The sequence below is a fragment of the Necator americanus genome, chromosome X (genome assembly GCF_031761385.1).
Source record: "Necator americanus strain Aroian chromosome X, whole genome shotgun sequence".
Taxonomy (NCBI): Eukaryota; Metazoa; Nematoda; class Chromadorea; order Rhabditida; family Ancylostomatidae; genus Necator; species Necator americanus.
The window spans coordinates 35,259,183-35,328,302 of record NC_087376.1 but is presented as its reverse complement, the minus strand read 5'-3'; the positions used below and the strand labels follow the sequence as shown (position 1 = coordinate 35,328,302).

At 41.0% G+C, this 69,120-nt stretch overlaps 12 protein-coding genes across 19 annotated transcripts in view; 8 read left to right on the top strand and 4 right to left on the bottom strand.

Annotated features, from left to right (window-relative positions):
* RB195_026426 (uncharacterized protein) overlaps positions 1 to 375 on the bottom strand; it is a gene marked incomplete at both ends in the record, with an annotated part of 447 nt that extends 72 nt beyond the window's left edge. Inside the window, one exon of the mRNA XM_064214976.1 lies at positions 1 to 375. This exon is cut by the window's left edge and continues 72 nt beyond it. Within this exon, the coding sequence (XP_064070857.1) occupies positions 1 to 375 (375 nt within the window).
* RB195_026424 (uncharacterized protein) overlaps positions 1 to 1,534 on the bottom strand; it is a gene marked incomplete at both ends in the record, with an annotated part of 1,606 nt that extends 72 nt beyond the window's left edge. Inside the window, 2 exons of the mRNA XM_064214974.1 lie at positions 1 to 740; positions 1,432 to 1,534. The exon at positions 1 to 740 is cut by the window's left edge and continues 72 nt beyond it. Of these exons, the coding sequence (XP_064070855.1) occupies positions 1 to 740; positions 1,432 to 1,534 (843 nt within the window). The remainder of the gene's footprint in view (positions 741 to 1,431) is intronic.
* On the top strand, positions 28 to 603 carry RB195_026425 (uncharacterized protein; the record flags this gene model as incomplete). The annotated part of the gene is made up of 1 exon (XM_064214975.1): positions 28 to 603. The coding sequence occupies one exon, from the start codon at positions 28 to 30 to the stop codon at positions 601 to 603; it is 576 nt and encodes a 191-aa protein (XP_064070856.1).
* RB195_026423 (uncharacterized protein) lies at positions 1,533 to 12,622 on the top strand (the record flags this gene model as incomplete). Of its 2 annotated transcripts, XM_064214973.1 has the most annotated exons (5): positions 1,533 to 1,620; positions 8,252 to 8,368; positions 9,148 to 9,232; positions 11,671 to 11,781; positions 12,529 to 12,622. In XM_064214973.1, 5 exons carry the CDS (start codon positions 1,533 to 1,535, stop codon positions 12,620 to 12,622), a joined length of 495 nt encoding a protein of 164 aa, XP_064070853.1. The 2 variants fall into 2 exon arrangements, with proteins under 2 accessions (XP_064070853.1, XP_064070854.1); XM_064214972.1 differs by lacking the exons at positions 1,533 to 1,620; positions 12,529 to 12,622 and having other exon boundaries at positions 8,329 to 8,368; positions 11,671 to 11,875.
* A 3,593-nt stretch (positions 12,623 to 16,215) lies between these two features.
* On the bottom strand, positions 16,216 to 19,537 carry RB195_026422 (uncharacterized protein; the record flags this gene model as incomplete). Its single annotated transcript, XM_013435529.2, has 9 exons — positions 16,216 to 16,299; positions 16,910 to 16,993; positions 17,300 to 17,380; positions 17,532 to 17,666; positions 18,268 to 18,397; positions 18,609 to 18,763; positions 18,837 to 18,911; positions 19,408 to 19,476; positions 19,535 to 19,537. 9 exons carry the CDS (start codon positions 19,535 to 19,537, stop codon positions 16,216 to 16,218), a joined length of 816 nt encoding a protein of 271 aa, XP_013290983.2.
* A 758-nt stretch (positions 19,538 to 20,295) lies between these two features.
* RB195_026421 (uncharacterized protein) lies at positions 20,296 to 38,135 on the top strand (the record flags this gene model as incomplete). 4 transcript variants are annotated; one of them, XM_064214971.1, is made up of 47 exons in its annotated part: positions 20,296 to 20,353; positions 20,434 to 20,499; positions 20,661 to 20,773; positions 21,066 to 21,148; positions 21,208 to 21,274; positions 22,058 to 22,228; positions 22,548 to 22,646; positions 22,699 to 22,777; positions 22,839 to 22,987; positions 23,045 to 23,190; positions 23,243 to 23,357; positions 23,443 to 23,520; positions 24,976 to 25,125; positions 25,194 to 25,306; positions 25,411 to 25,535; positions 26,387 to 26,485; positions 26,624 to 26,695; positions 26,778 to 26,909; positions 27,425 to 27,486; positions 27,557 to 27,634; positions 27,849 to 28,079; positions 28,169 to 28,257; positions 28,420 to 28,538; positions 28,629 to 28,694; positions 28,821 to 28,924; positions 29,091 to 29,211; positions 30,417 to 30,523; positions 30,672 to 30,818; positions 30,943 to 31,053; positions 31,202 to 31,282; positions 31,816 to 31,989; positions 33,028 to 33,181; positions 33,536 to 33,672; positions 33,735 to 33,791; positions 33,859 to 33,917; positions 33,982 to 34,081; positions 34,136 to 34,267; positions 34,346 to 34,421; positions 34,474 to 34,598; positions 34,699 to 34,821; positions 34,984 to 35,057; positions 35,161 to 35,241; positions 35,610 to 35,697; positions 35,757 to 35,897; positions 35,990 to 36,151; positions 37,815 to 37,918; positions 37,976 to 38,135. In XM_064214971.1, 47 exons carry the CDS (start codon positions 20,296 to 20,298, stop codon positions 38,133 to 38,135), a joined length of 5,178 nt encoding a protein of 1,725 aa, XP_064070851.1. The 4 variants fall into 4 exon arrangements, with proteins under 4 accessions (XP_064070851.1, XP_013290982.2, XP_013290978.2 ...); XM_013435524.2 differs by lacking the exons at positions 20,296 to 20,353; positions 20,434 to 20,499; positions 20,661 to 20,773; ... (15 more) ...; positions 37,815 to 37,918; positions 37,976 to 38,135 and having other exon boundaries at positions 26,392 to 26,485; positions 35,161 to 35,266; XM_013435528.2 differs by lacking the exons at positions 26,387 to 26,485; positions 26,624 to 26,695; positions 26,778 to 26,909; ... (27 more) ...; positions 37,815 to 37,918; positions 37,976 to 38,135 and having other exon boundaries at positions 25,411 to 25,582.
* Positions 38,136 to 42,359: 4,224 nt separating this feature from the next.
* Positions 42,360 to 45,746, bottom strand: RB195_026420 (uncharacterized protein; the record flags this gene model as incomplete). Of its 2 annotated transcripts, XM_064214968.1 has the most annotated exons (3): positions 42,360 to 43,460; positions 44,076 to 44,186; positions 45,681 to 45,746. In XM_064214968.1, the coding sequence occupies 3 exons, from the start codon at positions 45,744 to 45,746 to the stop codon at positions 42,360 to 42,362; spliced, it is 1,278 nt and encodes a 425-aa protein (XP_064070849.1). The 2 variants fall into 2 exon arrangements, with proteins under 2 accessions (XP_064070849.1, XP_064070850.1); XM_064214969.1 differs by lacking the exons at positions 44,076 to 44,186; positions 45,681 to 45,746 and having other exon boundaries at positions 42,360 to 43,412.
* A 713-nt stretch (positions 45,747 to 46,459) lies between these two features.
* RB195_026419 (uncharacterized protein) lies at positions 46,460 to 47,660 on the top strand (the record flags this gene model as incomplete). The annotated part of the gene is made up of 3 exons (XM_064214967.1): positions 46,460 to 46,555; positions 47,494 to 47,547; positions 47,607 to 47,660. The coding sequence occupies 3 exons, from the start codon at positions 46,460 to 46,462 to the stop codon at positions 47,658 to 47,660; spliced, it is 204 nt and encodes a 67-aa protein (XP_064070848.1).
* An 818-nt stretch (positions 47,661 to 48,478) lies between these two features.
* On the top strand, positions 48,479 to 51,311 carry RB195_026418 (uncharacterized protein; the record flags this gene model as incomplete). The annotated part of the gene is made up of 4 exons (XM_064214966.1): positions 48,479 to 48,575; positions 50,255 to 50,436; positions 50,479 to 50,692; positions 50,986 to 51,311. 4 exons carry the CDS (start codon positions 48,479 to 48,481, stop codon positions 51,309 to 51,311), a joined length of 819 nt encoding a protein of 272 aa, XP_064070846.1.
* Positions 51,018 to 51,311, top strand: RB195_026417 (uncharacterized protein; the record flags this gene model as incomplete). Its single annotated transcript, XM_064214965.1, has 1 exon — positions 51,018 to 51,311. One exon carries the CDS (start codon positions 51,018 to 51,020, stop codon positions 51,309 to 51,311), a length of 294 nt encoding a protein of 97 aa, XP_064070847.1.
* Positions 51,312 to 52,230: 919 nt separating this feature from the next.
* On the top strand, positions 52,231 to 52,909 carry RB195_026416 (uncharacterized protein; the record flags this gene model as incomplete). Of its 3 annotated transcripts, XM_064214964.1 has the most annotated exons (3): positions 52,231 to 52,380; positions 52,455 to 52,573; positions 52,735 to 52,909. In XM_064214964.1, 3 exons carry the CDS (start codon positions 52,231 to 52,233, stop codon positions 52,907 to 52,909), a joined length of 444 nt encoding a protein of 147 aa, XP_064070843.1. The 3 variants fall into 3 exon arrangements, with proteins under 3 accessions (XP_064070843.1, XP_064070845.1, XP_064070844.1); XM_064214962.1 differs by lacking the exon at positions 52,231 to 52,380 and having other exon boundaries at positions 52,464 to 52,573; XM_064214963.1 differs by lacking the exons at positions 52,455 to 52,573; positions 52,735 to 52,909 and having other exon boundaries at positions 52,231 to 52,434.
* A 9,774-nt stretch (positions 52,910 to 62,683) lies between these two features.
* On the top strand, positions 62,684 to 64,467 carry RB195_026415 (uncharacterized protein; the record flags this gene model as incomplete). The annotated part of the gene is made up of 4 exons (XM_064214961.1): positions 62,684 to 62,791; positions 63,913 to 64,041; positions 64,202 to 64,269; positions 64,377 to 64,467. 4 exons carry the CDS (start codon positions 62,684 to 62,686, stop codon positions 64,465 to 64,467), a joined length of 396 nt encoding a protein of 131 aa, XP_064070842.1.
* Between the last annotated feature and the right edge of the window lie 4,653 nt (positions 64,468 to 69,120).

Genomic DNA, 69,120 nt, shown 5'->3' with positions numbered 1-69,120 from the left:
TGAAGAGTCTGGCGGAGCAACATCCATATGAAGGTGTGCGGCATTTTGCTGCCAGTCTTGGCTGTCCGTGTCCACCCTGAGCAGTGGACTGTGATCTCTCGGAATGGTGAAAAGCTCGGTCACTGGCTCCCAAATGCGTTGAGCAACGGCAACCGCCAAAGACACCCGAACATCTGCACTCAGCTGCTCTCCAGAAGCCGCAGATTCGACTGGCCGGACACCATTGTCACTGGAGATGAAAAATGGGTCCTCTACGTCAACCACACCCACACCCACAAACGTGCGTGGTGCGCTGGCGATGAAATGCCGGATCCTTTCGTGAAAGGTAAAATCGATGAGGGGAAGGTCATGCTGAGCGTCTGGTGGGGAATTCATGGAATCTACCGTTTCGAACTGTTGCCGAACAACACGACAGTTACTGCCGAGGTCTACTGCGCCAACTGCAAAGACTGGCCGACAAGATCGGCAAGAAGCACTCGAAGCTCGACAACGTTCGTCTGCTGCAAGATAACGCGCGTCCTCACATCGCGAAAAAGACTTCCCAGAAAATTCTGGAGCTTTGATGGGAAGTTCTACCGCACCCACCGTCCAGCCCGGACCTAACCCCGAGCGACTATCACCTCTTCCGATCGCTTCAACATCACCTGGATGATCGCAACCACCTCGAAAATGACCTTCGGGTTTTCTTCGCCTCCAAGTCGCCGGAGCACTGCCAGGACACCAGATTTCGCCACAGAATTCTTATTGTACAATTCACAGCTTCACCATTGCGAAGCATTTGTTCACATGGTCATAGCGATTAAGCCTTTCTTGCCAATGGAAGCATTAATTGCAGGTCTCCATTTGTCGGCCAATTCCTGACGACAACCGCTCTATTCGTCTTTTCCCGATTGGCTCTAATTATTTCGCTTTCCATTCGTATTCGAAAGGATTACCAGCGCTAATCACAAGACAGGAAACTCACTGCAATCACGACTCGCCCGTTTAATATTACTGGCGCAGAACTTATGCAGGAGACACGCGAGCGATAGCATGCGATCATAGTCGATAGCACGCGATTGCGTTCCGCATCAGTGCTACGTGTGGAGGGACGTGAAGCGAAGCAATTCGTGCATAAATGCTTAATAATATCGTCCAGATGACACGCGCCGATGGGTCATAAATTTATTAGCGGACAACTTCTCCTGAGCGACAGGTCACACTCTCCTGCCACGGTGCCTTTTGTTCACGGGCTCGTCTAGAAGCAGAGCATTAAATTTCTATTTCCATGAGTATATTCGATATCCAGCTTCATATTAACTGAGACATGATTGCTATTCAACAAAGAAAGTGCTACTAAATTCATTTCGAATGCAAGGACGAAAGCTAATTGATTTATTTGCGAGCTATGTAGCTCACAAAGAGAACGTTTCTTTCATAAAATTCACTCACTCCCTTCCCGGCCTCCGACCACTACAGGTCTTTTTCTGTTGCTAGCTTCTCCTCGCCTACGTGGGCATCTCATTAGCAACACAATGCCCCTAACGTCCATCATGCGAGTTCCATTCACAATTCCATTCTTCTCGTCTTCTCGGCCACGTCTTTATGCTCTTCCGTTTGACAAGAAGAACTCCAGCTTCGGTACTCATGTTCTGGTGCTTGAACGAACGTGAGACGTAAAGATATACGAGCATGATATGCTGCTAAACACGCTTATTTCTCCTCTTTTTCTTTTCATATTTTCTCTCATGCATTCCTCTGAAGTACATTACTTGATAATCTCTACTTCTCTCAGTTTTCATTCCAAAGATCGAATGTCACCTTTTAGTTGGTACTTGGTGGTCTTTAGGCCTGTTTCTGTCATCAAGGGTACTTTATACGAGTTACTTTTAGTTGTACTGTGATGTTTCCAAGAGTTCCAGCAATGCCATGTTGAACAAAACCCATGCAGCGCTTCTGCGGACTTCGGTAGTCTACGAGTGGTTGTATTCAACACAAAGATTATTTTTCTTTAAATAAAACTGACTTCCGAGCAAAACAATTACTAAAGAAATTACAGGAAGATGAAAATCTTTTACATCCATAACTATCAATAATATAGGAATTTCTCTCTCCCTATGAGCCTCTCTATGATTACTGGAAATGACAAGTCTAAAATAAAAAAAAAGACCTAACCAAACAAAAACAGAAAACAGTGTTAAAGTTCCAGAGTTCATTACTTCTAAGAAATGTTTAAAAAATGAGCTAAAGCGGAGGGTTTGATCAATCGTTTTGAGGTGCGTCAGCGCATTCGGCTTCAATTCAGAATTATTAAGGTATAACCTTCAGAAACGATAGTTGCGTCCATATTTTTGAATCTTAGCATGTTCAATGTGATGATCAGCTATTGATTTAGCTTTTGGTCGATTTCCACGACATTTGAAGTTTATTGGTGGTATTTCCACAACACCCTCGTCATTCTGAGTACCCGCTTAACGTCTTCAGCCCCGTACTGCTCTACTCATATCATTAGATATGTTGGGTAGAGAGAACGGAGTCTTTTCTGGCCGCCCACGACGCTGTGCCTTTGGGAGGGAAATCGTGCCTGTCGAGTAATATAGTCTATACAGTCTGATTGGCTAGAAGGACTTAGTGAGCAAGGATTTAGACGATGTCTTTACCTGACTGCGCGATGCAATCTTTGCCTCCGTTCTGTGCACCTTCTGTGTTACCTACGATGGAGTTTTTCCTTCAGCATTTCTGGGTGTGCTGAATGATAGCGGACTAGGCTAAAATCGTTTACGAACGTGTATACGGCTATACAACGGCTTGCGGATTCCAACCGACCAGTCAGTCCAGTGTCTTTACCCTCCGGAACAAGCTGGTACAATGTTACTTACCTTCATGAGGTGAAACGTTTGGCCAGCATCAAGGAGGCATTGAACCATTGACCACAAAAACGTACGATAAGGTTTTACCGTTACACTTATCCGTCCTGATTTACTGCAAATAAATGTAGTAATGTGTGTAAATGTAATGTGATTTTTTTCTGTTTGGGTTTAGAATACTAGTATCGATTTCTGGAATTTTTGTGAATTGATCACCAGTAAGTGCTCCATATATTCCTATATGTTTACTGAGACGTAGGTAGAATACCCTCCAGGACCTGTGCATTTATTCCGTGAAGACCACCTGACGTATGTCAACAGCTGAAAAATACATGAGCCAAAAAAGGCGAGATTTCTCAGTGCCAGAGGAACCATGATAATCACTCGTTTTCTTCATTCTTGCGTAGGATCACGTTCCGGAGTACAGCCTACACAGCAATTACACGTTGGAACCATCAGTAAGCCTCGTGCTCATTTGCTGGTCACCATCCAGACGCTTATTTTAATTCTGCATTTCTCTCGGTTTCGAAAGCAAAGATTTCGATTTTCAGGTTGCACTCGGTTAATTGTCCATATTTGAACTTGGAATCGTTAAACCCCTTGTCAATTTCTTCACTCCTGTTCTTGATTCAAAATAGAAACGATAAGCTCTCCTCGATAACATTTCCCCAATTATTGATCAGTAGTTCAATCCATAATTATTGATGTCGAATTCAATCATAATTATTAGTAGTCAGTGTTCTATAGCAACGCATGCGTAAGAAGCAACGTGTGTCTCTTGAGACATTCCGAAGACTCTGTATTGATTCTCTATATAATTTACAATGTAGTTGAAGAACACGCGAAATTACTTTTGAAGGTTTTTTATCCGATCATCAATGAATTTATTGCTCTGTGGCATCCATACTGAGCACTGAGCGTTACTTTTCATGTTTGTGACCTCCTGTTGTTCTTCCTACTACATACTACTCTACTAGACACCTGCTTTCGCCTATTCTGCATTGTTCCGTAAACGTTGGCAATTGTGCCCGCCACCGGCGTAATTACTGGCGCTAGAAATAGGCGGTAGAAACCACATGAGGTTTGAAAGTGCCAAAATCTTCCCATTCGGGAATACCAGGGACTACATAGTTTCAAGAAGTATGCGGGAATTTTTTCGAAAATAACACGGGAATGTTGTGGTTGCTGAGAACTCGTTCTGTTAAATTCCACGTTATGCGAAAAGCACACCTAAATCGATTAACTTTTTACGCAATTCAGTCGAGTTATCACACAGCCCTCGTGTATGCAACCGTTTCATTGCTTCTACGAAACGAACATGGGCCATTAAGCGAAGAAGCGGCGCAGAGAAGAAAGAACGGTTTTAGCATGGACTCATCACTGCATACAAATTAGAATTTCAGCAAGACCTATATATAGCCACCAATTAGCTTCACCTGAATCATGAAGAACAACAACTTTTCAGTTTCTGCTATGATTTTACTTTTATTAATAGTAATCAATTATTGTTTTATTGTTCGAATTCTTTGCTGGAACGTGGCTTTCACTTATGCCGTGGTTCTCGTCAACCACATTGATTACTAATGATAACAACCGAAAACTTACAAAAATTAAACGCAGGTCACTGAAAAGTCATGTACAACCTCGAAGAGAAACCTGAGAAAGAACTGTCTCCTTCCATCCAGCTGTGAATGTTATGGATATGATTTACTACATCATTGATCATGATTTTTCACCTGTCCCTATCCGAACGAGTAGATATAGTTTTGTGGGCGGAGCTACTAGACGCAATATTTTGTTGGGTTTGGCTATTTAGGCTCGGCGACAGATGAGAGTATCTCTCATTTCCTCACAGTGTCATCTGCAAAAGGAAATGAGTGAAGATGCGCACGACGAAACGTGGCGCAGTAGGGCGGAAGTCACAGTGCACCCAGTGTTGAAATTCTCTGAAAGTGAAATGGATGGGAGTCATTTCCATGACAGTTCTCTTTCCTTTCGTGTACTTTTTCGATGTGCGCTTGGGTGTCTCACGATAGTGTCATACGCTGAACATATCACTCATAACTAAGAATTAAGTTCCCTACAGCGGAGCATATAGCCCAACGCTGTTCCGTGCTTTGCACGAAGAAGGAGAAAATCTCTTTTCGCTTCCTTGTGGAACTTACTTCGTGTTATTGCTTCTTTCTCAAAAATTCCCTCATTTTTTGTCGTTTTTCTTACATTCTTTCTTTTTCGTCTGGTAGCTACGAAAGTTTTACGACTCTGAGAATGCATTTCGGTCATCGGCGCCTGATCTTAAAGCTGCGTTTCGTTGTCTGCAACTATTTGTTTTTTTCATTCATCACCACTTTTTCTTTCAAGAAACCACAAAAAGTCCTCTTGGATACTTGCAGAGATTTTGGGTGATTTGTACTTCTGCACGTGCGTGCTTCCCTGTCGGCAGATTCCCTGCATCGATCTGTTATACACACCAGAATGGAATTATGCGAGTTATGGAGATGAGTTTTAATACGACCTAATGCATGCAGCAATGTTGACATTTCCCTCATTTCATTGAATCCCCGCCAGACACCCTCATCGATGTTCTGAGGCGTAGCTTTTTCCTACGCTACCTGTTACTTCTTCTCTCTGTGCCTGGATGCACCTGAAAAAACACGAAAGGATCGAGCAGTTTTACTCCCACCAGGCCCTTCTCTGAATATTTTCAGAGTGTTCCTCTTGAAAACAAACAGAATGCTGACGGGTAATGAAACAAGAAGGAAGACAAGCCGAAAAGGATGAGTGCGCTGAAACTTTGATATCTCTTTAGTTTTAAGATTATGCAACAACTAAGAAACGTTCACGAATATTGAGTTGGCTCGCAGAATCTGAAGAAAGTTACGATGTGTGGCTACTGAGAGATAAATTGTGATTCCTACTTCCAGACAGCTGAAGAAAAATTGTTGCGCACATCCCTCCATTGTGCCGTGTCTTAGTTTAACATTACCCATTCCAACGACTATCCTTACTTTGATTGACTTCGACTTACGTGACTCAAAGAGCGGCGGATGTTTTGGGCCAACGCGTCTTCTTCGCCCGGATGTGTCGTCCTTTAACATATCCGAGCCCGCCCTGTTCGATCTTCAGCCATTATTGAATAACAGTTTTATTGTATTCAAGAACGCAAGTGTAGCTCACTGGTAAACGGTCAGCACTACGCCTGACCACTCGATATTTCGACGCCGTCCAACAAAATACTGCAGTGTCGAAAAATTGGTGCCACAGTTATCTGAGATAATAAAGAAACTGGAATGGTCCACACAGGTGGAAGTCATAAATTTTTACGGGTTAAGTTGAAATTGAATTCGTTTGCACTTCCCAAAAAATCGATCAAGAAACACTTTATCCTTTTAATAACGTATCTCTTCCAAGCATGAAGAGGATCTTGTGCCGTCTGTCATAAAGATATTTAAGGAAATTAGGGAGTGACTAGATGGGATAGGGTACGGTGAACTAAAGAAGCAACATGAACTCATCGCCTTTCAAAGAATTGATTTTTTCACTTTGTTGAGTTAGTTTTATTTTTTTTTACTTTAATCAATCTTAACTCTCCTTTGTTCAACAAATAAAGAGATACGAATGTCTAAGATGTGTGTCGATCAAGACAAAAAAATCCTCAGTAGTAGTTTTCAAAGCTATATACAGATTCGTACGAGAGAGGAACCCATTAGGCTCCTGAAAGGCGCACATGCACCGAAAATGCTGATAACCTGAGGCAGAGCTAATGTGTCCTTGTACACTTGAGAAACTTTTATTTTTGTTGTTTTATTGGCGAAACTCTAACGTCCTTATTACGTTCTGGAACGTCATCGATCGGACACTAATTTCGCCAATTTTTTCCATCCTACTGGACCTCGCTCTGCTAATGCATATAACCCAAAATTTACTGAAAAAATGTTGCCTTCGTATTGATCGAAAATTTTCTCAACGAATGCGTTGTCTTTCCTTCACAATTAGTCTAACTCCAACATACACACAAAGAGTACAGGAATAAGAAAACGATGTTCTCCATCCATTCTTTGTATGCTCTTATTTCTTTGAAAGCAATGCATGTATATATGAGATATATATTTGATATCAGAAAAGCTCCATAAAGTTTAAATGATTTTTCTTCACTTATTTATGAATAATTTTAGTGTATAAGTGCTAAACCAAACTAATTTGGTTGGATTTTCGCATTTCTTTAATTAGAGGATAGAAGGTAGCTTGTAGTCCAAACATGATCCAGATATCTTCCATGCAAAACTTCCAGCGCCCACAAAAAAATCGTTACATGCTGTCTATATCCTAATAAATATTGCTGTCGAACAACGTCTCCTTGAACTTCGTGCACTTCTTCATTTTCTTCTTCTCTCATGAGTTGAAATTATGGAGAAAAACTGCGCATTCCACTGTTCACCGAAGCTATAATTTTTTTTTGACATTGCACAGTCCTCAAATTTCTCAGGGAACACCTTTCTTTGTTCTGACAGAAATGAATTTTCCTTTCTTCACTTCTCATTTTCAATTCTAAGTCTTTGCATTTATAGTGCTTTTCACCTCTTTGCCATTGTGTTTCTGTATGAGGAGTTGCTATCTTAACTTCATACATCTTTTAACTCTTCTCTGTTCAATCCTCGTAAAAATTACATAGAAAAATTAGTCACTTTTTATCGTTAAAGCATTTTCCATACACTTCTTTACCTCGTTTGGGAAACAGTCGTAAGCAATGCATTGGACATCGATCACCTCCAAGTATTGCATTATGCAACCTGTAAGCTCCATGAATATGGTCAGTCGACAAAAGGCAAACTATTTATCCGAAATTGTTCAGGAAACAACAAAATGGAGTAATAATTCATAAATAATCTAATTAACAAGAGAAGTTTTTATTAAACATTACCTTCCTTGGCCCTACCAACAGCCTTCAGACGCTTAGGGTAGGACTAGGAAGGGTGTTCGGGATATGAGTGATGTTGCTTGCAAATTATGCATCTTCTATGCATTTCGATGTGGAAGTTGATAAATATTTGATATGCTGAGAAAAGACCTCTGTCGGCTCTTCTTGACCACATACGATCTAAAATTAATTCATAGGTTCTACTTGAGAAATATTTCCATGAACATAAAAACTGGCAACGGACGTTGGGAGGTCCAAAAATAATTTGATCTACTGACCGTCCTCCACATGATGAAATGAACGAAGGATCGAAACGTTTGCTTGAAGAAAAAACGACGCACGAAGAATGTGATCATATTTATGGCGCGCCCTGTATAAGGCAGATAACGCGTGTCCTCTTAACGAAATCTGTTACTCTTTTCGTTAATCCCGGCATAATTAAATTGACAATGCTCTCAACCACCTATTCGAATTTAATTATTTCCAGTAACTGCCAATTCACCTTTTGAGTATTGCCGACGACGTTGGCCTCCTGGTCGGACAATATCCGGCTGCGATGCTCCGATGAAACTCGCCATCATTCTTCTCATTATGATATCCAAAAGTAAGTTCTAATATTTCGACCTCCACACTGTTTTGTACGCTTTCCGTTGTGGATATTGATTTGGAGCCTCTAGGAGTTAATACAAATTTAAAGTGGAAGGATGTTAAAGTCTTGTTAGGAATATTCTTTATTTTTTCTTTTTTCTTTATTTATTAACCCTTCTAAAAATTCGATACCCATCCCCAAGCGTAGCTCTCTTAGCTTAGCAGCGTTGAACTTTGAAATATCCTCTTTTTCAACTTCATGCGAGCGCATTTAAGTTATGTAGTTCCAGTCGGAATCGCTGATGATTTTTTATTGTATATATGTTTCCACTTTCCTACGCGATTTCATAATCGAGGATCAGACAGGATTTTAAATGCCTGTGCATATACAGGGAAGAGGTACAGAAGAATTCAAATTTCTTCGTAGTCCAGATAGTCCAGGTACTGTCTTCAAAGAAGCGACTTCACACCTATTCTGTTCGTTCACAGAGCGACCTTAAACTATGTATATACAGTTTGTTTTCATATCGTTTGTCTTAAAAAAATGCGATAACCCAAATAAATAAGGGAGTATATAAAATTTCCTCAAAGATGTTTTTTTGCTTCGCCATGAAAACTAAGGAACATTTTTAATCACATCTTAAGAATTTTTTTACGATATAAAGAACTGCACACAATTTTTCGTTCAGAATAAAACTAGTGACCTTCACAAAAACGGTAGACTATCCAAAAATCATCTGAAGAGATCCTACGAAGAAGCATGCATGAGTTTCCTATTCATTTTCTTCTTTCCAGCCTTTTCGTTGTGGTGCGTGGATGGTAACGACTGCGACGCAACGTGCTCTTTTTGTGAAGGTGCTGCCTGCCTTCGTGTCCAGAGGTGGGGCACATTTCTCAAAAATGCATGTACTTCTTATGAAGTTCAATAGGCAAATGCCAGTTTCATGTCAACGTGTTTCTGAAATACAAAACGTCCCTAAAAATCTTTAAAATGCCATTTTAAAGGAGTTGACTCGACTCCAATTGCCGTTCTTTTTTGAATATTTGAAGAGTTTGAAAAAAACAAGTCGTTAAGCCAAATCTTATCCTGTTGGATCTAATCAAGTGTAGTTGCGAAATCCTCTGAGCTTAATTTCGAGCCGTTTTTATGAAGTACTCATGAATTTTTCTTCCCAACTTGGAAGTAATTGATTCTCTTGTGATTTCGCCGCACATGCACGATAGACTGTGTGTAGGCGAATGTAGCCCGCTCGTCAGCATACATATTTTGTAGTATCGACAAGGTTTCTATAATTGTGTACTACTTTTTAAGCAGAACCAAGATTGTTATTGCTCTTTATTCTGGCTAACGTTTCGGCGTCGTCGCCTTCTTCAGAGCCTGGAGAAATCAAAGACACGTGCAATCTACTCTCTCAAACGCCTCGTCATCCCACAAGATATGACTTAGCAAACAGATTATTCAAATGCAACGCTAGAAAAGCAGACCACCATAGCGCTCACCGCACTAGTAACGATGCCCCCGCCTCTGACCCCGTAGATCAAAACCCGCAAAGGTCTTGATATGGCGCCAACTCGTTGGTCACAGCGATGCATTTCTTTTCTTCTATACGATTCATGATTGGACTTTTGGCCGTGATATAAAACGCTTCCAATGTTTTTCGTGCCAGAACGTCTGATTCGCGTGCTAAGATCGTGACAGCTATCTTGAAAGAGGTGTTGTCATGAAACTGTCTGCGATGAGCACCTAAAGGGGATGATGTTTTTGATTTTACGAGTCCGTCTAGGTGCTCCTTGACGCGGGTACATAGTGATCTTCCTGTTTCGCCAATGTACACAGCCCACATAACTGACAGGTTATTAGATAGATAACTCTCGATACCACGCAGTCATCCTGCCTCCCGTTTGAACAAACGATGCAATTAGGTGTCTCATAAAGTCTGTCATAGGCGCGATTGCGGACTAGCTGCTGCTTCAGGTTCACAGGTGGTACGTCCACTATTCTGACTGAATCCTGCAGACCCGCCTGTCGCAAGCTTGCTCGTACTGCATTGCTCATGTCATCCGACATAAAAGGAAGGCAGAAAGGGATCTTTGTTGTTTGTTCTACCCTGTGGCACCGTCTCTCAGTTGCTTGGCTCCGATTTGAATGGGAAACCTTTGCTGGGTACCCATTGGATTGAGCAATGTGGTTAGCCATGTTTATGCGCCCTTGAGCCTCAGATGAAACCGTTGCAGCTGTATTAAACATATTTTCTTTTTTACAATTATTTTCTGCCGAAGGCTAGTTTCTTAGGAAACACATACACATTTAAAATAAAGGAAAATTATACTAAGACCACAACAATTTTGAACGTGGAGATTTTCCCAGATCAAGATTTAGAGGAAGAACCCAACATTGGTTTAGGGATTTTTACAGATGTGGAGGCTCAGAACCCGTCCAAGCATCAAAGCCATCGAAATGATATTGATACTCTTGAGATGAAAAAACATTGTTAGGACAAGTATACGTGAAATCCACCCGGACACAATGTGCTCTGAAATCTCAAGAACATTCCATCTTAATGTTGTCACAACCAGGACCATGGGACGTTGGATTTGTTGTTCGCGAAGCCAACAGATTACATTAAATTACTTATTGACTACTAAATTATTCCCAAATCAGATAAAATTAATCAACAGCGAGTTGTAGAGAATGTACCAGAATCAGTTTTAGTAAGGAACTTTCGGTGAAAGCAAATGCACACAATACTCTAATTACCGCAAACACATAAGAGGTCGTGTCCTGTGGTCAGAATACGGTAACTGATTCAGTGAAAAAACGTAACAGCATTGCGGAGAAAAGCATAGTGTAAAATCTCATATAGACCCCACTACTTATATTTGTTTGTTCGACGGACACTCGTTTGATTGGATCGTGTTCAACATAGTAAAACACATAAATTGAGATCTTTCAAACCTATGCTACCTTTAACGTTGAGTTCCGAAGCTTCTAAAATGTATAATGAGAAGAAAGGATTCTTGTATTCGGGTTTTCAACAAAAATGATTGTTTCTGTCTAAATCAAAGGAAATTTTTCGAAAATAAGTAATTGAGCATCAAATTTATACAGCTCGCTTCGATTGTTTCCACAGATTTGATGCCGCACTTGATAGCAAAAGACGATTCTTTCGAAGTCGTGCCAATCTGTTTTCTAAGACTCCATTATTTTCCATCACCTTGCCTATTCTATGTATTCCACTTTTTTTGAAGAATTTTGTTTCTGTTTTACCTTTTCTTTTGATTTATTTCTTTTCTGCCTCTTTAAATCCTAGAGTTAAGGCAACACCCGACTCGTGGCGTTACGACAGCGATGACGTGCTTACCGCACGACTCCCTCGTTCACGCCTATCACCCGGAAGGTTGTCGAACTGAGCTTGCCACCGGCGAAAAGTTGTGCCTATGTTCTGGGCGAGATTTTTGTAACTCATCCAAAAGTACACATCTTTCATTCCTATTTATCTGTTTGTTGGTGTTTTTGTTATAAATATTAAATTATTGTGTTCTAGTTCGCGAAGGAGTAAAAAAGATAGGAAAATTGTCAAGATATTCCCTGAAATCTCTGCTAATATCCTATCTTTGTAAGATTTCTAGAGAAGGTGCAAAATATGCCGCAGCTACGTGTGATATGCCCTTCCTCCATCATCACGTATTACGTATTGCGGGCGTATGAAGTATACTTTAAAATTGGGGCAGCATTTAATTCTTATGCAAGATATTTGCAGGAGAAAAACGAAAGGAATCGTTCAACACAAAAGTCAACACAATACAATTGACACAAAAGTCATGGCTAGCCGGAGGTACTTTGTGATCCACGAATTGTATTGATTGGAGAAGAAAAATTCCAAACTTTAAATAGTTGGATACTTGGCTTATTTGGCTTAATCGGCGAGCTGATATCATCGGCTGACGCGATTGCCCGCATCTTCTCCGAGGTGTGCCGTCACACCTCGGCGAAGATGCGGGCAATCTGTCTTGAACACAGCTCTGCCCAACCTTCCCGATCTTCTGCGAGAGCTTGCACAGAATTCTGCGAAGCCTTACGTCTCCCCTGAACTGCCTATCTGAGCCGAGTGTCCTCAGGTCCGCTTTCACCACCTCAGTTAGAACTTTCGTTTTCGGCCAAGTGGCTTCTTCCAGCTCGAACCCGGCAAACTCCTCAGAACTCGTTGAACAAGACGATCTGCCGCTCTCTTTAACATATGACCAAAGACGCGAAGACGACTTACTTTAGCCACTTTTTAGTCAGCCTGTATAACAATTAGTACATATATATTTATATAATAAATGTACCTATGCAGTTATATAATATAGTATAGTATAGTACTACACTATACTATTCTATATAACTGTATAGGCTGCACAAGTGTTCATGAACCTCAAACGATTCTGAATGAAGCAGAATGTGTAGGTACATTTCCATGGCGCATTAATCAACCCAGTACACGTTTATCCTTTCGAGAATAAGATTGCTATTGTTGACATCATGTGCGCCTCAGAAATGTTCGCATTAGCGTCGGAACTTGCGGTTTTTTTTTGTAGAAAACATGGTACAGTATCATAATTCCAAAAGTACCACAAATAGACTTTCCACAATATGCAAATGTTGCTAGAAACACTGGATAGAATTTTTCTCTCTTCTTTTTCTTTTCAAAATATGCTAAATTAAGTTGGAATATATGTGTTGTATCACAAAATAGATTAATAATATCGTGAGAGTATCTCCATCGTACTTACACAAGTATGAATCTCGCACTATGTAGAGTATTCAGCTGGATACAGGCGGCATATCACGATTTTGACTTGGTGCCAACAGTACAACGAAAGCGTAGAGGGTAGCAGAATACGGGAACCAGTGTGACTCAGTCCAACTCCTCCTAACCGTCATTTTAAAAAAATGACGGTTAGGAGGAGTTGGCGGGAACGGTTTTTGTTCCTCCAAGTTCGAATGTGCCACGTTGTGCACGCTCTAGTTCCCTCAGCCGCCTGTTCAATAGGTTTACTTGAATAGGCTGTTGAGCGACCACATTCGACAGCTCGCACACACAGCTGGTTGCGATACATGCTTAAAGGCATCACCCCACGAATCTGAGGTGGTGCAGATTTCAAGTGGAGTATTCGTATACGAGATGGGAGACTACGGAGAGGGGGGTGATTCCGTCCATTTCTTTCTAATTGCCGTAAAAAACGGCCCGGAAGATGCGGCGCCGCACAAGACTGGCGCGCTCCAATCGAACCTCTTGTACAAAATGGTGCGCCAAAACGAATGAAGCTGTATCTTCCGGGCCGTTTTTTACGGCAATTATGAAGAAATGGACGGAATCACCCCCCTCTCCATAATCCACGATCCCGTATACGAATACTCCACCTGAAATCAGATTCGATTCGTGGGGTGATGCCTTTAAGGTTCACGCGTTGCTACCGATTTCGCAAGAAAACTTGGCGCCTTCTACGTCCTTTTTACGACGAATAGGGAAGCATGGGCGGAGCAACGCTGGTTTCTCTAATCTACAACCCGAACTCTAGGCTTTCGCTGCGTTTTCCGCACCACTTCAAAATCGTTACCTTTAAATAACAGGTGAAACGCATAGAAGTTGAAGAAACATGCATCCGAAATGAAACGAGAAATGCAGCCGTGCGGGAAACTCGCCTCAGATGGTGCGATCATATCCTATCGATCGGGGTATAACTACAATATTTGTAAGATTGGCGTAGACCTGGACGTATCCGGAAAGCGACTAAGGGGAGAGTCGAAACAGCGCTGGCTTGATGACGATTCACGCTGACATGGAGCTATCAGGATCCGTTCTGATCAAGCCCAAGACCGAGCGAAATGGCGCCATATACCTAGAAAAGCGGACCTCGCCACTAAAGGGGGCAAACGTTGAATAAGAAGAAGCTAGTAAAAATTATATAATAGCTAGTAAAATTATTATACGTTGGAAAACCACTACGACAAGAGGATACTACATTGCCGAAGGGTTTCAGAGACTATGTTTAAAAAGTTAAACGAAACAGAGAGAAGGATAAGACTGTGAATGAATAGAAGGGAAGCACGAATGTGAAGAGCGAGATTCGAGAAAAGCGGCAGAAGGGCGCGTCGGTGTTCTGAAGTTGAGTGGCGTAAATGACAGCGGTAACCGTGTGTCCTTGCCGGAGTAGCTCGTAGTACGTCATTCCACTCGAATCTCAAAAGCAGCAAATGAGGCGCGTTTATATCCGATTTGCTCATCTTGCGAAGCAAGCGAATCAGTGGTGGACAATAGTGATGGTAATGGTGAACACCCCCATGCGGAGTTCATGGGATGGTACGGGTTTCAGGCGGGTAATGTTTATACGGGCTCGTAGATTGTGGGGAAGAGGATGATTCCGTTCATCTTTTCCAGTATCCCGTACAGGGAGAGATGAACAGAATCACCCTCTTCCCCACAATCTACGACACCGTATAGGCATTACCCGCCTGAAACCCGTACCAGCCCAGATTCGTTGGGTGATGCCTTTAAGGTAGAAGGAGAGTACTCGATTATATTATACAATCGGGTCAAAACGACATGAATCGCGAGTGTATAGTAGAGTCATAACGACATGAAGCATGGTGTAGTTGCGTAAGCGGTTGCGTTCGAAGCGGTGGAGCGCAGCGATAAGGATCAAAAGAGGACTCCTGCTACCATCGTTAATTGGTACAGTTCGCAGTGGTTCCACCTCGATTCCAACCGCTATCTCTACCGCTGTGCTTCGAGCGCAACAGCTTATGCAACTGCACCGTACGTACAAAACAACCCGGTGGAGGCAGCAGTTGAAACCGAAATGAGACCGTGACAATCTGCAGCGATAGATGGTGCCAGCAGGGATTTCAGTACGCTCCTAGCTGCCATGCTCCAACGAAGCGCACTGAGAGAAGCTGCGTACGCAATTGCGTACCTGCTTCATGTCGTTTTGATCCTACTATACCTTCCGCGGAGAAGCTTCGAGAAGGCTCTACGACAATCGTTTGATATATTATTGGTATCGATGAAGAACCGAATGTTCTGAACTTTTCAGAAAAAGGCTGACAAGACTCTTATCAACCTAATATCCGAAAGCCTAATATAGAGGGACAGGTCACATTATGAGGAGAGTCAACGATAGACCGACTAAAAGAACGCTACAGTGGATCCCAAGGCATGCTTTACACTATATATATATTATATATTTTTTATATATATATATATATATATATATATATATATATATATATATATATATATATATATATAACGTATTGACCTAAATATATACCACCAACGATTTAGGTCAATACGTTCGCTGCATAGATGGACCAGCTGAAAGTTTAGGTGGATACAGCTCAAGGCCGTCGTCAATGCCACTCAGGAAACTCGTACATCTTGGATAAGTATTGCTAGAAAAAGAAACAACTGGAAACTATGTAGGATCCACACACTCAGTGAAGATGAAGCCATCTGAGTATCTGAGTAAGAAATTTTATTTAAATTTTCGTATAACAAAAATGAGAGAAAATCAACAGAACAGAAAAAATCGACACTCTTGATCAAGAAATATACTGTCCTGTACATTTACCACTCGTCCTATTATTTTTTTGTATTTAAAATAAGATCGATATGTAAGACATGTAATTTAATACCAGGTCACAGGAGATACATTCTAATGCGATACAAAAACAGCGTGATCATATTGTTTAAAAAAAAGCCTACACGAAACCAAATATTAGACTAATGAAAGTAGGAATCATCGCCAATGAAAGGACGGGATTCAAAACACTGCAGTGAAGTAGTAAAAATACCCAATAAAATTGACATAACAAGAGTTTCAGTTGGAAGATAGGTACTTCTCCATGAGTTCCTGTTTCTTCCTTTCGATAATCATTTCCTCAATATCTTTTTGAGTTGGTACCTGAATGGAGGTGGAATACAATACATCAAGATGACATTGTGAGTAACAGGATAATAAGTGCGAATGAAACTAATTGCTCACGAATACAAACATTAAACTTTTCAAATAAATAACACTGAACTGGAAGATTAGAAGTATTTCAAGGAGAATCTTTATAACTGATATTATTAGCGGCTCCTGAACAATAGCCTAACTAAGAAAGTAATCAAAGACCGCTTTGCTCCCAGAAGAAGGTGCAGGAAAGGAAATATTCATGTCTACGTTCAGAAGTTAAATCTTCCTTTCCAGAAGCTGTTGCGATACAACACGCCTCAACGGTGATGGTCAACGTGGCCGTTTGACAATGATGCCACCTTAGTGTGTTTTCAGTATCAGCTGCGTATGAACTCGTAATTTCAGAATCTCATAAAGCTTCGCTTAAGGACCTTTCTCAGTAGTAGTCACAAATACGACATATACAGTGCATCACAACTGTATATTTGTACAGGGCTACAGCAGGATTGTCCGTTTCATTCTCGTGCGATAACGTATACTATTTTAAAACACAGTTCACATGATATACATGCTGTTCCTGGAAATGCTGACGCAGAAGACATGGTAAAATACTCACCAGTACGTGTTTAATCGTCATCTGTTTCCCATCTTCTCCAACAACGATCGATTCTTTTGTGTCGATATCTTCACCATCCGAATCCTGCAGTTACGTCAGCGTCAGTCGAATTAGAAATAAGTTGGCGTAATAAAATTCCAAACTTTTACAAATGTGAGAACATTACAGTCGTTTCAGTTGCGAGTGCATTATTAATAATATTTTACGCGCTGGTAGTATAGGTCTTTTATAATTTGTGAAACAACTGCAAGTTGCTCAGATATATTCAAATTAATACCGGAATAAGTTGCGGAATTTCACATAGTCATAGCATAGAAAAAAGCGAGATTTCAGTAACGCATAAGTGAATAACAAGGTGAAACTACGTGATGGAAAAAGTCAAGGGCTTACATCGCGAATTTTGTATATATCTTCTTCTAAATCGTCTCCATATTCTTTTTGGAATCTTTCAGCACCATGTTCAGCAAAGTACTGAAAACCATCACTGTGAATATTAAATGCAAGACGAACCGTCATAAGGCTTTGCAAAAGTGCAGTGTACTACAGATTCCACGAGATGTTCAATATAAAGATGGATGGAAAAAAATAAAGATGGATTATGTATAGAGAAGTGATCGCAAACCTGCTCAGCTTGTTCAATAGCTCTTTTCTCTTCTTCCTTTTCCAACGGTATTAACAATCCGTCATCATCATCCAAATAACCATAGTAGTCTGCATCAACGTTTTTCATAAGTTCTGCTCGTGTCTTCCGCATTTGCTGAAACGTCGTTAATGTATAAAAGCTCGAACAGTAGGAAAGGTTATTCGGAAAAATATGTTAATGCGTGCACAATAGAACCGTTGAGGGATTCGTAACGAGAGTATCACCAAGTGCTTCGTCGACTTATTGATATTGAGGTAGTTTTTTTAGAAGAGGCACTTAGTGCAGAACGAAGTTTTTACAAAAACCTTGTAGCATTTCGCGAAGAACGCGGTTTGAAGGAATTATTGTGTTCATACAGACTGTAATGCGGCTTCGCAAGTGTGTGAAATGGAAAAAAAAATGGATTGAAAAATGAAAAGTTGGACAAAGAATCAAAACGGGAGAGAACTCTAAACATTTGAAAACGCTAATCAGATATACATGTGAAGTCCAAGAAGCAATACATGCAACATAAGAGACAAATTTCTTTTTTTTAAGAGAAAACCAAAGAAACTCAAATGATTTAAAACTTGAAAAGTCAAATACAAGATCAAGCTACCAAAAAATAGCATCAAACCTGACCAGGGAGGCAGCAAGGAAATCAGCTTGGAATTAGAAAGTAAGAAAAAAAAAACAAAACTATTTTTGATCAACTAACTCAATAACAATAACTGACCTCTAACTCCTTTGATTCCTCGAACAGTTCCCGAACACCAGGTAGATCTTTAGCGGCACCGAAATATTTATAACCTTTGTTGGACGCTACCTCTCTTCCTTCTTTATCAAGCTCTCGAGATGAAATTTTCCTATAAAACACCTGAGTTATTAAGAATAATGGTTACGATTACGAACAGAGTCAGATTCGTGACGAGCAAATGAGAAGAAAAACAGAATTTAGCCAGCGTAGCACAAAAAGCTGATTGATGTTTGAAGCGTTGGGTGTTCTTATAATCTAAAAAAAATCCTTGATCCTGTCGACGAAACTGAGAAGGGAGAAACATTAATTGCGTCACAAACCTGTAGTCCATGCCTCCTAGTTCTCTGATCCTCATTTCCCAAGCATATTTAATACGGATCATCTTATTAATTTCATCGTTGAGGTCCCGAATCTTGAACTCGCCAAGACCAGGATTTTGGATGAGAGCAATCTTCTTTGCGATCTCTTTAGCGATCTACAACAGAACTATGCGGACCACATCCAAAGCCAAAACTAAAATAGAAGTTGTAAGAAAGAAAGAAGCATACCTCCCGACGAAACCGCTCAGCATCTCCAAGGTTGTGACAGAGGTTTGTATCGTGAGGTCTCTTAGCTATCGGTCCCTACAAAGAAACATCCAACACTTAAAGGCACCACCCCATGAATCTGAGGTGGTGCAGATTTCAAGTGGAGTATTCGTATACGGGATGGGAGACTACGGAGAGGGAGGTGATACCGTCCATTTCTTGCTAATTGCCGTAAAAAAACGGCCCGGAAGATGCGGCGCCGCACAAGACTGGCGCGCTCCCATCGAACCTCTTGTACAAAATGGTGCGCCAAAACGAATGAACGCCTCTCCATAGTCTCCCATCCTGTATACGAATACTCCACCTGAAATCTGCACAACCTCAGATTCGTGGGGTGATGCCTTTAAGGTGAAGATTAAAGATAAAGGTGAAAATAGAATATCAGCAAATGCCTGTGCCAAACGCATTACTTCTTGAGTACACAAACAATCAAGCAACAAATTAGTTGATTTAGAGCTCTTGAAATTGAAATACACCGAGAGTCAGGAAGTACATTATCAAAGAACGAATGCATGAATGTATCAAACCAAACCTTTTCTTCTTCCTCTTTCAAACGGCGCCACCGCGCCAATGCAGTCATTGCCTTCTCCGCATTTCGTGCCTAAATCACTTGCTAACTTCTCAGAAGAATGATGGTGAGCGAGAAACAAGGATATTACCATGATCACCAAATGATGTCACTAGTAGTTGACGTTGAGTTTAGTAGTTGAAGGTGGAAAACTTCTTCCAGAAAAAAACGCAGGCACTGTAGATTCAAATACCGTGACACATGTATTTGTTCACATATTGTGGATAATTAGAACGAATAGACGGTGCGGACAGTGGGAAACTCTACGGATAACTCGAAATACAGACGATTTCGGCATAGAAGTGGATTTTAAGGAAAAAGAGTTGGTGTTAAAAAAATAGAAACATCACATGGATCAAAAAAGGACTAGGAACTAAATGCACAAGTAGAAAAACAAAATGAATATCGAAATTCGTTTTTTGCCCGAACCGGTGCAATTGCAGAACAAGCCAATTCCCGTCGTTGACACCCTCTGTTCAGTGTTTTTGCGAATTCTATCATTCTCCGTGTTTTCCCTGTTCTAGTGATTTCTTTTACCAGAAAATTATTCTATTCGGATGCTTGCAGTTGCAGTTCTACGATTTGGTAACTATCGATCGCTGCTCAGAAAAATATATCTATACCAATAATTGCTGGAGGGTTGTGGGCGCCTTCATTTCTCCTGTAAATTTTACCTCGTGTTTTGGTTCTTCTGTGGCAACGAACTCAGTTCTGCCACATCGAGTCTACTTAAAATTTACTAACCAGAAGAAAACTTGTTCTTTTTACTTACTTACTTGCTAATTTGAAGAACTTCAATGTGTTATTGTTTTTGCAGTGAATTTCTTCTAGTCCTTTAGGTAACAACTCAGCATGACTTCTAATGATTGTGTTAATGGTAATAGGGAGAGTAATCCAACAGAAGAAAATGGTGAGTCCTCACGTCTATCTCATCGATGCTAACAGTGTGAGTAATTTCCCATGGACTATTTTTCAAGCTCCATTTTCTAGAGGAAGGTATGGAAGAAGGCGAAATTACCGATACTGAGGACTCGGGCTTCATACCCGTTATTGAAGGTTTTTTCCGTTGATATATTTGCTTTAGTTATAATTTGCGATGTCGTGTTCGAACTTTCCGTAACATTCTATCTTTTCCTCGTAGATTCGAGACTTAAATTGTCATACTTGACATTTGCAGTTTCTCTTGATCTTTTTGCCTTTAGGGATTTTCATTTTAGGTAAGGTATTAAGTGCAGCTGCTGATTCCAATGATATAAGTGACTCAAGCGATCCTCTTGGGAGCGAAGATGATGAACCTCCAGAGGAAATTCTTAACAAAGTTGCTAGAAAGGTATGTAACTTTTTCTGACTTCCACTAAATTACAGGACAACGTTTTAGTGAAATCTGCAGCATTCTGGATGTATAGTCAAAATGTCACTAAGCTCGGTGCAGGTGCCTAAGCGACTTCGCCATAGCGTAGCGATTGGGGTCGAGGTGGGACCATCCCGAACAGCAGCGATGAGCAGTGCTAGCAAGGGTCTCACGTCTTTCCCAAGCGCTACGCTATGGCGAAGTCGCTTGGACATCTGCACCGAAATTCATGTCATTCTCGCTAGATCTAGATTCATCTCGTTTCCTTTAGAAAGTTGAAGAGAGCGGTTTGCTCACGCAGGAAATTGATCCTAAGCTTTGTTTTATGTGCCAAAAAACACCACACAAGTATAGGTAAATGTCATTTTTGTGAATATATTTCGGTATCTTCCTCTTGACTTTGAGTATTTCAGATGTCCAAAATGTGATCTCAGAACTTGCTCCGTAGTATGCTCAAAACAACACAAAGAAGTCAAAAATGTGAGTACTTGCTCATCTCGATTCGATTTGTAGAACGAAGTTAATGTGTTTGGCTAAGAGAATCATTATATATAGTCGTCGTCCAGAGCTTATGTCTTCCTATGCGTTAGATCCTCGATGAAGACATGGAGTAAAATGTAGTTGGAGGGGCCACAGTGGCACCCTTATTCATCGAAGTGGATAATCAAATCAATGGGGGCCGTAGGGCCTAAGCTTTAGTTAAGCATTAGTCTTAGAAGATCTATGACATGAAGGCTAAAGTTACTGGGAGAAAAAAGAGCGTCAGGAAATAAGGGTGCCACTGAGTGCCGCTCCTCACTACACTTTCCTTACCATTTACCATTCTATTATTACCATGCACCATGCATTGCATTTTTTGACCCTTTCCAGTCATCTAATAGACTAAAATAAGAGGACTTCATACGCATCTTATAACCTGTTATACATCGGAGAAATGAAAGGTTGCTGTACTACATTCGATGTTTTAGTTATTCTGTTTATTCATTTTACTTGCAGATGTACACTTTTTTGAAAGCGGGTTTTCTGCTGAAAAGAGCGTATACCTATTTTGCATGATCTTGTGCATATAGATTTTGTACTTTTCTCCACAACTCTTCTCACATATTTTTGACCTACCCAGTACTTGCTTCATCTTTCCTATCTCTGTTTTGCATTCGATTCCGTTAGCGTCCCTGTATTCGGATAGAGATGAGTTTTATCTCTTCTTCTTCTCTTTGACCTCCTCTATCTGCCTCAGATGCTTAAGGAGGTAACATTTTTCAGTGTGATGGTGTTCGTCCACCTTTTCAACCTGTTTCGAAGCTCTCCCAATTTGACGCTAACAAGTCTGTTCAAGACCAACGATTTCTTCATGCAGTGCAAAGCAGCGTGAAAAACCCATCACTGTTGAGCTCCCCTTTACCATCTACTTCCAAGGAACAACGTCATGGATTGGTACGACTCATCGCCTCTGAACCTATCATTTGTTATTGTTTTGATGGAGGAATTCGTTTCTGTTTTGCGCACGTACTCAAAAAAATGTTAGAGATCAGAAGGATCGTTGAACAGGGCGTCATCTTTAAAAATTTGGAAGTTCATAGCATGAGAAACGTTTTTGGTGTGGCGGAAAAATTCAGTGCGCCATAGCTTTCACTTTGAAGTAGTGCAGCTGGCGCAGCGTGTAGCCCAGCGGGTCATGCTGCTGCTGCGAAGAACTTTTGCTTGACAATACCACAAGCTATCTTAGTATGCTCGGTCAACATTATATATTAAGATGTCTGAAGAAAGGAGATTGTCAAAGGCTATGGAGCATGGAGGTCAATTTAGTGCGAAAGACGAGAGCGAGGAAAATTTGGAAGGATTTCGACACAAGGTAGTTTGCAGTTTGGTCTCATTGATTTACTTTCAGTGTATTATCTCTTAAGGTCAATTCGGTGAAAGAGCGTTACCTTATGCAGAATGCCCTGCGTCGTCGCATTTGGCTTTCCTTCAGTGATGATAAAGGTTTGGCTTCCAGAGTTTTTAACCTATTTCCTCTCATTCTCTGCTTCTCTGAGTTTTACAGGCGGTGAAGACAGTTCACGACATGAGCAGTTTTCGGATACAATATTTTGGTGTGTTGATCTCATTTTCAACAAGCAACTCGAAGGCGATTCGATCTCCACTTACACGTATCGTGTTCAGAATATCCCCGAGACTATCAGACTCGTAACGGTTTGTAATCTGCTTCATTTATCGTTCCTCCAATATCGTTTTTTTTTTTCTATGAAGATACTACGGCAGTTTCTTAAACCCCGACAACATGGATGCATCGTTTCAAGATCGGACCTTGACTTGGAGAAATTGTCGCCGTTTATAGAAGCTGGAATTGAGGGAGTGAATGGATTTATGCGGGTGCCAGGTTATGAACCTGAAAGGTTGGTTTATTGTCAGAGTCGCACCTACTGCTACTTTTTTTTGGGAATTTAGGTTCTACCTGGTGGACCTCCAGAAGGATGTACTTCATAACACAAGGAATCGTGTGATTATTGACCATCCAAAGATAATTATAACCTTGGACACAGAATTTATCACATCTTACTGTGTGGGTCCGGAAATTTACTTAACAGCATCATTTTCCCTTTATTTTTCATTTCCTTTTTCGATATTCAAGTTCTTTTTTATTACAGCTTATATCGGAAGCTGAAGCAGAGGAAATTAGACAGAAGCAGCGTCAATCGAGGGCTATGGCTCGATCGGCTCAGGAGGTGTGGTTTTCTTTTCGGAATCTTCGGACTCTTTCTCCCTCTCTCTCTCTCTCGCATTCTGACATTTCATTGAAAAGGGAGCAAGATAATGCATCGTTCTTTTGAGAACTGTATTGTTTGTTTTTGATCTGAAATTGCGAGCATGACTCTGTAGGTTGTGTGCCTGGAGATCCGATAACTCCACTGACAGCGGGAGAGCTAAGATTTACTGGTACTTACTACTATATAGAGTGGCAAACTAAATAATTTCTAGTTCTTTTCAAAAAAAAAAAATTGGAAAGATGAGCGAAATTGCAGTTTGCAGAGAGAGAGAGAGGTACTGAGTAAGATCTGCTAGTGCCTTCTAACTGGAATGCGTTTTCTCAAATTTTAAGCATTCGTTTTTGGTGTCCGGATAGACAGTTGTATTTTTTAGTTCTTATTCGTTCTGGGTACAGTGAGTTTCTTTTATTTTGACACCATGAGTTCTACTTCAAGGCATAGATGCGATAGAGAGCAGCCGGACCCTCTAGTTCATGAGGTGCAGCGCCAGTGATGAGTATCCCTTCGCCGACCGTCCAAAAGTGAAAGAGGTCGGAGCACCGCTCCCGATTGTCGAATTTATGTTTCAAGCTTTGGGATTCTTGCCAATCAGTGTTATTTCTTTTGCTTTTGATAGATTCTACTACATTCGCAGAAATACAACTGTAGTGAAACATATAACCTTGCAAAAATATTCAACAGGTGGATATCTTCATATATTCCTTAGGACTTGAAATCCTCAAGGTCTGCAGTTTTGCCTTTTGAAATAAATATTTGAGAGGGAATGTATCTCCATTTCGAATATTTTTTTGAAGATTACATGTTCCACTAGTTCTACGAGTGTTGCGGCACCCGTTATAAGCGAAGGAATAACACCGATTCGCATAAATCTTAATACTTGAAAAAGAAATCGAAGTATCAAGATCGAGGAAAGTTATTGTACTCCACCAAAGCATAAAAAAGATCAATTTCTTATCAAAACAAAAAAGACTTTATTTTTGTGGAGAGGCGACCCAGTTCAAACCTCTGTGCATGTTTTTGAAGGGTAGATGTTGCAATGTAACCGCGAAACCAAATTGTGAAGTGTCATTTGCCGTCAATATATTTTGGTGTGCTGGGCATGGTTGTACTATTTCCGCGAGAATTTCTAATGTGTTCCGAGACATGTTCTGAATGAACAAGAGAAACAAATCCAAGGAGTACTCTCCAACTTTCCTAGCGAGCTCTTATTTTACTCTTATGAAGCCATTCCTGACACTTCCCCTGTGAGCAAATTGTTATCGTTGAGAGGTGATTCGAATCCTATCACAATCTTTTTACGATGTTGAGACAAAATTCACTTTTATCGGAATATTCCTCTTTTTAGTCATAACGATTGTGTCAGTTCGCACATTGTAGTATCTTAGCACCTTTTTCAACTTTTTTTCGTTTTAGGGGAGTAGTCATGACTTTTCTCATGGCGATGAATTTCGAGGTCGCCGAAGTTTCAGAGGCGGTAGAGGTACACAACGAGGCGGATTTCGTGGAGGGTTTCGTGGTCAAAATGACTACAGAATAAGTCGCGGCCAACGAGGAGGGTTTTGGGTAATTTCATTGTGCAATTTGATTTTGGATTTGGAAAGCTTTCCTGTTATTTGACTCTGTGTTTGTAGGGAAGAGGAGGTAGTGGCAAAAGATTTTCGGACCATGACGATTTCGGCTATCAGCACAAGAAAGTAAGAGGGGGACGAGGTGGAGGGGAACGAGGACTTCGCCGTAACTACAGGTGAGTTTTCTTTTTCTCACTGTGGAGTATACCACTTCTCGGTGAAGTTGTTACCTGTCCGGTTGGTTAAGTTCCTTTTTTAATTTTTTTTTTTTTTTGCGCAGGAGTCTCGACGAGGAATTTGATCCATTTGAACCTTTCGAGGGACCAATTCGCCTGCCTCGTTCATATCTTGGAAGTAAAAATGATGGCGACGGGAGCGCCAGTGCTGATTCGCAGGCGGCTAACAGTCAGCGTAGCGAACAAAATAATGCGATGTCGAATGGAAATGAATAAGCGGTAGAGGAGTAAAATTTTTTTTTATAAAATCGTTTCTTTTTTATCTTATTGTTATTTCTAAGTATGACTTTGTTACTGCATTATTCTTTAATTTTTGCGTATGTTTGGATTTTTGCAATTTTTGCATATATCAATCAAACCCTCTGGGCTTTGTTAGTCACCACTGGTTACCGTTTCCTTAACGATTTCATACCTCTTCAGGTTTTTGCTTTTTTAACTTGTGTCATTTGCGTAATTACGTTTCCTTCAAAGTTTGCATTCAGAAAGATTGTTAGTATTCGACTTTCAAGTGATTGCACAATTGTTGTCCGCTCCTTTCGTTACTTTTCGTTCGTTCTCTTTCCGTTGCATCTGATTCTCTGTGGAATGAACTATATTCCACAGAATTAGTCTGATTTGTTGAATAATACCTAGCAGTGGCCATCTGAAGGGATTTTTGACTAGGGAATGATGCCCACAAAACTTCTGCAAGGAAGTCAAAGTCTGCACAAGACTTATTTGTCGTTTACATCTTTTCACGATTTAGTGTGCTACTCTCCGACAGAAATCTCTGTGACTACCTCAGATGCTAAGATGTTTCACTGGTATAAAGTTTGTGTTATTGCTGTTGTTGTTGTTGTTAAATTTTTTATGTTGTTACCCGATCTTCTCTGCCAAATAAAGTGTTGAGAATTTGGTTTTAATGTATTTCAGTTGTTTGTGAGACATTTTTACTTCACTTCATTCAGTCTGACTGCGAAATTCCTTCCTGCCTGGATGATTGTCGCTGACGCAAAATCTCGTAGTAAATTAGTTTTTCAGCACGAATGAGTGGTAGCGTGTCAGAGAGTTCTTCAGATGTGCAGCTGACATCCATGAAGCCTGTCAAAATCTCGGATGCGGTGGAATGTCGGATGGATGGTTGGTTTTAGTATCTCTTCTTGAACACAGAATGATATCCTTAGTTTCCTTCGTGAAGTGCTCATCTTCGAAAAGACTTTGTGACCAGAATTATTTCATTGATATTCATTTTACTGCGTAAAATGTTCGTGTGTTAAGAAAGTGGGGTCGAGTACACATCTTCATTTGATGGCACAATAGGAGGGATGGATGTATCAGGAGTGATTCCAGGTAACACTTTTTTTCTCGAAATTTTGTGTCTATTATTTTGAACCTGCGGTTCATTTTATTGAAGCTCTTATCTTTTCAACAGCATCTAACGACGAAAATGGTGAATACGATCGAGCTCTTGGGCGTTTTATGCGCAACGAGATCGACTATGACGAGTTCATGCGACTTACAGGTGGACAAACCATCGAGGAGGAGATGGCCGCTGACGGCGCAGGTACTATTCACGTCTACCAGTAGTGTCACAAATATGTATTCTCTATTTGGGAGAGGAGTGAAGCGCAGTGTTAAGAGATTCCGCAGCGTTATTATGGTCGGTGGTTCGCCTCCGCCCTGGCCCAACTAACAATTCATCTTTCCGGATTCTATAGAATCGGTACTAGACTTGTTTTGGAAGACGAAGCACTGGATTGGTAGTTAACTTATACGTTTCTGATTTGAAATCAAAGGTTTTTGATGCGTCCTGAAGAAATGGAGCAACGCCGACCCACATTATCCTCTATCTCTTATTCTACTAACACAAGTTACCTCGAAAGTGTCATACTTATCTTCTTCTGTTGTCCTCTTCTCATCTAAGTGAACCATTTTGGCTAGCAATTATATTAATGAGCCGGCTCATGGACGTTTACTGTCATAGTTTCCTAGGAGAACCGTTTAATCCATAATTCTGGGATGAACTCTTGTAACAACCTAAAATATTTTGCTAAATTATCGTTCAAACTCTTTTTTTAGGAGATTCAATAGAAGACGATATAGAAGAAGAGCTTGAATACGCCACAACGGATGAAATGCAGGTTCGTTACGGAATGCCTAAGTGACTTCTAAATGTAAAATATAAGTATTTTTCTATTTGGAAAGTTCCAGACTCATCCGGTCAAGAGCGAGTTTTCTTCCCGGGCTGGCAAAGATCTTCCCGTTCACGTAAGGAATCTGATGCAAGAGGTGATTTAATTATTTAAATCTGTGACAGCCAATCACTGGATACGTTAAAGTGTGACAAAGTGATATACAAGGTTGGAGGGCTTGCATTCTACTCACTCAATAATAGTGATTTGAATCGTTGGGTTTAAACTATTCAGAATTCCATGGTGAATCAAAACTTGTTTCAATTCTTTTGTGGTGCTTAAAACATATTAATCATAACGTACAATTTTAGATAGTTAACGATGAACTCGGCGCTTGTCGAGCCGATGCTCTTTTAATTCCTGCTCCAATGGAAACGGATGAAAGTCAACCATCGACTTCTCAGTCCGGTGCAGTGGATTCGAGCACGGAACGGGAAAGAATCCCAAGGAAGTTGAGCAAGACCATGGATGCCCTGTTGGGCCATGCTAACGTTATATACGCTAGGGGAAACACTCAAGAAGCGTTGACCGTGTTGCTTGAAGTATGTCTTCCCATACTTTACAGACAACATTAGCATTTGTCCCGAAAGCGGTGTTTTATATGTTAGTAAGAATTAATCTTTTTTTAAAGGTCATCCGTCAAGAACCTCGAAATGCTGCCTCGTACCGTCAAGTTTCTGATATCTACGAAGAACTGGGGGATTGTCAGAAGAGTTTACAGTGAGCTTCTTCTAAAGTCTCATTTCTTCGTTGTTTTGAATTTTCAAATAATTGTTATATTGGAATTAGATACAGTAGCATCAACGGTCTTACTCTTTTCGCTTCTGTCCTATTGTTTACAGTGGTGATTTTTCCTCGTCTTATTTCTTTTGATTGCTATAGATATGGTCTACTCGCTGCACATTTGGATCCAAGAACTCCTGCTGAAGATTGGGCTCATTGGGGAGACGAGTCGAAAAAGCTCGATCTTATCGAAGAGGCTGCTGCTTGTTATGGGCGAGGTATGTCTATCTTGTGAAATATCGAATTAATACAGTACTGCAGAGAATTTGTCAGTCTTCAAGTTTCTGAATGGCAGTGAATGTTTTCAGCTGTGCGCTTAGACGTAAAGAATTGGAAATATTACGAGAGTCGTATAGAAATGTTAGATATTCTTGGTATGTTCTGTTTATTGAATAGAATATTAAATAAGTTCTATATTATCCGTCATCCCGTTTACTTCTACCTCGCATTTGCTAGGCCATATTGATGGACCCTCTTTGTAGTTCTGATATTTCTTTGAGGTCTTCGACCATTGGCCATGCGCACACGCCTGCAAGCTGCACAAATGATTAACCCATCTCAAGCCGGAGTAGATTTCGAATGGTTTCATGAATTAATCAAAACGGTGAGATTTTTCTATTGCTTACCATTCGGCATGAATTATGTTGCTGACGCATGGAACTATTTGCTCGCTTCCAGCTCTTTTCGACATGAGATCGCGGGTGGTTTAGGTTCTTGACGTTTTTACGTTCACATCGAATGCTGAAAATCTCCATAGAAATGTTATTTAGGTGGCACAATACTACATTACTATAAACGATGAAGATCGCGCCATCCTTGCACTGGAAGCTTTCGTGTTACGTAGCAAAGAATTTGGAAGATCTGCAGACAATCAACATGAAACGTTGATAGGTTGCACTGGATTTTCATTAAATTTTTACTGTGTTGATGTTAACAACAAGAAAGGGAGATAGGTTATGGGAACCCTTCGCTTGATTGGTTGGAACCTATTGTCTCGGCTCGAGCTCAAATATTTGTGGTTACAATATACTGTGTTTGAAGTTCCCGTTTTTCTTCTACTAAAAACTTCTCTTCGATTTTTCTCCCGACATGATGCACTCCACCATTGGGAAGGAATCGTGATCGCTATTAATCTTACTATGATCTCTTTCCGGAGCGCAGTGATGTACGCTTTCTCGAGGAAAAATGCTAACGCTTTTTAGATAACAAAGGTGACACAGTAGATCATGACTTCGAAAGGATGATCAGGTGTCAAAGAATGGGAAAAGTATGACGAAATAGCTAATATCAGATGATTACGTATGCAGGGATTTTTAAGTACCTAGTAATGTTGGTTGTTACAATTTTCAACTTCCCTAGGCAGAAAAATGAAATTGTTACGATTCGATATAAAAATCCTTCCATTTCAACAACCTTTAGTTTTCTGTCTTATTGGGAACGAATTTCCAAAAATTTACCGTACTTCAGTTCGAAATTTTCTGCTTGAAAAGGTACTTTTTTATTCCCCAACTTTCTCGTTGCACTTGAAAAATCTTGCCTTTAATGGCTGTTACGGTAACAAAAGCAATGGGCGATCATTCAACTCATGGAGTGTCGAGAAAAGAATGTGTAAAATTGTTCTAATGTTTTTTCTGGGAAAAGAGTTGTGTTTTAATGGTTTGCGAAGTTTTCCGTCTACTTTTTCCTATTCGATATCCGTTTCCTGGCCGCTAGTATCTACTCTTTTTTTTCCTGTGATTTGAGCTGGAAATAGAAAGTGAGAAAATAACCCCCCCCCCCCCCCCCCCCCGACTTCTGTAAACCCTTAGAATATAAGAAGTAATCGAGAGGATAAGGTTTTGTTGAGAAGAACAACAGGTGCGATAGTATGTGTTCATGATGCGTCCTCCTTAGTTGAGAAGTTGATTAGAGAATGCAATCTCTGGCTTGATTCGAATAGATCGGAATAAACTATAGAGGTTCATTTCGGGATGATTGCACATCCTGAAGATTTTACAACTGCAGATCTTCGCTTAGTTGCGAAGAAACCTCGTTCTGATTTGATTTACTCCTTTTGAAGTGAATCTATAGTTACAATGGTAAACAGATTGCTTCAGGTATGTGGATGGCAAAGAGCAAATTCACTGAAGCTGCAAAGTCGATATTCGCTTTGTGCGACGGCATTTCGGTATCGAACATATCGGATGGAACACCAGCTATGTCGGTACGAGCTCGGTTAATGTTTGAGATCACTGCAATCCTTTCGAAAAGTCTGATAATTAGTGAAAATAGGTTATACACAGCACATTTCACACCAATGACGGCTTCGACGTTCACTAGTAAATATCCTTTATTCGCTAGAAGTGTTTCAGATTTCCCTTTCACACGGCACTTATTCGGTCGAGCCGTTTCCACCAAAAAGCGACGTTGAGTTTCATGTGGACGAGTCATTCAGTACTATAACTCTCAGTCGACTGATAGTTTGTTTCATTGGTTTGGGAAGGAGAGACTTGGCTACAGTGAGTCGTTATTTTCTACACTAAAACTATATGTAGTATTCTTACCTCAAAACCAGTAAAATGTTTATGACTGCATTATTTTTTGATTAAGATGTTGTATGTCCTGATTTGGTCCTATTTTTAGCCACTGAAAGAAATTCTTCTCAAGAGAAATTTGACTAATCACAATGAGGAGCCATATGTGCTCGAAATCGCCAGGGCGTTCTACAACTGTGATGCGTTTAAAACCACAAAGGTTGGTTTCGACGCGTCTGCCTCCTCCGCTTTTTATTACTGTATAATGAATTCATTTTCTCTTCGACGTTGCATACGGCTGGTACGAAGGCTGTTATTGTGGGTAGACAGTCTTCGTTTTAAACTATTAATGGTTGCGAGCATTACAGTTGTTTCTGGAAAGTTTGCAAGAATGGAACAACTACTGTGATAATGCGGAAATGTGGTTCATTTATGGAAATACAGCTGCCGTGAGTCAAATGTTTTTCTATAGGAACTTGTTGGAGATTTACCTACCTCATTTTTTTTATTTCATCGAAAACATATGTGGCGTGAATATACATATGATATTTGAATTCTAAATAGTCAGTCACCTATTATTTTTTGTATTTTATTACTGCTAAATCAGCATCTACTTCACTAGTGCTTTCTTAGATTTTCGCAGAAGTTGACAGAATGTTTCAACTGTATTGTCGATACCAGTCACAAACATCTGCTCATATTATTACACTAGTCATTTTGCGTATGCTAAAAACATGCATATGAGCGTATGAGCATATGCAAATGTTTCATAAGATGGTGATTACGGCTCATATATGCTCATAGATAAGCGAAGATTTTTTTATCTTGACAAAACATCCAAACTAGATAGTATTTAAACATGCTGCTTTCAAACAGTTCAGTTGTTTCCGTTTCCAAGTTTACAAAAATCGACTTATGTTCTAACAAAGGTTAGATATGATATCATTTTGCTTTGCATATCTCATATCGGAATTTGCTACAGGCTTTGAAAGATATTCCAACTGCGATGGAATCGTTCGAAAAGGTGCTACAAGTAAATCCCGGCCACGTCGACGCTCGAATCAACTTATCTGGTCTGCAGCAGAAGATTGGTCAGTCGGATCGTGCGTTAGAAACTCTACAAGATTACGACTTGGATACATGCACCCATCTTCCGGTTGGTTATTCTATTTTTCTTTTCAATGCAAAATAGTGGTAAATTTCACTGTGGTCATCATATTCTAATGTATTCATGCAATTTTCATACAGTTCGGTGAAAATTCTGATTTGTTGCGCATTCTAGCGTGAGCGGTCACGTGGACAGCGCCGCTGTTTTCAGAAATCAGCTGGTTACTGCGAATGCATAACTGTACTTCTTGAGTGGCTGGCTTCTATGTAGCTTGAAAATTTTCGAAGTAGTTCTTTTAAAAGTATGAAGCTTGTGGATTTGCGTTCTATAGAATACTAAATCCAGTAAGAGGGAATATAACTGTCTTGAACAAAATGATTTTTAACTCTTTTTTAAAAGAGAAAATTTAAGACTTATCTCCGTACTTCTAGAGATTAACTGTTCATATTCTTCTTTGCAGGGACCACTCTGAGTTGACTGAGTTATTCGGGTATTAAAGTAAGATATCAAAAACCCCGCAATTGTTAACTTCATGGCGAGCAAGAATGATCCAGCCATTGTCGAATTTGTAAATTAAATTATTATTATTTTTAAATATTAATTATTAAAAAATTTGACAGCGACTTCCTCAGCCAAACAACTAATTTAAGGTCTCTGATTTTGAGCTGGTGAAATGAGCTGGATCTTTGCTATTATTGTCTAATGTTTCGTTATATTTGGTAGGTTGTTGTACAGTAGCGATAGTCAGGTAAAAACGTCCTGAAGGCCGGCGCGAATGCGTAAACGTCCTCGAAATGACGCGGTAAAGCTGCGATTGATGTGTGATCGTCGCTTGATACGATCGAACTGTGTATTTTTTCTCTTAATCATCTCTGCAGTGCTGACTGCAACAGATGTGGATGCTACCGAACGCAGCTGCTACATCCACCGCTCCTCTTCAAGCGCAATCGCTTAATGACTGTACCAGGCTTCAGATCATACTTACCCAACTATGAACAAACATTAATGATTTTTGCAGAAATTTTATTCCCTTCTATGATGTTTGATTTTTACTCTTGCGAACTAAACTGTTGCGTAGGATTTCAGGATGAAAGGCTGCTTATTCGACAAGCAGACGTCCTTTTCGAATCGCAGAAAACAGAGCAGTTTGTTCGTTGTTGTCGAATGCTTCTCACTCCTCACTTTTATGAAGTCCATCGCAATCAAGAAACTGCTAGTAGACGCCGCAGCTCTAAAAATGGTATGTTATTTTGTTTGTATACCTTTAAAATGTAGACGTTCAGATCTTCTGTTCAAATTTTTGATACAGGAAAAGTAAATCTTGGAAGCGAGTACTGAGTGCATCAAAATACTTGCTTCTTCTATGAACCTTTGCAGTAGTACCCAAGTCACCATGGCTTCATAGTAGTTACACATTTGATGACTTAAATCATCTTCGTCACTTTAATTGAGTGGTCTGTCTTTTTCGAAGTCAGTCTCCCTGAATTCTTCGAAACACTAACAAACGCCATATTCAGTGCTATAAAACCTATGAGCTGTGGAAAAATTGTTTCGAAGAATTCCATTTGTTGCTGATGATCGGTTGTACACTTAGGAATTTTCCTAAGCAATACTCTACGCGTTGCTGCGATGAACGCCATCACTAATACGAACTGGGAGAAGTTTGTACGCCGTCTAGGAACAGCCGCTTTTAATGAACGTCGTAGTGTTGACGATATAGATCCAGCTTTAGTAAGTATTCAGTGAAAGATTGTGAAGTTAATGTCTCAAAATGTTCTCCATTATTGTTTCAGATCCATGATTACTGCCTGAAACTTATCGAATGTCTGCTTGCAGCTAAGCGTTATCAGGTACGTGAGGTCATATTACCTCAGGTGTCATTACCTAGTTCCGATGGCCAGTAATGTGTATATTTAGGATATGCTCGTAGTTTGCTGCTACGCTTTTCTACAGCCTCGCATCAATAAGTCGGAAAAGTTGGTGTTCTTCCTTGATTCTAGTCGAGATTTCTCTGTTTAGAATGGTAAAGGTCACTTGTAGGGCCACTACATTCCAAAATCTGTTGTATTTCTGTGCGATCAAAGCTCAGTGTTGGTCCGTTGCCTTCGAATATGTGCGATGGTATCACATGCTGACTAATGTGAGTCCTCCCAGTAGTTTGTGCAATGTTTTTTTTTCATATAATTCGTTGCAGACAGCCCATCAACTGGCTCTACCGAACAATCGCGAAGTGCTCTACAAACGACTATTCAATGCTATGAACTACGTCTTTGTGCATTCTCAGAATGTATCGTATCATCGTTATGTAATGAGATCGCTCGCTAAGGTGTCGAAAATATTTTCGCCGATTCTCTTTTCTGTGGGGTTCTTGTTTGAGTTATCTACCTACATATTTCTTTTTCAGTGTCCAGGAAACCATGCCCTTCAAGCTATATCAGGGAACAACTCGCTTATTACTGGGACTTATCGACACGCTCTTGGTGATTACCTCACATCGACCACCGGAACTTACATGGAAATCTTACATTTCAGGAGAGTATCTGCGAGTATGGAACCAAAATAAGAAAAATCCACTGATTTGCTTACTACTAGCATTGACTTTTACTCATATGTCATGTAAAAAGGACCTTAGCAGTAGACATATGATTGCTGTTCGGGTGAGGCTTCAATTGTATTGTCTGAAAAGCAGTTATCTATTGTCGACTTTTTTATCTGTAGACCTTCCGTCTCCTCCTACTGTGTCGCTTTGCATTCTAGGGAGTTGCGTTTATGAAATTGTACGAAAAGAATCGACCATGTCGTCAGGAGAGTTATTATAATATTGGTCGTATGTTTCATCAGATGTCTATAACTCCTCTAGCGATCTACTTCTATGAGAAGGTGAGTGCAGTGAGCCCATGAATCATTTGTCTGTTAGTATTTTTTATGATTTCGACAAAAAGAAGTGACACTCCTTTAAGGTATTCCACTTTTCTTCTAAGATCGTCTGATCGGGGAGATTAGTAGCATTTTGAATTAGTTATTATTATTTTCTTGTTTCAGGTACTCGCCGAACCACCTCCTCTTGTTTATTACACTGACGATGAAGGAAATGAGGTTTTACGTCCGGACAGCATGTGAGTACATGTAAAAGTCGTGGTTTTGTTGCTTCTAAGGAATATATAAATATAGATGTTTTCAATGTATAGATGTTTTGGGCACTTTTTTGTTTTGTTTCAGGTACGACATGCGGCGCTTTGCTGCACACAACCTCGCATTGATGTACCGTGCTAGTGGGAACGACTATCTTGCTCGAAAGATGTATGCAAAGTACTTAGTGGTATAAGATCGGTAATGTAGCTTTCTTTAAACAAATATAACTCAATTATTTCCATTGCAACATGATCTAGGTTGATCTCATTTCCATTCAATGCTTTCGGTTCCTTGTTGTTGTTGTTCTGAAACAATTTTGAGTTCCGTGTCATGTGCAAATAAGTTCATTTTTCTATGCTTCATCAAGAGTGGGTTGTTTATTCACTTTCCTTATTGCTATTATCTTTCTTTATCGATACAATATGATTGGAATAAAACTATAGATCTATTTGTCGCATTGTCTTTGAAATTAGTAATGTCCTGAAATACCATTCCATAAAAAAAGAGATGTGAAAAGCTTCGTCTTCTATTGTTAGTTGTGGACAGATTGGCATGTTCGTGCTAGCGCTACTCGCGGATACTGTAGCTGTAAAACCTCACGAACTCGGGAAAGAGCTCGGTGCAGTGCGTGTTTGTGATTCCTCCTGTTGTTTTCCGTACCTTCCCTCATATTTTCCGTTCAGGTTCTGAGACGTCGTATCAACCAGCGGCTTTCCAACAAGGTAGTGCCTGAGTTAGGTCTCTGTATATGTGTTTACGATCTTCTCGAAGTCGGCGTCACATATATTCTGCCCGGCGAAGGCAGTGGACATACAAGAGTGAAGGTTGGCTGCATATTTTCCTTAACGATAAATGATTCCTATTGGTTTCGCTTGTTATTTAGTATTTCTTTTTTTTCGATTGCTGATTGTTTTAGTTTCGGCTGGTAGTTTTTCGCCCTCACGTTGACGAGGTTATCCAAGCACGGGTTGTTTCTTCTAATAGTCGTGGACTGACTTTATCAGTAGAGTTTTTCGAAGATATCACAATTCCTGCTGAGCGACTCCCTGAACCACATGTTTTTGAACAAAGCGAACAGGTACATTCGTTATCATTAAAAAGAATAGGTTAAAAGTATTGGTCAACAGTCTTCAAGTCCTCTTTTCTTGAAAACTCGGCATTGGAAACTGTATCTATGTTTTCTTGTTATGGCAACGAGGTTTGGTGAAACTTTATAATTGCCCTGGCGTTTCTACAACTTCGTCTTTATTAGAGACCTGAAAAGGGTTTGAGATCTTTGATGCTATGTATATCCCATCAAACTCTTCCTTTCTCCTTGTCAAACCTCGTTGTCGTCCCAAGTGCACTACGCAAGGACTGCAAAAAGAAAAATAAACTGACCAGCCTCACCGACAAGCGGTGCTGGTAAACCACCGCGTTCTTATAGATTGTCACCCAAGACGAATGAGATCCACACACTGTGCAGTATCCTTAAATACTGGTGTCTGAATGGTGTTAAGAAACTGCATGTGGGACATTCTTATAGTTCACAGAGTGTTGCGAACGGCGTAAAGTCATGAGTAATTGATAAGCACTCATTTCTGTTATTCATGGATGGATTAACTCGTGATAACTCACTGATACGTGCGGCATAAACGCTCTGTGGTCCGACAACTTCTGACCTCTAAACTGTTATTTCTGTAGGTTTGTCTATTTCAGATTGAATGTAGCCAGAGCTATTCTTGATAACCGTTACAAATCCGGATTCTGTTTTATGAAAACTAGAGAGAACCAAGATTTAGACTTTTTCTTGAGTTTCTACACACCATCAGAGAGTTATCGAGATATTGTACTAAACTACGTAGTTGTCGGCTACAGTCAAAAATCTATAAATAGTCATGATTTAAGAGGAAAAAAAATATCATGTTTCCTTCACATGTGCGATCTACTTTCATGCATTATCACATGTCCCGTTCCATCTGATTAATCTGTTAAAGTTAGACTGAATACTTCTCGCAAGGGTAGCATGTTGCTAGAGTTCGACTTGTCGAGTGTCAAAATAATTCGTCCAGGTCTATGGGTAAGCGGCGCAGCACACCGAGCTGCACTCTACACGTGACGATAGAAATGCACGTGCTTGACATGTTCGCTTTCATCTAGGATTTCTAAAACCGACAGTAACATTCAGAGTTAAGTATACTACATAAAAACCTTTAAGTTATGCATGTTGATTCTTTAAGCGTATGTAATCAAGAAAATTTGGGTTGAGTCATGTAATGGTAGTTTTATTTCACAAACAGAGTAATCATAATCATGATTACCTCACAGAAGTCCTCCTGTAAAGTAATCACGATCTACTGAATTAGGTTTCGCTAAAACAGACAAGGAAATACAGTTTCCCGAGCATTTCCGCGTGGTTGCAAAACGGATGCCTCATGCTGGAATCGAACCAGCGACCTTCTGTTTACTAGACAGACGCTCTGCCCCTGAGCCAATGGGTCGTTTGCGGGAGCCGTCTAATCAAAGAAGGGTTCCTATCTTCGAAACTAATTAGCTTCTTTCTGCAGGGTTGTTTACTTTTATTAGTTCTTGCTCACGTCAATAAAAATTTGGCATGAAGTTACATGAAGTGATTTTGTTTTAAATAGGTAGTGTTGCAATTATTTCTTTGATGTGGAGTTAACAAAATTTCGCTCGAAAACGCATAAATGTTTCCATTTTTTCTACTGTAGTAACTTTCTAGGCTAATCTGCCTCATTTAGGTTTGGTATTGGGAGTATCCATCTGAAGACGGACAACCGCCTGCAAGACTTTACATGGATCCCGGAAAAACAGTACGATTTCGAGTAGTGGAGAACATATTCAGGTAACTCTTCTATGTTAATCCACGACAATTTGCACTCGTGTAACTTCGTATTTCAAGAGATGTTAAACCGAATCTTACCCCAGAAGAGGCACAAAAGGAAAAATCATATGAAATTATTGGAACAATGGCTGAGACGGGGCTAGGATGTGTTGCTTGGTGGTCGCAGGATGCAGCTGAAGATGCCGGTGAAGAGGTTGAAGACATGGAGGAAGAGTAAGCTGCGAAACACGAAATCCTCTTTGGTCTCTTTTTAGGACTTTGTTTTCTGTTTTTCTTCTTGTTGTATTTAAGCCATCGCTGATTCATTGTTATTTTGGAAGTTTCAGCTCAATCTTTGTTTTTTGTTGTTGTTTGTACGTACATTTATTTAAAGGCAGCATACCAAGAATCTGGTGTGGTACGGATTTCAGGTGGAGTACTCGTATACGGGGTTGTAGATTATGGAGACCGGAGTGGTTTCGCTCATTGCTCCCTGAATCACTGCAAGCAGCCGACCCCTGAATGCTGCTTTGTAAGATGCCTTCTGTTGCAGCGCGCCACCTTTGCACGCGTCCCTTACTACAGTCCGAGTTGATTTTCGACGAATCGCAGGGCGGAGGCGGCGCAAGGGGTGCAATAGATGGCGTCATACAAAATAGCATTCTGAGGCGGCTGTTTGCAGTGATGCAGGGAGAGATGAGCGGAACTGCCTCTGTCTCCATAATACAGGACCCCGTCTACGGATACTCCACCTGAAATCCGCACCACCTCAGATTCGTGGTATGCTGCCTTTAAGTTGCGCATTGCAATAGGCATTGCATCCCGAAAACCAATCTATACCTGGTATCCAGCAAATGTAAACTTGGATCTAAACGCACTTCTGTAATTTCTTTGGCCGCGTTATGCTAACCTTCAGTACTTGCGAACTTTCTGCAACTTAGATTTCATATTTTGATCACGTCTTATAAATTCTATTCCCAATAAAACTATTTTGTTAGTATATGTGGACTAGTAGCGACTTGCTGTTGAATGTTTTTCGGCCAACATTTTTAAGTCGTTATTTCGTCGGTTGTCCAGGTGCTTGACGTCGCATACCACACGTGACAAGTATGAATTGACCTTAACTATGATGCTTTTAGCTACGCAAGTGACATTAGAGTAGCGCACTCATCTTTGATATCTTGCTCCTCTTCATTGTTTTTAGAGGTTTGGGGAAACGGCTCTACTTTAATTGCGTGTAAAACTGCTGGTAAAGGTAATGAAACGTTAATAGTCTTTGCACTGGTAACACTGATAGCTGGCTTATCACTTGTAACACAACAGTATTAAATAAATGGAAAGATAGCCTGTGTTTTACGTACTCTCAGATAAGATAACTAGATTTTGTTTCATGCAGAAATCTTAAAGGCATCACCGCGAATCTGGCGTGTCAACTCGTGAACTACACCTTTCCTGTATCTGAACGTGGATAGATTTTTACAATTACAATTTTTACAGGCATCACCCCACGAATCTGGCAGGATATGAATTTTCGTTCGAGTATACCTATATCGGACCGTAGATTATGAATGCAGGGGTGGTTCCGCTCATTTCTCCCTGTACCCGTGTAAACAGACGGCTTCAGAGTGCGGTTTCTTACGACATCCTCTACTGCAACGCCCATCCTTGCATCCCGCCCCCGCCTGGGATTCGTCAAAAATTCATTCGAACGCCCCGCCCCGATGGGGCAATTCATTTCATTCGACGAATCGGAGGCTGGGGCGAGGCGCAAGGGCGACGTGTTGGAACACCGTCTATTTGCAGTGATGCAGGAAGAGATGAGTGGAATCACCGCTGTATTCATAATCTACCATCCAATATAGGTATACTCCAACGAAAATCCATATCTTGGTCACCACATCGATTTATCGGAAAAGGTGTTCACTGTGGTATACCCCAGGCCAATGGTAGCTACACATCCGTTTGAGTAGCTTCCTTTCCATTCGTTCAAGCCTCTTCATCATCGTTGGCAGTGCCAGTTTCACGATGAGGCAAATTGTGAGGCAAAAGGTAGACTCGCAGTTTGATTTCGTTGGTGAAGGTGGTCCATCACAGTGATTTTGTCAAGGAGTTAAATGCAGAAGTGGCCTTGGCGCATTTGTATTGAATTCCTCTCTCGTAACTCTTCAACACACAGCCCAGGTAATAGAACGAGTTTGAACGATTGTCCATTCACTCCGATTTCCGTTCAAGGTCTCAAAGAAACCCACATGCGTTTCCACTTATCGTGGCGAAGATGTAGTACCTGGGGTGCAGCTAGCTTCGATACAAGCTTGCCTTCCGCAGCGCGAAACTTCAGCACGCTGTCAAGCTTGTATCGACCTCACTATGTAACAACATAGTCAGCGTACTCGAATTCGGTCAAGGAGCACTGTAATAGTGCTAAGACGATGTCCGTAGTACACTGATCGACGTTTTCTGCCATTTTCTTGCTCCAGTTATCACTTCAAACAGTGTTGCACAACTGGCTGGTGTTCGAACTGCAGCAGTTGTTCTTTGGTTCATGTCATTAAGTAGACGAACGAGCTTTTTTGGTGCTCTATCGATGCGAAGCGAAGATGGCCTTGGTGAGGAGAGTCGAAAGGTGCTTAAAAGTCTAAAAAGGTCGCGCGTTGTTTCTTCGCGATATTTAATAAGTCGGTCCAGGGTGTTCCGCTCCAAAACCTTGTATAAAATACGCTGGAATGAGATTCCTCAATATATACTAGGGTCCGTGATGGATAATCCGCTCCAAAACCTTGTACATAACACGCTGGAAAGAGATTCCTCGATATATACTAGAGTCCGTGATGGATAATTTCTTGTGTAGGACAATTATGATAACGTATCTCTATGAGTCAGGCATCCTTTCGTCGATCCATACTGAAAGGATGAGCATTGTCACCTCACGAATCCCATACGGTGGAAAATATTCCAGCACTTTTGTGCCAATTCCGTCAAATGAAATCCCCCAGCGTTGTGGGCGGCACATACAGAGTTATATGTGGATTCTGCAGATGTGAAGGCAAACCTCATCGGTGACATTAGAACTCGTAGCGTTTTCTTTGTTGAAAACAAACTCTTCGAGTTCTCTTGTGGAATATCATCTAGAATCTGCGAAGAACTGGACGGTGGTTAGAGTCGAATGCTACGTCCCAAACAACTCAAGATTTCCAGATATCTGACTGAGGAATGTTCTTCGTCGGAAAGCAGTCGTGCTGAAGTTTTACAGCACACATCTATCGCTTCTGCTGCTCTTCTGATGTTAAAAGGATTGACCCTTGCCACGTAAGCTGGCAGCGTCAATGATTCCTCTTAAACATGGAAGGGATGATGACATCCGTCTGTTCACATAAGTCCACCAGACAGTTACCGTTATCCGATGTGCGCTGTGCTGGATAATAACATTTTCCTAACATTGGATTGTTTTCTAAGTCCCATCCTCGCATTCGCGTCTATTCCGACCATAACTAGATGCTGACTGGATATTTCAGACAACAGTTATTATAAAAGTATTACTATTGTTATTATTGTTGTTCTCAGCGATTTCTGTAGGTGTATGGCCACTTATGATCCAGAGTTTACGTCCTCTGCGATCCCGCAGTCGTACAAAGGCGCATTTGGGCAACGTAAAACAAATTCCTTTACCAAGTTGTTGCAGTCGTACAGCTATTGCGCAGCCTTCCATCTGCTTTTTATCAGCATACCCGCAGTAGGTAATGTAGTCTCCGATACTGATGACGCTCTGATGTGTGTCTCCTGTAGCGCAGCAAACGGCGCACAGGGATATTGTAGAAGCGCTTCGTTGGAGTCCACTCGACGGTATTCGGCAGTTCAGCGTAAATAAGTGAATGGTTGTTCCCAAAGATTCCATGCTCTCTTCAGCCAGTTGACCTTTGGCGATATGCTGGGTTACGGTACTTTTTGAAATGTATGACAATCTTCTTCAGGTTGTATACATAGCCCCGTACGTTCCCAATGCGTACATTCGATTGCCTGATTGCGTTTAGTGAAAGCAGATTAGTTTAGTGACGACCAAGTAGCAGTCAGACTTGCATACGCTATCCCAGTGGCTGTCGCACTTCAGAAAATGGCATGTGATTTATCACTAGAGGGAAGTTGTAAAAGCTCATTCCACTACGTACAAAACCTTTTTGTAGAGCGAGAAAATCTCTAGTAATGAAACACAACATTTCTCCATTTCGGGATTTACTCCTTGAATGTAATGTAATGTAAAAGTTGTAATGAGTTCAAGTTGTTGGAACAAGCGACTTTGGACCCGTTCAAACAATTGTGCATGATTGAATGATTCTAAACACTACATACATGAAATTCCTCTCTTTGTCGATTATTTCCCCAGAAATATGTTGCCTGCGTTGATTTGATTCATAAGTTGAATGTGTTTAACATATTTTATTCCAAAACAACTCGAGAGACATTCACGTTAACTATTTTTGTTGTTCTGACGAAAAGATCTCTGTTGTGCGCGTTGATTCCTTCTTCTTCTATTTCTGGATCTTTTGGACTTTTTGAGCGGTCTCCTTTGTTGCTCTCTTGCAAGTGGTCGCATTTTTAAGACCACTCGTTTTGGATGTGCCACTTTACGTTGAAATCCTTTGGTTTTGGTAAGTTTTCCTTGTTTCCACTGCTTCACTGATTTAACTTGAAATAACTTCTTTGGTGCGGGTTCGTTTCCCGACCACTGGCTTCCGCCGTCATAGGGATCAATTTGAGGTGGGATTTCCAAATTTGAAAACTTCGCTTTCACAACACGGTTTCCGTGCGATACACTTTTTGTAGACTCTGTTGTCATCTGCTCATTCCCTACCGTCTTTAGCAAAGACGCTCTAGATGGAATATCATTGAAAAGGTCCGCGAAAGGGGTGTCCGTTCCGGCAACTGCCGCCTTTGCCGTTGTTGTTGTAATTGCAGCGTCGGGGTTGATTCTTCTAGAGTGAATTTTTCTAACATCATCAGCAGCTACTGAGTCGCCGTCAGAATTTGAGATCTTCAGCTCAGTCTTTCTCAGGACTTCGTCTCTCTCAGTTACCAGTGAGTCCATAGAAAGAGTCGTCATAGGGGTAGTTGTAACTCCTGATGTAGTCACTGCCAGTACTTGTTTCGTTTTCTCCGAAGTTACTGTGGATAAAATTGGACTAACAGTTTCTGGGATCCTAGTAGGCAAGACCGAGTTGACTGACTGATTGGTGGTACTCACTTCTTCCGAAATGGTCCACTTATCAGTTCCCGGCGGTAATGTGGTAGTTTCGATATTTGTTGTTCCGTGGAAACTGCTTATGCTCATCCCAATTACTTCAGTAGCCATCGGTTCTGTGATTGTCTCATCCTTCACTTCAACATCGTCGTCGAAGTCACTCACTGTTTCTGGTGTCGGCATCGTCGTTGTCGCATTTAGGAATGAACCCACAATCTTGAATGGAGAGTTTGCAGCCTTTTTCTTATCAATTATATACTGGTCGCATAACAGATGAGTCATTCGAATACTGCTTTCATGTAGCGTCCACTTCCCGTCTCTGCACTTTATCTGGAATAGGGAATAGATAAGGATTTTAACGAAATTCCCCGAAATCAATTAAAGGCGGCGTATCGCGAAATTGGTAAAAGCGTATCACAGTGGGGAAACTTGATAGAAAACTGACTTTGGGGTGTTTATTATGAAATTGTTGTTTTTGTACGATTGAGCGGGACCACAATCATATTCGTAATCTACATCCCGAGCGCTATTGTTTCCATGAGGTTTCCACACTACGTCAATTTCGTGGTATGTACGCTGTCTTTAAGTGATGCGGTTGATCATAGGCCGCAGTTCATAAGATCCCTTTGTGAAATTCTAAAGCTCTTTGAGGAGTTGTAATTATTTTATTGTAAAAATAAAATCCTTTGCTTTTTGGAGAGAATAAAGTTGGATGGAATTTACGTAGGACACCTCCATCCGTGTTTTTCTTCATGCAAAATGTGGAGTGATTACCATTTTTTCAAAAAATTTCACTTGCAGGTTGTCTTTTTGATCGGTAACATCAAAAATGACAGTGAAAATGGCCCAGTGGGGAAATATCGCTGTTTTGCGAGCAACTGGAATGATCTTGCGTCTTTAAGGAATGATCTAACTATAATGTAGATGTGGTACTGTGAAACTCACTGTAGTGGTCAATTTGTCTACCCTGCCCTTGGCAAGATAGTCTGGATCAATGCCTATGTTAGTTGGTGAATCTGGAAAAAGCATCAAGTACAGGTCACCGCCAAGGTCGTCCTTAAGAAGAGAGATATATTCGGAAATTTCCAGGAAATAAATACCGTTACTAATGTAAAAAACAAACTTTTCATTAGGAACATACTAGTCTGAGACACGTGATGAAAGCGGTGTCTGAACAAGTCTGAACACTGACTGATGGCAGCTCACACCTCCACACATTTGGATTGTCAGTCCACAGCGTAATGTTGACAAGTGGATCACCGCACCAGTCTGAAACCCTGGGTTTAAAGGCAGGACATCACGAAATTGGGTGTGTTGAGATCTGTCCACGAACGAATGGAGATGAGGTCACGAATATGATAGCGATCGGGCTCAATTCGTCCTCACTATCCACAAGAACAGACTGGGAACAGCGTTGTCGCACCGGAACCCTCTGATTAAGAAGCACTAAATAATGTGGCACGTCTTCGAGAGCAGGTAAACGTGCCCGTATATGAGCGAGCGGACACTTGATGGGTTGTCGATGCTGCATCCAGCGCTCGCGGGGAGATGCGTATACTTGATTCCAGAGAGCTTGCACATCGTTTGACGCACGTAGGGTGATTTGGTGCGATGAAGCGGTTTTTCTATATAATTAGGGAGTATAGAGCGTGACCGCACTCATAATCGTAGACTACACTTTCAGCTCCATCTATTCGTGGAGTCAGCGCTCTCAATTCCGTGGCATGCTGTCTTCAAGTGTAAAAATTATAGGTCAAGATCAGTTGGATCAAATGATCTGGTATCCACATGGAACGGTGGGGCCCTTACTCTTCATCTCAGTTCGGTGGGAGCTGGCTAGGGTCCAACATCGAGTCAACCGTAATTGCACCAGTTTTGACCTGACTGTTGCGGTTGCAAACTTCGGAAATTAATGTACTGGAAGACTTCCTTTCGTTTTTGCATCAACACATTGACGACCATGCGCTTTCTAATTCTCGTTGCACATTGGACGTTATCATTGATCTCCTGCCTATGACTATCCCTAAATTCTGTAACCCCTTTCGGGTTATTTTCAGATGTAGGACACGAATATAACACACGAATATAACATTAATGCTTCGTAAATTTTAGATATAACGGGGTTTTCTTAGCATAAGTTTACAGGAGGATTCTAATTCAAAATAGAATCCTCAGAAAATGCCGGGAAGATTACCCAACAATTTCAAAAATGCTTTTCGTGCGACTCACACAATTTCGAAAATTGTTCGCATTCGTTTTTCAAGGTGAAAACTGCATTCAGATTCAAGTATTACGATATGACAGTGTTCCGTAGTCTGAATTCCGCAGCTTTCCGATTTGACAAGGCTAAGGTTACCTACGAGAAGCAGTTTTGTCTCTCTCACCATATAAATACCAACCGAGCACAGTTTTTTCTTTCGTTTTAGGATTTGATTTATATGTTGAGGGAATGCCATTTTCGCTCTCAGTGTATCAAATAACCTTGGAAGTAATCTTGGAGGAATCGGAAATAAAAAAGTAATTGAAAAATTGGATGAGCTCCCAACTCACCATGTACCACAGTCCTTTTGGATCACCTCTTCTTTCTACCATATAATACTGTATGAATGAGGTCATGTAAATACGTAATTACGTATTTATTCACGCGCCTAAATGCATGCGACCCATCCGTAGTTGGCATCGCATCCAATGTGTTAAAATGAGATTAAGGTCGCATGGTCTTGTTTTGATTGATAATTGTTTGAACATTGGAATTCTAAACACATACATTCAATGTCTACTGGATGGATGGAATATTTCCCAGGAAACATCTACCGAAGTGTACCGAGAACAGAAACTATATGCCCCAATTAAGGGTAGTGGTCACGTTGAATCTCACCTGGACACTCCTTGTTTGCATCGGAACGAGAAATAACTGAGAGTAGCGCGTAGAAGAACAGCATGTGTACGCTTTAATTATTGACATCCGTCCAATCGGCGCAGATAACCATCGCATCGAATCCTGCTTGTTCGAACCATGAGCTTCTTTTCATGCAGCTCACGAAACTGGTATGGAGCAGGATTAATCGGCTGCGTTATTTAGAACATCTGCTTTTGTACGGCTACTCCATTCCCAACTCATTTCTTCACAGCAAATTTTTATTACATCTCTATACCTCGTCCTACATCTCATTTTTTCATAGCAAGTGATGTTATTCAAAGGGCAAGACATGGGCTTCACTATGTGATATCCGTGCTTAGCAGTAATCTATATCTGGAGAGAATTTGCCCTACAAACGTGCTGTGTTAAATTTCCTGTGCGCGAAGAATGTAATACTTCATTTCTTAAGATGTATTTCTTATTTCTCCTCGTCTTTGTGGCTGTGTCGTCATCCCAAATCGAAACTTCTAGGAAATGTGGTTGGGACACCACAGGTCTTCCAGAGGTAAACATTTTCCTTTGCCGAAGACAATCCTAGAGTCTCTTAAATTTCTCCGCGGAAGTACAGCAAAAAAATTCGATGTTTAACTTTTACTTAATTACTCGTACGAGCAAAGCGACGTGGTGGTTGGCAGATTTAATTATTTCATTTAATGTGTTACTTTTATTTGTTCATTTATATGTTCCACGTTGTACATTATCGTATATCACTTACTTATTTTTGTACAGAGTTTTCCATTTTATTTTATTTATTCATTATTTATATTATTCATATTTATTATATTATTTATATATATTGTATTATTATATTATTTTTTATCTATTATATTATTCATATTTTTACTATATGTGTATATTTTAACCACAATATATTGCATTATACCAGATGTGTTGCAGGCCCTGTACTGCTATCAGGGTCACAGAGAACAATGTGGAAATCGAAGGAAATCATAGAAACGCTGTTAGTATATGAAATAATGGTGAAGTTCTGGAGATGCTTAGACGGCTGGAAAATGAACATTTCACTTCATTTCACTTCTCGTCACTTTACTTCTGATGCACATGTTATGTGAATGCATCTACTCCACGTTTCTTTCGTAATAAGACATTAGAAAACCCACGCAAGCAACCCAGATCCCGGAAATGAGGTACGCTTGCCTTACAGAGCTTCGTCCTCGGTGACGAACTAGGCGTACGCTCGCTGGCTTCCCGTCTATGAGCAGTTATTAACGCTACGCATAACTGTCAGCACTTTAAAGCTAAGTAATAAATGACTCTCCCGCTGGGAACTCTACCCTTTTTCCACCATGTTCAATTAGGCACGCACTGCGAAGTGTAGCTGGGATTTGTAGCCTTATGAAAGCGTTAACTTCCTGGATGCGCTGCCTAAAATATGAAGGGAACCCAAACGATACGATATTTGGAATCACTGTGAATTTTTAGGAGGAGAGTGGCACACACCAAAATCGGTCGCCTCAGCAGAGTGCTGAAATAATTGTAAGCGCTGCAACCTGTACCATATTTTTCATGCACCCTTGAACTTCTGTATGCTTCAGGAATGGAGAAGAGGTCAGGGTGTTATCGACGACCCAAGGATACGCGCGCACTGATCCTCAGTTATTGATGTTATAATACTCCTTTCTTCCTTCGGTTATGTGTGTAGTTGTAGGTATTTTAGTTGCCTCTCTAAGATTTGTTGGTTCTTGTGTGGAACAGTACATTAAACAACGCTTAGTTTGATATTCACTAGTACGTCGATCCATAAAATTTGCCGTTTGAAATTGTAGTCGTTTCTGCATCTTAACATATTAACAAAAAAAAAACCGTAGAATTTGTGAAATAAAGATTCTATAAGAGAAAATACTTAAAATATATGTATTTAAATATTAAGAAGTATGTATTTACGTTGTGTCATAAATACATCCCTTTTTTCACCCATTTAATGTGATTATGATTGTAGAGCCTGCTCTGCTAACCCTCTCATTAATCTCCAAGTCCTCTCTTCTTAAAACTTCGGCATTTGGAAGTGGAAGAAAACTTTTTTAAATCTTTAAGAACGCGGTGGTTTACCAACCCCACTAGTCGGTGAAACTGGTTAGTTGTTTCCCTTTTGAAGGTCTTGCGTGGTGTACTTGGAACAATTTCGAGGCTTGGCGAGGAGAGAGGAGGAGTTTGATGAGATATGTATGATATCAAAGACCTCGAACCATTTTCAGGCATTTGAAAAAGACGAGTTTGTCGAAACGTCAGGCCAATAAAAAAGTTTCACCTAAACCTCGTTGGAATAACAAGAAAACATAAACCCTCTCATTGTTTGACGTGGATTTTGTTCGAATATTCACTTCGAAATATCGTCGTCTGAAGTCTGAAGGGCGACCCCTCGATCTAGAGAACGGAATTTGACAAACCCATTTCTAAGCGTTCGGTTATGCGATCGGTTATGGCTCCATCACCCTACAGATTGCATATTTTTGAGCAGTGGCCGCAGCACAGTTACCTTGGTAAAATCCCCGGAGCATCAGATAGTATGTATTTTTCGATTGTCCATCTTCAAGGTGAACCAAGAAATTAAAAGTAACCTGCACAACACTAGGCTGCTGTATAAAGACTAACCGAAGCTCAGCCGACAACAAAAATCACTTGTTTCGGTAAGCAGCCGACCTCCTACCTACATCGGTTCTCATTCCATTGCGCCCGCAAGTCATTCTATAGCCCTGTTCAAGAACTGTTCCGTGATTCCTGAATGAAGTCCAACGCGTTAGCGCATCCAAGAGAGACCGATCCTTTGTTTATGCACAGGCAATAGACAATAAGGTGCAGTAGAACTGCGAGGTAGAGTATTAGCATGCAGTTGTGCGTTTACCATCGGTGAAGAAGAGTACGATATGTGCATTGCAAAAACACGACCGCTTGCGTATTGTAAACCACAATTTGATCAGTTTTTCAGAGAAATCACCTCGAGAGCAATCTTTCAGCATTGAATTCTTCCAATGCCTAGAGTATTCTCCTTCATCTGCACACTGATTTATTTTTTTTACATCTTTACAGAAATATTTTACGAAAATTCCAAATTTTCTCATTCATAGTCATGAGAGGTGCGTGGTTTCTTATGGTGTCTGACGCTGACCACCGAAATTGAGACATTTGCCTTCCTTAGTGATTTAACGTCTCAGAACAATTATTTCGTAGAATTTGATCATACCTTCACAATAACGCCAATTCACTGGATTTGAATAAATAGTTGATTAGTCTAGAGATGTGTAGAAACCACACGTGAAGTTACAAAACATTCACATGCATGCAAACGTAAAACGAAAGGAGCGTAGCGAATCTTTCGTTTTACGTTTGCAACTGCCAACTTTGTTTTATAATTTCACACGTGATTTCTACCACATCACTATACTAATCAATATGTATATTGTAAAAGTGTTTTACAGTAATTTTTGTGGTCGCTTAGTGTCATTAAACCATTAACTCCTTTCTAATTGAACGGAGCCAAAGTGAACAAAGATGTTAATGGCAGCATGACACAAAATTGAGTTTTGGGATCTCTCCACGAATAAATAGGGATAGAGGTGTAGTTAGCCGACCGGATCTCTGTACGACACACCTAATAACGTGCCGCGTCTGCGAGAACGCCAGCGAGTCGAAGAAATCAAGAGCATCAGGAGCCTTTCAACTGGTTTTCAACTGGTTCGCTCGGTTTTTGGGTTAAAAATCGGGCCGGAGTTTCACTTTTTAATGGAAAGGAAGAGTTGAAAATGCAGCTTCAAAAGAAAAACACTTAATATTATGATAACAACATTAACGAGTAAGAGCAAACTGCTGCAAATCCTATCTCACACCTCAGAGCAGCGCAGCGGTGGCCGTTGTCGTCGGGCAGCTATTGTGGCGAGAATTCGTCTCGGAAGGTTCAACCATGCCACAGAGATGTCTGGCTAGGAGCCACAATTCCGGTGCCAGGCTGCTAGCTTACTAGTGCGACAAGCCGACCGAGGACAACACCCCCGTTGCGTCATACTGCTAAAGTCTACTACGTGATCTTCAAAAGCTAGTGCATCGTACGGAAGCGACACTCATTGTTCTCCCCCGGCAATGTAACAAATATGAGAGGGCTACTGGCTAGAGGAAGGAGGCAAACGCACTGGATGTTGTTGGCGATGGCGGCCAAAGAAGTTAGTCCGCCATCGCCAACAACATCCAGTGCGTTTGGCAACACTTAACGATGGGACGAATACCGGAAGAAGCCGTGAACTGGCAGACCGTCTTACAAACCGAATTGCATGTGCTGTGTACAGGAGACTCGGTGGAAAGGCTCCAAGTCAAGGGAATCAGGCGTTGGCTACAAGCTCATCTACCACTGCACATCAAATCGCAATGGCATTGGTGTCATGTTGAACGAGGCGTTTTGGCGATGTGACGTTTGAGAGCGTCACAGCGGTGGATCGACTATCAGATCGCCTAACGGCTGCAAAAGCAGATACAGGAGAAGTGGAATTGCGAGTCGTCTCTGCCTATGCGCCACAGGTGGGCTGTAGTAAAGAAGAGAAGGCGTGCTTTTGGGAAGATCTGGAGCAGTATGTCCAATCCCTGGAAGGCGAAGAAGAACTTCTAATCGGAGGTGACTTCAATGGACCTGTCGGTTCTCGGAAAGACGGCATCGAGAGTTGTCATTGAGGATACGGCTATGGAGCTTGTAACCACGACTGGTTGCGAATCTTGGAGTATATTGTTGCAAGTGACTTGATCATTGCAGACACGCAGTATTGGAAAGGAAAATCGCATTCGATCACGTTCACGACTGCGTCGGCGTAACATCCAGAAATCTGTTTGTGTTGTTTGTGATCATTTGATCACAAACAACACAAACAGATTTCTGGATGTTACGCCGACGGGATCGCTGACTTCTGCAGGATTCAAAAGTCATCCCTACAGACCGTGTCGCTGCCCAACAGCATTTGCTCGTCATGAACTTAAAAATCTTCCGTCTAAGGGAGAGACATCCAAGGACTGAAGCACAGCGCATCAAATGGTGGAATCTAAAGGATCGAGAGGAGGTATTCTCCGCATCCGTGGCTCCGCCTACACTTCCCCACCCTACCCGTGGTGTGGAGGAAATGTGGTCTCCTACTTCCAGCGTCATGCGTACGCTTGACCGTGGAGAACAGTCTGGGAAAAACGACTCTAGGCAAGTTCAATATACACAAGGCTACATAGTTTTGGAACGAGCTGCAATTCGTGCTGAAGATTGTGGTGCCTAACGGCGAAGAGAGAGGCTAAGAACGCAGTCTCAGGGTATCGTTTAGTCAGAGCGCGTCACCGCTCAACGTTGGATATAGAACACAGCAAGATTGTTGAGGGAGCTGATGGCGCCGTTCTGCGTCGCTCTGGTCAAATCCTGGAGAGGTGGCGAGAGTACGACAATAGGTTGTGTAACGAGGAGTTTTGCCATCCCCTCCCCCATCCCAACTGTTTCACCAATTACTGCAGTCAAAGTCAGTGATGCCCTCTCAAAAATGAAGTCGAAGAGGGCAACCCGTCCTGATGACATACCTGCTGATGTCTTGAAGCTGCTAAGAGATCAAGGGTCCCTGTGGCCTGCAACTTCATTTAAGCAGATCCTTGCAGAAGGACGGAGTCCAAGTGTTGGCCAACTTCCGTGACCGTGGCTATCTGGAAAGGGAAATGAGAAATTGCTGACTCACTTCGTACAGGCCTACACGACTGCTGTGCCATACGATGAGGGTTTTTGAGCGTATCCTGAAAGCTCGTCTGAGGAAGATTTTCTTGATCTTGAGAAAGATTTTGAGCGGGTCCCACATGAGCTGTTATGGATGTCCATGAGGTCGCATAGAGTACCAAAAGACTATGTGTGGTGGACGAAGCTGCTTTGTGCCAAGCTTACCAACGTTGTACGGCGTGCTGCTGGAACAAGCAGGCCATTCCCTGTACAAGTAGGGGTTCATCAGGGAGGGTTCATCATTCTCACCCCTGCTGTTCATACTGTGCATGGGCACGATAATGAAAGGAATCTAGAAGCAGCATCCGTGGACCCTACTCTTTGCCCACGATGTCATGATCGCGTCGAAGTCTTGAGATGTCCTTCAAAAACAAGTACAGTCTTGGGAAAATCGGCTGCAGCAGCATGGATTGCGTCTCAATGTATCAAAAACTGAGTACATGGAGTGCGAACCAAGGATTGAAGATGGTTCAGTTCCTGTCGATGGCACCGAATTAAACAAAGTGGACTGTTTCAAGTACCTTGAATCCGAAGTGACTTCCACAGGCGACATTGATCAAGAATGTCGAGCTCGTGTTAATGCGACATGGGTGAAATGGAAAATGGCAACAGGCGTGCTGTGCGACAAGAAAGTCCCTGTTTGACTGAAGTCGAAGATCCACAGGACGGTTCTATGGTTGTGCGTCCTGTTGCGATCGTTCTATTGCGAATGCTGGACGAAAGCCTTAGAAAAAGTGTTGCACGCTATGGAGATGCGGATGTTGAGGTGATGGGTGTTAATAGGTGTAACGCTAGAAGACAAAGTATCGAACATCGACACTGGACGGTCCATCTTCGGCGTCGTCTCGATAAATAAAAAGATGAAGCGCGACTGAAATGGTTCGGTCACGTCTTGCAGCGAGAGGAAAATACTGCCAAAACCGCTCTGAAGCTCGATATTTCAGGCGTGAGGCCACACCGCAGACCAAGGATACGCTGGTTAGACTGTGTGAAGTTGAATATGATAGATGTGCGTTCGTGTACGGCTCATGCTCCAGATCGAACCAAATGGAAGACAGGAAGCAGAAAGGCGGACTCTACAACAACGAGGGACAAACGCTAGGAAGAAGAAGAGGCTAGCCCATGTGTCATTTCTATGTTTTTATCATCCCAGACAGCTCTGGTACCAGTTTATCGACCCCGAAGGGATGATTGGTTGGCGTTAAGGAGGGATCGAACATCCGATCAGTCATGCTGCAGCCAGAACGGAACCTCTTATCGACTGCGCAACACCGCCCATATAAATTTAAATATATAAACTTACCATATCAATAAAATTTCAGAAGCCATTTTTTATTTTCGCTGCATCTTCTTGTGTTTGCAACTCGCATAAACCCAAACGCACTGCCATTTTCTCAGCAGAGGTGCCTTGAACATATTCAATTTAGATTTGTTCTCTACATGACTATTTCAAGGTTGTTTTATAAAATATTCAAAGACATTTGTTTTTTTTTGTCGCTTCACAATCAAGGTATTCATGTTACAATCACTGTAACATGAATACCTCTTTTTTCTACCACAAAATAATCCAAAAATCAAGTTAGTGTCGGAACAAATTATAAGCCCGTCCTAGCAAAAGTGAACTAGCTGATTGAAATGAGACAACACGGTTTCTTCCGAACTTCTTCTAAGTAACTAGAAAGAATTGAGCGTGATTGCTTTCATATTCGTGAATTTCGCCTCTATCTCTATCTATTCCTGTGAAGGGCACCCTCCATTCGGTGGATTAGGAAGAGGTTTACTTCCTGTGATCCATAACATGTTCGCTCTTCTGACTCTTCTCGGAAACAGGAAGCCAATTCGGGTCAATGATATTTGAGACTCGGAAGGTCGTTCGAAACTATTTATGTAAGAACACATTGTGCACAGAAGCGCTGCTGAAGGACGATTCCCCGACTGTTCAAGGAGTCGGTAAGTTGGAGCTAGTCCCTTCTGTCTTTTCATTTTTGATGACAGCAGTGTTTTCCACGGCACAGAATTTAAGTTTAGCTGCGGGTTGGTAAATTCATATCTCGTCGAGTCAGACACTGATGTGTTGAGAATTCTCAAGGACTCTCTTCGCTCGTCAATCATGTCCAAAATCTCATTCATGTAACGTCTGGTGTGGTACTCTTTCTGTTCGGATGTCTTTTTTTCAGTTAACGCACGAATGTTTTTTTTTTAAATTGTGAGCCTCTTTGTGCAAAATCCGTCTTAGTATTTCTTTCAGATTAGAAACCTACTCCGTGAGACACTAAGCAACTGGAAGAGGATCTCACCGAACAATCTGATTCATTATTTTGATGTTGTGATCTTTAAGAGACCGTGGACGAGGATGCCGCGTTTTCCGTGCCATTTTGCTCTTCTTCGTAACGTTTGTGCTTACTGAAAAATCGGAATGTACTTGATAGTTGGGTTTCCCATCAGATATGAGATGAGAATTGTAAGATTAATTTATTTCGGAAGATTGAAAAGTTGAAACATATCTTCAGTTTCTTTTTTCTGACGGAAATATTGTTATTTTAAGAGCTTTTTCGCTTTAGCTCTTTTAAAACTTTTTCTGCCGTTCACATTTGTGAGAAACCATTATCACTGAACACCTTCCCAAAGTCATTTCGTAAGTCTCTCTGGCTGTTTTCTTCAATTTCTTCTCTCTTACATCATTCTACCTAAAAGCACTGTCGGTTAAAGACAGAGAAAATGGCGTGATCTCATGAACCGAGAATTTATTTAGTTCTTATGCAAGATAATCATTGTATCATTACCCCTACATTCCTTAGATGCATCAGTCTTCCCTTTTTTTTGCTGAAGATTCGATAAAAAAGGGCTCAAGAATAAAAACAAATTGGAAGTTATTTGGTGTCCCAAAAGCCCATTGCTCGTCCATCCAGCAAATATGTTCTCTTCTGTTGCCCATGATTTATCGTCGTTCACATCTCCGAGATGGTTCCCATCGTCACAACATTCGTTGCCTTACCCATTTTGCCTTCCACTTCTCACCGTTTTATCGAGGAAAGCCCCTCGCAGTTATCTTTTGGCTTTTTCATCGGCGCTGGGTCTTTCAGGTTCTTCACGCTACAAAATATATCTCCATCCGTCATCCATACAGCACAAACTACAACTGTTGATAGCAAATAGTCTTCGTTATGATAAAGGAAAAAAGTGAGCATAAGAAGAACAACACTGCCCCTTCTGATGAAATATATGAAACATTTAGCAGTTTGTGTATTCTCTGGAGAATGTTCATGAGTTTTCCTTTCCACATTAACTTTGCTCATTCTTTTTTGTCTTGAGCAATGGAAGAAGAGTGAAGAGATACTTGAGCATGCTGCAAAAGGAAATTCCAAGCAAATTCTTCTTCCACATTTAGATATTTCAATTTACACTTACCTCTCTCATCTAGCTAACCCTTTGTTGCTATTTAAATCCCTGATATCATTTTTGACTTTGTTCTATGCTGTGAGCGGTTGTTGAGTGTGTAATATAACAATAATGGTGATGGTACAGAATGAACCTTTTTACTGCATTGCTGAACATCTTCACTGGCTTCTTTTTGCAGAGTGTTTTTGTCAAACGTTCAGCAACCCGTCAAACGAACCTTTAGAGAGCTCTCTTTTTGCGTTCCAAGAACTTTTTGCATGTAATAGGAAATGAGCGAAACAGAAAGAAAGACTTGTAGAGTAAAATACACCTACCGAGGCCCGTCTTTCTTGTTACTACTCTCATTAATCTGTTAATTCACTTTCAAATTCCTAATATTTGTGGGAATCCAACTAGGCGGTTAGATTTGATCCGAAGAGTAGCTCTCCTTTCGAACTTTAGCATCGCCATAAATGGGGACAATCTTAGACGTAGCTTTGATAAACTCGTAAAAAGGAAAATTGTATTGTGCGAAGTTACACATGAGCGAAATAAATGAGGTACTAAAGTAAACAGAGAACGAACTGTTTACTCGTATTTTTTACGCCGATTTGGTAGTATATACTTTTCGGATAAACTTCTATACTAAGCATAAGAACCGGTATGGTTTTCTGTTCTTCTCCTCAAACTCTCTTTTGCACACGTTTTCGAATGCACTTAGCAAGACGTTGGCGTTCGTTCGCGCACATAAAAACCATGTGAAAAATCACTTGTATGTGTCTGCTTCAAGAAAAAGAAAATCGGATTGTTCTGAGTTCCCTCTATTGTATTTGGAATTTTTATTTATTAATGTTGTTGTATACGTATATCTTTGTAAATATAGGTCTATAAAGCCCAATTCCCTTACCAATTTCTTCTGAAATTTGTGCAAACAAGTAGTGAATAATATGTCCAAAACTCTGCATCTCTTGGCAAAGCGTAGATGCTGTAATCGCAATCTCTGGTCAACATCACGTAGGTTAATCACTAAGCACTACAATTGGGCACATATTCTTTTGAGAAAAAAGGCCAGACAAAGGGGTGGTGCGATTGTCAGGCTACAGTTTGTCTTCTGTTGTGTTCGTTCTCTCGTTATCACTGCGACGTCGTGTCTTCATATCAGGTCGAGAAGTGAATTTCTCTTTGTCTACCGTTGCTCCTTTTTTTTGAGGGACCCATTCTCCTCTCGGGGGTTACATAGATCCTTCACTCCTGCCGCGAGAATACATATGTATTTGCAACGTGGCATCTGCTGTGATTTTTTGCCTCTAGTTCTTTTTCTGAGCAACTTTCCCCTAGTTGACGGAATTGTGCGCTCTGATGTAATGGAAGCTCTCTCAAGCACTTTCTCTTGTTTCATACTAGTGGTATCCATTCCATGGTACACTACAATGAACAATATCCAAAGAGATTCACAGGACTTCAAAGACAAATAAAAATGAAAGAAGTACTGAGGAAGAATTGACTGATTGTTCATCAATCGAGTACCTCAGTAGATCGAGAGCAGTTGCTGAGCACTGCACGGATACTGTAGCGTTTGCCGGTTCCCATGCTCTGCCCTATGAATTTCCCTCCGTTTAATTCGAGGCATTGCACGTCATTACAGTCAGGTCGTATAGAACAAAAACCCCATGGTCATCTCATGCCCTTAGTTTCGTCTAGGTGAATATATAACTTGAGGGGTGCAGTCTTTTAATTCCTTGTAACTTTGCTATTTTTCTCATACTGTCGCTGGCTCTGATGTTTCGGGAAGAGAAGATTTTGTGAAGTTCCGTCGAGGAAATGAATAACTACGTTATCTCTGCCCTATTACGAACACGTAGCCCTTTATTCCTACTTGTAATTTCGTATTTATGCCCTTTTGGAACGATTCCCTCACGTAGACGAATTGTACTAGAGAACTCGTGGAAATGACAGAAATTGGTGAGCAAAGGTCACTCCAGTGCATCGTAGCGTTTATTTCTCGCTAGACTACACACTGATCTGTGAACACAGATATACACCACAGGAAATACCCTCCGAACGCCACTATGCTGGAGTGATGTGCTTGTGTTGGTCACAAAACAATACTTTTTCTCCTCTTTGAAATAGAACTTCCAAAGAAGTCTTCCTAACTGAATGGCAATAACTGTTGTTCAGGGACGAGAAATCGATTTCTCCCATCGCTCGCCGCTCGACACGGATTGTTGTGTCGTTAGGACACGAGGCCACACATTCACTCTTATCTTTTACGCCGCTTCTGTCGAAGCATCAGCCCTTTCGGTTTAATCGAGAACAACCAATATTGCTAGCTCCTATTTTTCCGACTTTCCTCGTTTTTCCACATATCATTTTGTTTTATTTTTTCCTTATTTCAACTATGCTTCTTATTTAGGTAATGCGAGCTTCTAGGAATGTTCACCGTGCTTTTCTCCCTTATTCGAATTCTTCAAATTAATGCTTTCAGAGCACCGGTTTAAAATTGCATACTTGTTGATGAAAACTTAATTTGCCACTTAAAAACCGGTTTCACTCAACCTTTATGTAGAAGGACGGTGTGCCTTACTTTTGGAGAATTTCGTCCTCGAACAATTCCCTTCTAGTGATTTCCTGTTGGCGAATATTCTCCTAGCTGTTTACAGAACGCCACTACCAACCGTTGAAAATTTCATAGCCGAATTCAAGCCTTTTCTGTTTTTTCTTATAATCTTTTCATCCTTCCGTTTTTTCGTCGCAAATGGTCGACCAAAAATGGGGGAAATGGCTATTTCAAATAGTTTTTTTTTCTTGAGAATAATGTATCTATTCTGCGAACGAATAATAATTCGGTTGCCAGATCGGTACAGAGACGAGGCGCGAGAAACGCTCGAAGTGCTTTCGCCAACCGTGAAAAGCAGTGATGCCTCTAGAACCAGGAAGTACCTCACAAAACACGAGCGCACAAAGTCTGCTTCATGAGATTTTTCAACCCTTAAAGAAGTTATTTGCAATGATACGTTGCCTTCGTTTCTTTTTGAAAAATGTTCTCGATTGGTACGTTAAGCTCTCAAAATGATATGATGCCTCATAGAATTGCTTAAGAACATTTATAAGCGCCCTCCTAGTAATTATTGAACCAACAGATAATTTCCGAGGTTTCGGAATTTGGAAAAAAGTTTCAGAAAAAAACCTTAAATGCCATTGCATAAGAGTCATTGCATCAAAATTATCTTAGCTTTCTTTGGATAGTTGGTTTTTTTTTTCTCGAGAGAATTCGAAAAAGCTAAGAGGTTCACTAGATCTAATTTTGAATAAGCAGTTCTTTTTGGCCAGAAACGTTTCCAGAAAATGTGTCATTTTTGTTTCATGTATGTTTTTTGCAGAATGTATTCAGTGTGTAGCACTATGTGAAAATATGAAAAACTTGTGCAATTCTGCAGCTCGAGCATCGCACAGCTACAATCATCAGGTCTTCTGATCTTCCCAAAGGAGTTTCCTTTAGGAAGAGTTTTCGCAGGTTTTTTTTTTCATTTCTCCAGCTTCACATCGTTTCGGAAGAGCATGTGTTCTCTCTCTCAGTATCACTCCTAGTCCTATTCAAGCGACCAGTTTTTCGCAGAATGTACACCATCGCCTTCACGATCACTAAATGTGTTTCGATCGACATCAGCCGTCCTTTTCAAATAGAGCGACTACTTATTTTCCTATGTCCTCGACACATTTGAAAAATTAGATCACGGAAGTATTTGCGACGTGCACCATTGGGAGATTGTCTTTACGGAACCAGCAAGTGTCAAATGCAGCCAAATCGTTGTTGCCTGCAGAAGAGGTCGTGGATAGCCTCGAGCAGGCGTATCCGACGATGGATAAAGAGGCTCGCATAGATTTTCGAACATGCTTTCGATTATGTCTTGCCTGATCTATTAAAGAAGTATTGAAGTATTTCCTAAGGAGGTTCACCGTCGCTGTCGTCGCTGCTCAAGTGGCTTGCTCTACCCGTCTAGCACCGATCATATTCTGCATCGCACACGACTTGAAAAGATCTGATGTACATATCAACCGCGAAAATACGAAAGGTTTGGTTGGCCTTGGGGCGGACTCGAACCATTGATCGACAGTGCAGTCGCACTGCAACCTCTTACCAGCTGCGCTACATTGGTGAAATAAATAGGTACCATGGTGCATAGCGTGGTATGGTCATGATTGATGGGTGTACTGGTACTGAATCCAATCAAACTTCGATGACTTGACTAGATGGTATTTATTCCCATCAGGATGAAAGCGTATCTAGTACCACCACGCTTAACTGAGTTATAAACAGTTTATATCTTCATACACTCTAATACATACAAAGAAACCCTACCATCGTCGATACGACACCGATACATTGTTAGGTTTGACAATTCCGAGGAAGCAACGTGCAACAAACTCGTTGATTCAATATTTTGACGCATTCCTTGAAAAGCCTTTGTCTTTACGGAAGAAAACACAAGGAAGTGAACAAATTCTGCGAAGCAGACACTGGATTTTTCTTAATACGCTGTGACGATGTTCACGAGTTAAGGTTGAAGTGTTTTGGAAAATCACATACATTTATTGGAACTTCCTTATGGAAATCTTAAAGGATGAAGGATAAAGTTTCTGGCGTTAATCAATCCGCTTGGGATGCGCCCCCACGTTCACTTCAATTCAGAATCGTTTGAGGTTTACGAACGTGTATCCGGCCTATACAATGACTTGCGGTGACTAGCCGACTAGGATTCGAACCTCCGATCGATCGTGCAGGAAGCGGAACCTCTAACCGCTACACTACACCTGCCCTTATGGAAATCTTACTGGAAATTATTGGTTTGATACATTGCTATTCAATTGAAATCCGTCCGCGGATAAACGCATCACACAGCGGAGTAATTTTCCCGCTCGTATTAGCACTGGAATTGTTTCTGCAATACAGGGCTGGGTCCCGCATCGATGTAGTTAGGGAAGTGAGGGAAGTCATGTGAATTACTTATGATGTGATTTCTCTGATCAACAAAAGCGTATGCGTTTCATGATTTCTAGCAGGGTTCTCGTTACAACAGCCTTTCTTCATTATATTACGATCAACTAAAGGCAGCAGATCGCGAATCTGACGTAGTGAAGGATCCGCGGGAAAAGCAGAGACGGGATTGTACATTCCGAGGTGGTTTTGCTCATCTCTTCTCGTTGTGAAAAAGGGAATCCGCGGGAAAAGATAGAGGTGAGATGCGGGATCAGGGTAGTTGCGCTCATCTCTCGCTGATCGTCTTAAGAAATGATGTGGAAACCACTTTGGTTACTACAAGGTACGTTAGAACGATCCTCTGTGTACACGTTCCGGTCCCCTCAGCAGCTTATTCGTTGGTTTCACTTGAATAGGCCGGCGAGAAGACATCACTGATCTTCGACCGCTTGCACGTGCATAAGGGTCGTTGCAAGTGAAAAGCGACGTAGATTTTTACGACATCGGGAAGAGGTGAGCGGAACAACCACGGATCCTGCAATCTACAACCGCATTTCCAGCTTTTCCCGCGATCTCCCCCACCACGTCAGACTCGTGGTATGCTGCATTTAAGACACTATAACTATGTTATACTGTAAAAACTCCCATAGTCCAGACAACAGGTGCTTCGAATTTTGAAATATCTAGAGAATGTTGTTATAAATGCTCCTTTATGGTTTGAAGGCATCCCCCCCACGAATTTGTGGTGGTACGGGTTTCACGCTGGTAATGCTTATACGGTTTGGGGAAGGGGTGATTCCGCTCATTTCTCCCTGCATCACTCTAAACAGACGGCTTCGGAACCAGGCGGTTCTTTTTGACGTCCTCTGCAACGCACCACCCTTGCGCCTCGCCCCTGCCTGCCGTCATGAGAACTTCCCCACATTCTACGACTCCGCATAGGTATAACCCACAGGGTCCGTACCGTACCACCCCAGGATTCGTGGGGTGATGCCTTTAATCCGTCCCCTGTTTGATTCACTGCCTATTGTTCTCCATAAACGATAAACGCAAAAGCGTTAGATGGCGTATCGAGAGGGTCTGGGAGCTGTTACTTTCATTGTTTTTGTTGGGGTGCCTACGAGTTTTTTTTTTGGATGAAACCCTTATGAGCCTGACGATTAGACGTTATTACCTAAGAATTGTACATTGGGCAGCGATGAGCATTCCATCTCAGTAATTCGACATGTTTTGATTTCTTAATCATTTGTCACTGTGTGTTATGATTTCTTGTTATCGTGTTATTGTGAATTATTACTATTGTTCAGCATAGTAAACAAATCGCACTGCACCAAGTTGAAAACCATGATCCTAATGAAAGTTTCATCCAAAAATCTCGCAGGCACACAAATAGAAAACATAAAAGATAAAGTGAAGTATCTAGCGTTAATCAGTGCGCTTGGGATGCGCAACCGCATTCACTTCAATTCAGAATCGTTCGAGGTTTACGGACGCGTAACCTGCCTCTGCGATGACTCGCGGGGGCTAGTCGATGTACCGAGTCAGTGTTTTTATCCTCCCAGACAAGTCTGGTGCCAATCTGTCGACCCCGCAGGGATGATAGGCTTGGTTTGCACTACGGATTCGAGCGTTCGATCGATCATGCTGCAGCCACAGCGCAACCTCTTACAGACAGCGCCGCCCCGCCCCGCAGTAGGAAACGTGGACATAAGTATGCCGAGGTCCGAAGACACGAGAATGTTTGAATTGCTGCTTCCATTATTTTTTTTTTTGCTCCACAAATTAAATTTTTAATTTCTCTGGAATTTTTGTTCTCGTTCAAATGTGGTTTGTATCTGGTCATTTCTCCACCGTTCTTTTTGATATTGGATCAGTCAGAGGCTGCAGCTCTGTTCTCACTGATTCTTATTATTCTTGCTGTTCTTATTCTCACTGATTAAAAATCCTATGGTGCTTACACATTTACCCGTGTAGCCTAAGCTGCGGACTTTCTTTACGGTATCTCGCTGAGATTTTTCACATTTAAACCTTGCTCGTACGAAAAGAAATCCCAAAGAAAGCAAAATTTCAAACTGTAGCACATGATTGTTTTGGCTAATTCAAACGAGTTTTGGCCACATCTGAGCCCCGCAAACAGGGAGTTATACCCCTCCTTAATGTATTCTTCAATTTTGCCTTTTTCAAAAAAAAAAAAAGAAATATTGTTTGAGTCATACAGAGGACAATCATCTTGCTAAAACAACGGATTGGTTTCAATAGCATTTCTTCAGATCACCACTTGTATACCTAGACCTCTTCCAGTCTCTCCGTACCAATGGGAACATTTTTCCCAGTTTTCACATGCTCATGTTAATTACATCTATTCTTAACACAAACATTTCATCATCAATAATTTCTAAATTCAATTTGATGTACTTCCTGACATGATTTTTACATCTTTCATTCCACACTTCATGATTCTATCCTAGTAATGTATTTGCGTTTAAATTTTCTACTCATTTTCCATTATGTGATCTATTTCCTTTCAATCACTTAGCATGGCGCCTTCCCTTACAAGGAAGGAGGTATCACAACACAACAACAACAAATCAGCTTGGTTCGTAATCGGCAACAAAGTTTACGATGTCACAAAATTTTTGGATGAGGTCTGCTCTTATTTCTAAACTGTTTATTGAGTCATTACTCGATTAGCAATTTTAACCCTTTCTAGAAATGAATGTTAACGTTTTATGACGATACGCTAAGTGATTATCGTTTCAATAGTCCAGCTTCACTTTTCTTCGTATTTTTGAAAGCCAGCTCGTGCCTGCGCAAAGTTCGCTCCAATATTATTATAACCTCAGCTCCTGAAAATTTTAAGTGCAAATGAATCTGTCCTTACTTTTTCAATTTTGTGTCGATTTTTTGTTCCTATATTTCTATTACGAGTGCACTAAGTGTAATAATACATATTATGGGACGTCTTATAGATTTCATCGAAAAAAGAGATGAATAGGTAGCAGGGAAAGCGAAAGGCACTTAAAAAAGGATGAACTTTGACGATAAGTTGAGTGATCATTCATGAATGCCATAGTTTGTGCAAAAAAAAAATGAAGAGGAAAATTTTGAAAAATTAACGCAGAGGTCGCTTCAAGCTTCGTTGACATTGTTCGTTGCGGCTGAAAAATTTAACATACCACGAATCTGAGGTGGAGCGGATTTCAGGTGGAGTATGCGTATGCGGGGTGGTTCCGCTCATCTTTCCCTGCACCACTGCAAACAGCCGCCTCCAGAACGCTGTTTTCACACCATCTATTGCAACGCTCCACCCCTTGTACCGCCTCCGCCCTGCGATTCGTCAAAAATCAATTCGGACTGCCCCGATAGGCAGTAAGGGACGCTACGCGTGCAAGGGTGGCGCGCTGCAACAGAAGGCATCGTACAGAACAGCATTCAAGGGCCGGCTGCTTGCAGTGATTCAGAGAGAGATGAGCGGGACCACTCCGGTCTCCATAGTCTACGACCCCGTTTACGGATACTCCACCTGAAATCCGTACCACCCCAGATTCGTGGTATGCTACCTTCAAGGAACACGCTTGCCCATTTTGAGAATACGAATTCTTTTTAAATAACAACTCGGTTGTTATAAAACTTTGTTCGAAAACACAGCCATATGTTTCCAACAGGAATGCTACTATTTTCATTTGAGTTTTCGTCTAGTTCCCCCTTTTCCATTCATTACTCATTCATTTCTGAATGTTGATAGCTAATAGTTCCGGGAATTCAGCATCCTGGAGGTTGCGAAGTGCTGCTGGAGCAAGCTGGCGGTGATGCAACCGAAGCATTTGAAGACGTCGGTCATTCAACAGATGCTCGTCAAATGAGAGAAGAGTATCTCGTAGGAGATATTGTTGAAGTGAGATTTACGAGTTTTCTCTTAAATACGTGAGTTCTGAATACTCCGGGAAGGAATTTCTTTATGCTTCATTCAACAAGCGAATTTGGATAGCCTATTTCGTGGAAAATATTGCTGCAATGAGCTTCAGAAGCCCAATTTAAACACAACGTGTTTTCAGGGAGAGAAGCAGTTATATTCTTACGACAAAAAGACGTGGACCACCAGTTCGTCGGATAATCAACAGAGGTTAGATCATCTTTGTTCAGCACTCAAAGCGTAGCTGATCAAAATGACCAGCTGGAACATTCTTGAACTAAGAGCACACCAAGTTGACATTAACTGCTCTGCTTTAGAGGAGCGTCGTCGAATCCGTTGGAAGCATTGATTTACCCTGGTTTGATCGCCATTGTGGTTGCCCTCATATACTATCTTCTGTCCAATTAGATTCTGTTTATGAATCTCATTTTCACTTCATTTTCTCGCGTTTCCCTTTACTGGTATATCATAGAGAATGGATTTTGGAATACGTTAATAAATTTTTGATAATTTCACTTCACTCTTGCACATTCCTTTGCACAGTGATGGTCCACCAAGCGTTGTTCTACTCCCTTCTCCTCGATGGAAAACTAGTTCTGGTTGTTCGATCTTTTCGCGAAATCGCTCTTGAAGCTAGCTAACACGAGTGTTTTTGAATAAGCCAAATCAAGTAGATATCCAATGGAATTTCCAAAGTAAGGAGAAGCCAATTAAAAGCACCAGAACAGAATCTGGAAGGAGCAATCTAACGACATATTTTAATTATCAACTAAGATCACTGAATGCAGCGCAACTCTCCCACTATTTTTATTACTATGGCACAAGAAAAATGGCTTCTGATTCTGTACTTAAAAATCTACTATTTGTCTTACCTTATACCACTATCTTGCGTTCATTTTTCAACCCATTTCAAAGTTACTCAAGCTCTTCAAATGCCTTTTCAAGAGTGAGAAGAATTTTTTCATTTCCCATTTAATCTAGGTAGAAGCCCGATTCCTGACCGGCTGATTAAAGACATCACCCCACGAATCTGAGGTGGTGCAGATTTCAGGTGGAGTATTCGTATACGGGATGAGAGACTACGGAGAGGGAGGTAATTCCATCCACTTCTTGCTAATTGCCGTAAAAAACGGCCCGGAAGATGCGGCGCCGCACAAGACTGGCGCGCTCCAATCGAACCCTTTGTACAAAATGATGCGCCAAAACGAATGAAGCCGTATCTTCCGGGCCGCTTTTTACGGCAGTTAGGAAGAAGTGGACGGAATCACCCCCTTCTCCGTAGTCTCCCATCCCATATACGAATACTCCACCTGAAATCTGCACCACATCAGATTCGTGGGGTGATGCCTTTAACTCCAGACGAACTTGATGAAGAAGAAGACTTGAAGAACATTATCAGACTTCACTCCATCGACGTCACTCGGTTCTTCACGAACCCTCAAAATAGCTAACTCCAATTGGCATTGTAATATGATGTTTTTTGACTTTGCTCTGCAAGTCATAACAAAGTGTTCAGGGACATGCTGGAATGCCTTTATTTAAAGGCATCACCCCACGAATCTGAGGTGGTATGGATTTCAGGTGGAGTATTCGTATACGAGATAGTAGATTATGGAGGGGGGGGGGGGTGATCCCATCCATTCCTTCCTAATTGCCGTAAAAAAACGGCCCGGAAGATGCGGCGCCGCACAGGGCTGGCCCGTTCCAGTCGAACTCCTCGTTGAAAATAGTGTGCCGGAACGCTCGAAGCCGTATCTCCCAGGCCGTTTTCTACGGCAATTAGGAAGAAATGAATGGAATCACCCTCCTCCCCGTAATCTAGGACCAAGTATACGAATAATCCACCTTAAATCCGTACCACTCCTGATTCGTGGGGTGATGCCTTTAAAACCATCAGCCCACAGCCTTCTCACTTGATGTGACCATACACCTATTTCCGACTTTTTTCTATTATTCCTTTGAGGCAACGTCCGGTAAATTTTCGAAATCGAACCTCTCAATAAGCGGGAAGAGGCCGCATGCTTACAGTTTGCATACATTTGCGCAGTTTACAAATATCATGGTACGCATAGGCGAACCAACTCCCTTCAGAAGTTCTTGATAAACTATTGCTGGCTTGACCCGAGACAACTTAGAAATCAGCTTTTCCTCATTTTGCAAGAGCACGCATAGCCGTTTTCATAGCTTTGTTGTGTCGCGCGCGCCACACTATGAAGGATAAGAGAGCAGCATGTGCGGTCTCTTTACTCCTAACGATGCAAAGAACTTTTTCTTGTATACCTTTTGCTGCGCGCGAAATTCCAGCGTCACTTTGTTAAGCATATCAAACAAACACGATAAAGGCTTAAGTTAAAAAGTTGGATCGTTCCCCTCTACCTAGACGATCCTTATTAAATTACCCTCTCGTGATGCTCCTGAATAAGGAAGGAAGGCTAATCCACAAAAAAAAACAGTAGTAAAAGCAATCTTAAATGAATAGTAATACATGAAAACAATGAATGAATGACAAGTAAAAAGTAAGGAAACAATAAGGAAACGAAAGAAATGAGACTAAACTTGTAATTTAGCAATTGTGATATTCAGTTACGCGGCTAAATCAAAAATTTCTTTGAATTAACATCTCATACTATTTGTAGAAGGCAAAAAATAAAGTGCATAGACATTCAATTAGTGATTGTAAGGAAAAATGTGGTGAAGCTAATCATGCATTTTCTGCATACACATTAAACCGCGAGTGCCACTGAATGCGACAACTCGGTGCTCCTTTCCCATCGGAAAAGTCAGCACCAGTTGATCAACCCAATCGAGATGAATGACCAAGTTGGCACCATGGCGGACTCGAATAATCGGCTGAGCTGACAACCCATCGACTGCCCTACACCCGCCCTTTGATTATAGGGCTAACAAATTTAACAATAAGTTCAATGTTATCTACCAGTTCACATTTATAGACAATAGCGTTATTTCTACATACACACTTGAAAATACCAGCATAGATGAAGTTTTGTGAATAGTTGTTTGAAAGTTGGTTTTTTATTTCTATAAGTTTATTGGTGAAGAATTCTATTTTAGAGCAAACATTAGATCCTTAAAATTTCTGTGTGGAGAGTGGCTATCGCCATCTTAAACTGTTCAGAGTCGTGTCACTATTGCTGCCAATTTAACATATTCATATTAATGTAGTACATTACCTTACTATTTCATTTAAGCATTCTGACATTAGCTTCTGAATTCGTGCCTTTTCAGCATTTGGTACTACGAGTACTTTCGTGTATTCCGACATCAATCCTCTATTTATTTGTTGTTGATGAGCGGCCAATTTCGTGGAGTGATCCACATTTTTGTAATTAGAACCGGTTTCTAAATATTACTTCTTACACCACAATTAGGAAATGTTTGTGGTCAATGGTTACCTGAGGATTTCCGTCATGACAGGTACAGTTGAATATACTGAAATATTAACATTAAATATCCAGATAAAGGTAATTATAGCACCACTCATAATGTAATTGTCACGTTAGAACATATGTGGGTATGGAAAAGATATACTCAGTCGGTATGCACAAAAATATATTAGAATTAATTAAATTAAAAGACAACCCAAAATCAACTTGAGACACAACTCAAGTAGTCAAATAAAACTGAGTATATAAGAAAGACATATAATTAATGTGTGCCCTAAGGTATTTTAAGTATTTCCACTAGGTACGACAACAGATACTACGGTATATCCACATAAGACAATGATGTTCCTACCTACATTGGCCCTTTAACCTTTCTTGACTGCACGTACACTGTGTCGGGAGATTTCGAGGTTTATTTCTGTTGGGGTTCAGATACAATCCCATTACTACTCATTCATTCATTTAGGAGAGCCACACCTTCTACTAAAAATAGAGACTATTAGATGGGTATTACAAGAGGAAAATGGCATACGGGGTAAATTTTTCGTTCCGTTTTTCCATGACCCCTGTAGTATTAGCTGTTCCGTGAGGAGCAAAATAGGAAGTACCAACTCCTATTAGTAAATCTTCCAGAGTGAACATTAGAGATCCTAGAAGTTTCTATGTGGAGAGTAGCTATCTTAATTTGTTCTGAAACTATTGTTGCCTGCGGATGTAGGCCAGGTGTGAGGATGTGTGTTTCTCGGGTTTGAATATCTATAAATGACCATATTTATTATATTTAACATGTTCATATTAATATGACACATTACCTTACCTCATTTAAGAATTTTTCCATTAGTTTTTGAAATTCTTGCTTCAACGTTCGGTACTTCGACTACCTTTGTGTTCTCTCACATCACTCCTTGTCCTTGATGAAACGCAGAAAATCCTACATTTCACAATCAAAAACATGCTACATAAGAAGAAACTAACTGAATGCGCTTCCACGTGCTTAGAATATCAAGCAGCAAATGACTAGGATGGAGAATACAGCATAGGCAGCACTTTGGGGTTGTGTTAAGAGTTGATGAAGTCGGATTGCACGTTTGTTTGCTGGCAGTTTGCAGCTCAATGTAAATGATTTTCAAAACAATTGCCTGAAGGCCGTTTTAGAGTGTCCCAGTTACGTTACATAGAGAGCTGCACTTTTAAGATCTCGCACAGCAAGTCTGATATCCGAGCAGAGTCGATCTTTCGTCTTTGACTTTACTAGACGTATCAGAAAACTTCCTCACCTAGATCGTCTTGCAACCTCAGAAGTGGAAAGTTTCCAGTTGTCAACAGCCCACACAAAGTTACTTCTAAGGTTTCGATAATACGGAAAAGTTGAAGTATATAGAGCAAACTGCAATCAGATAAATGAGATACCGCTAGCTTTTCAGCTTTTCAATTTGACAGGTCTGTTCTTCCTCTCAGAAGCAGTAAAATAACAGCTTTTGCATGTCTAATTATTATGGAAACTAGTGTTTACAGAAAACAGTTCTGTAAACACTAGTTTCCATAAGAATTAGGCATGCCAAGTGGAAATCTGATGAGGTTTTATAAACGAATTTTAGTAATGAAGAATACGATACCATGGCATGACACGTACATACTTATTAGAATCCTAACAACA